Source organism: Anomaloglossus baeobatrachus, chromosome 12 (genome assembly GCF_048569485.1).
Source record: "Anomaloglossus baeobatrachus isolate aAnoBae1 chromosome 12, aAnoBae1.hap1, whole genome shotgun sequence".
NCBI classification, from domain to species: domain Eukaryota; kingdom Metazoa; phylum Chordata; class Amphibia; order Anura; family Aromobatidae; genus Anomaloglossus; species Anomaloglossus baeobatrachus.
In genome coordinates this window covers 101545081-101612622 of record NC_134364.1, presented here as the reverse complement: position 1 = coordinate 101612622, position 67542 = coordinate 101545081, and the positions used below count along the sequence as shown (strand labels likewise).

Sequence of the window (67542 nt, the reverse complement as noted above, 5' to 3'; positions counted from 1 at the left end):
GGGAGTTTGGTGCAAGGACCTGCACACAGCCCAAACCTCTCCCCAATATTAGTGTCCGGCCTGAAAAATGTTCTTCTGGATGAGGCAGCAATAACTGCTTCTAGAGCCCGGAGACTTATGGAGGGGTGGCGTGACCAACAGCTCTCTATAAATGGAGAATTGCCTTAAAAAGGGGAAATTAAAGCTAAGAGCAGCTGTCACTTCAGAGCCCAAATTTAAAGGGAAGTTCCTCTCACCTTGTTATTGCCTCTCCTTCTGCCAAAAGCCAAAACCTATTTGTTTTTCATCCCCACTGTACCATGCCATTGTGAGGCTTCAGGCCTCAATGGCCACTGAGCTTAGAGTGTCACTAGCAGGTTGTGCAGAGACACAGAGAGACTGGAAGAGTCACATCAAGGCAGAGAAGTGGCCACTGAGCTTAGAGTGTCACTAGCAGGTTGTGCAGAGACACAGACTGGAAGAGTCACAGAAAGGCATAGAAGTGGCCACTGAGCTTAGAGTGTCACTAGCAGGTTGTACAGAGACACAGAGAGAGACTGGAAGAGTCACAGAAAGGCATAGAAGTGGCCACTGAGCTTAGAGTGTCACTAGCAGGTTGTACAGAGACAGAGAGACTGGAAGAAGTCACAGAAAGGCAGAGAAGTGGGCTTCCTCTGGCCACATCCCACACTGATAACCGCTCCATTGTGAACAGTGCCCTTTGGAAGTGGATGATCAATGTCCCACACCTCCAGGCACATTTAAGGGAGGTGAGATGCCCCAAAGTGTCACGTCAGACCATTTGTTTATATCAGTGTGGTCTGTGTGCTAGATGACTTGCAAGGTTATACATACACACATTGCCTGGGAATGTGACTTTTTCTGCATGTTCACCCCCCCCCCCCCATGCTCGAGCCTCACCTGGTCTGTCAGGAAGGAGGGCTTGTAGGAGCCGTCAGTGGAGGTATTCCCCGTCCCCCGCAGAGACTTCATATGAGACACGGCCATGCGCAAAATAGTCAGCTTGTCGGGTTTGCGTGCCAGGGCGCTGCAGGTGGGCACCATGTCGGAGAGCTCGGTGATGTAGGCCGTCATTTTGTTCCTTCTCCTCCGCTCGATCTCGCTGTGATTCTCCCTGCAGCAGAACATTAGAGAGAATGGTCACTGCAGAAAAGGGAAGAAGGTGGAGGGGCAAAAATGGAGGCAGACCACTTGTTCTGGGTTATGAAACGCTGTGCCAACATGCTAGCCATGCATGTCCGCGTGATGAGAGAAAGCCACAAAACGTTAGTGTAATACTACACATATGAGTTACATAGCTGGCGCCTGCCTCTAACGGGCCGCTGATGGGTGGCCATGCCCGTCAGCAGCCTCCTGAATGCTCCTCTGTTGCCTCCATCTTTGCACTCCCATATGTAGCACAGGGATTGCAGGTTCAAAAAAACTTAAAAAAAAATGAATCAAGACCCTTTTCCCTAATTAATAAAAAAAAAATGCATATGTAAGAGTCCAAATTATCAAAATGATTCAATAAACAACAAAAAGAAAAAAAAAAGGTAAATGACAATGAACTGAAGTGTGAGTGCAGCTCCGGAGAGAGAAAAGCTGCAAAGTAAGTCAAGTAATATATGGGCAGAGCTCACTAATGAGGTCTCTATGTATTCATTGGAAAACGTTGGTCACTTGGGGTCTTACAACAGCCTCTGTGCTCAACTACACAGGTCCATGCAATAGATATTGACCCCTTTAAAGGAAGTGTGTGGGGGGTTAGCCTAAAATACATGTGTTTTAGGCTAACATTTTTTCTATTAGTTTTCATTAAAAATTTTGCATCGCTTGGCTTTTACAGGGCCTTTTAAGAAGGAGTTAACTGAGGATCTGTTAGTGAGCTCACTCTGACAGGAACATTTTTTTGTCTAAGCAGAATTTTCACCGCAGTACAGATGAGCTAAGAAAAAGGCAGATTACAGACGTACAAACTACCCCGTCAGAGCTCACTGTCAGATTCTCAGTTAACTCATTCTGTAGCCAGTGATATAGTGAGCCCATTGTAGGCAAATGGTGCAAAAAATATGTATATTACTATACTGCTACAGCAATAAACTAAATCGCACCTATAAACACACAGAATAGTTTACAACATAAAATCGGTGCTCAGATTAGTGGGGCACCCGTGACTCAATGATGAGAAAACCTCCGGCATATTGGGTACACCGTTACACTGCCACTCATGTACAGCCTTCCCATGGGCAGAAGGGACATGTGCATTGTGTAAGGACCGTAAGAAAGTGCCGGACAGGAAGGAAGCGGAGGCAGCTGGAAGCCTCAACAGCTCCTACCTTGCAAGTCTTTCCTTATCTGCTGAACTCTGCTCATCGTCTGACCTGGAAATAGAACCAGCTCCACTGAGAGGAGACCTAGAAGTTGGTAAGCCTAGGGTGGTCACATGCACACCTGTAGGACGGCCCTCACCGGACGCCGGGAGGCCACTCGGCCCTCACCGGACGCCGGGAGGCCACTCGGCCCTCACCGGACGCCGGGAGGCCACTCGGCCCTCACCGGACGCCGGGAGGCCACTCGGCCCTCACCGGACGCCGGGAGGCCACTCGGCCCTCACCGGACGCCGGGAGGCCACTCGGCCCTCACCGGACGCCGGGAGGCCACTCGGCCCTCACCGGACGCCGGGAGGCCACTCGGCCCTCACCGGACGCCGGGAGGCCACTCGGCCCTCACCGGACGCCGGGAGGCCACTCGGCCCTCACCGGACGCCGGGAGGCCACTCGGCCCTCACCGGACGCCGGGAGGCCACTCGGCCCTCACCGGACGCCGGGAGGCCACTCGGCCCTCACCGGAGGCCGGGAGGCCACTCGGCCCTCACCGGACGCCGGGAGGCCACTCGGCCCTCACCGGAGGCCGGGAGGCCACTCGGCCCTCACCGGAGGCCGGGAGGCCACTCGGCCCTCACCGGAGGCCGGGAGGCCACTCGGCCCTCACCGAAAGCTAGGAGGCCCCTCGGCCTTCACGGGAAGCGAGGAGGCTCCTCGGCCTTCACGAGATGTGAGGCAGCCCCTCGGCCTTCACGAGATGCGAGACAGCCCCTCGGCCTTCACGAGATGCGAGGCAGCCCCTCGGCCTTCACAGGAAGCAAGGCAGCCCTTCGGCCTCAACCTTCTACTGAAAGCAAGGGAGGCTTTGTTTCTCTGCTCTTAGGCTTTGTGCGCACTAGAACTGTCAAGTTTCTCAAGAAAATTTCTTGAGAAACTTCTGGGAGAGGAAGATTTCCGGACCTCCGGAAAAAATCCGCACCAAATCCGCATGTGGATTTGCCGCGGATTAGCAGCGATTTTCCCGCAGGTTGTTCCCTGCGGATTTTGCAGGCTGTACTGCCGAAATCCGCAGGGTACCTGCGGAAAAGAATTGACATGCTCATTTTCTCAAGAAATTTTCTCAAGAAAATCTTCTCAAGGAAATTTCTTGAGAAAAATCCGCAGCGTGCGCACAGCTATTTTTTTTTCACATAGGATTTCCTGGGAAATGTCTGCACAAAGATTGCAGAAATTTCTCAAGAAATTTCCGCGGCAAATCCGCGGGTAAAACGCACTAGTGCGCACATAGCTCCTGTCAATGAAACTGCATACAGAAATAACAGAGGCTGTCAGGTCAATCAAAACACATGACAATAGCAAGAGCTTGAATGTGAGGGAGAAAGCAAGTTCCTGCACCATAGTGCTGACAGAATGCTGGCAAAGAAAAAACCCCCACTTAAATGAAATGAATGCAGAATTACTGAGCCTGAGAAAAAAAAAATAGCTCCTAGATATAATAGTCTGATATATATGCACCATATAGAGGAACATTGGTCTTTGATTCTAAAAACAAAGAAAACACTACAACTCCCAGAATGCAGCACAGCGGAGAGGAGGAAGCGATCTACACGAGTCCTGCAGCCCGAGAGCAACAGGAAACCAATGACATTTATATTCACTGGGAGAAATGGCAGCGAACGGCGAGGAAGTGCGTCAGCGACTGCGGCTCTGCTGCCTCCGAGACGTCTGAGAAGGTGGTTAACCACTTAAGAGCCAAAGGATTAAGGAAGCAATCAATGACCAGCAAACAGAGCAGATGGAGGTGGTGGGAGCACCAAAGTATTGCATTCAGGCCATGTCTACGGTCAAGCATTGCAATAATCAACTTTCACTGGGGGCGCTCTTTCATTGGTGCTTATGGGAAACCACCTGTGGTGAAAAATGGTATTGCAGCTGGTAATAAATGACTTGACGTTCTGCCCTCGTTGTGATTACCTCAGGACTCAGACACTTTCCATCAAAAGAAGCCCATGCCCTTTAATCATTAGGCTAGTTTCTCAGGCTAAAATAGTAAACGGGTCGACATTATGTGTTTGTCCAAGGGTCAGGTCATCAACGAGGGACAAACACAGGAAAGCTAGGCAAAAAAAAGGATATTCATATCTGCCACCCCTCAGTATCATCTAATTTTAAAAGCTTGTAGAGGCAACATGGGGATTGCCACGAGTCACATGGGCTCATGTGGAGGCAGATATCGGCCGTATCACACATCCAGCATCTGTCCCCAAAAGCAGAGATCAGAGTTGGCTCTGATCGCTGCTGTCAAACCCTTAAATGCCAACCTCACAGTTTACCGATGGGTCGTCACGACAGCCAGGGGCACGCTGAGGGTCCCCAATGTTCCCATAGGCCTGGCTTCATATAACAGACCAAGGTTAGGACTATTAGTGCTAAAGTATCACAGTATGTCAGATGAACAAAATATTCTGGGTTCAAAAGCACGAAGGAACACACAAAAAGGGAAGAAAAAAATACAGTGGCACCTCTGTTTAAGAGCAACTTGGTGAGCGAGTATTTCGCCTAATGAGCAAAGCTTGCTGTAAATTTGTACCTCTGTTTACGAGCAAGCTTTGTTGTACGAGCAAATACTCACCGCACACACTTCCGGTTCCATACTTTTACTGCGCTCTGAACCGCACAAACCACACAAACACGCACGCACACATATTATGATCACCTTACCTTCCATCACTGGCCTCCTGGATCTTGTTGTCCACAGGTACATTATGTGTATTGGTAACCATCACGACCGATGACGGAGCTTCCGCTGTCAGCCGCTTCTCAAAGGCAGCGTGCTGACCAATCAGAGGTAAGCGGCTCCTGCTTTTGACGTCAGCGCTCTGGCAGCAAAAGTTCTTCCATCTTGACGATGGTTACCCAATACATATCCTGAGGCTGGCGATGGAACGGAAGGTAAGGTGAGCATAATATGTGTGTGTGTGTGTGTGTGTGTGTGTTTGTGGAATGGCACAATAAGGGACCAGGATGGGACATTGAACAAGTTGTGGAAGGAATTGTCTGCATTGCAATGATTTCCTATGGGAAATTTTGCTCTGCTGAACGAGTAACTTTGTTAACAAGCACAGTCCCAGAATGGATTGTTCTCGTAAACCAAGGTTCCTCTGTATACAAATATTTTTTTAACTAAAGTTAATTATTAAAAATAAAAGTTTAAAAAAAAACTATAAAAAAGTTTGTAAAAAAAAAAGTAATATTACAAAAGTTTACGAATATTAAAAAAAAAAGTTTAGAAATAAACACAGCTTAAGAATAAAAAAGAAAGTTTAATTATAAATAAAATTATATATATATATATATATATATATATATATACATACATACATACACACACACACACACATACATACGGTATATACACATACATACAGTACAGACCAAAAGTTTGGACACACCTTCTCATTCAAAGACTTTTCTTTATTTTCATGACTCTAAAAATTGTAGATTCACATTGAAGACATCAAAACTATGAATTACCACATGTTGAATGAAATACGTAAAGTGTGAAACAACTGAAAATATGTCTTATATTCTAGGTTCTTCAAAGTAGCCACCTTTTGCTTTGATTACTGCTTTGCACACTCTTGGCATTCTCTTGATGAGCTTCAAGAGGTAGTCACCGGAAATGGTTTTCCAACAGTCTTGAAGGAGTTCCCAGAGATGCTCAGCACTTGTTGGCCCTTTTGCCTTCACTCTGCGGTCCAGCTCACCCCAAACCATCTCGATTGGGTTCAGTTCTGGTGATTGTGGAGGCCAGGTCATCTGGCGTAGCACCCCATCACTCTCCTTCTTAGTCAAATAGCCCTTACACAGCCTGGAGGTGTGTTTGGGGTCATTGTCCTGTTGAAAAATAAATGTTTGCCCAACTCAACACAAACCGGATGGAATAGCACGCCGCTGCAAGATGCTGTGGTAGCCATGCTGGTTCTGTATGCCTTCAATTTTGAATAAATCTCCAATAGTGTCACCAGCAAAGCCCTCCCACACCGTCACACCTCCTCCTCCATGCTTCACGGTGGGAACCGGCCATGTAGAGTCCATCCGATCACCTTTTCTTCAAAGACACGGTGGTTGGATCCAAAGGCCTCAAATTTGGACTCATCAGACCAAAGCACAGATTTCCACCGGTCTAATGTCCATTCCTTGTGTTCTTTAGCCCAAACAAGTCTCTTCTGCTTGTTGCCTGTCCTTAGCAGTGGTTTCCTAGCAGATATTTTACCATGAAGGCCTGCTGCACAAAGTCTCCTCTTAACAGTTGTTCTAGAGATGAGAAGGTGTGTCCAAACTTTTGGTCTGTAGTGTGTGTGTGTGTGTATGTATGTATGTATGTATGTATGTATGTATGCATGCATGCATGCATGTATGTATGTATGTATGTATGTATGTATGCATGCATGCATGCATGCATGCATATATATATATGCATGCATTATATATATATATATATATATATCTCTATATATATCTATATATATATATATCTCTATATATCTCTATATATCTATCTATCTATCTATATATATATATATATATATATATATATATATCTATATCTATATCTATCTATATATATATATATATATATATATATATATATATATATATATATATATATATATATATATATATATATATAAGAATTAAAAAAAAAGTATATTAAAAATTAAAAAAGAGATTGACCAAAGTTTTTTTTTTACTTTCCAAAATTTTATATTCGGACATGCCCCAAAATAGTATTAGGAAAAAATACAGCTTGCCACAAATAAAATAAAAGAACAAAAAAACAAAAACAAGCCCATGCACAGCTACATTGATAAAGAAAATAAATTATTATTATTATTATTTAATAAAAAATTAGGGGTCTCTATAAACAATGACAATTGTATCAAAGAAGAAAAGGAGGAAAAAAGGGAGTACAAAAACTATAAATTGGAGGGGTTGAAATATTCATTGTGAGCGTTTTTAGACCCTGGGTGATAAAGCTGTACCTTTGGGGAATATGTACTCACCTGGCGAACCTCTCCTTGTCATTAGGGAGCTGATCATCATCACATCTGCAAAACACAAGGTGAAGAGACTAATTAGAGATCAGATAACCTGGGGCCTCCAGAGCGGAGTCAGTGCCGCCCGCACGGCAGGAGGCACCCGGATGGCTCCGCTGCGGAGATCCTATGGTGTCCGAGCAGAAAATCCACATACCTCCATTATCACATGGATCTAAAGAATCAAAGGGTACCTTCACACTTTAGCGATGCAGCAGCGATCCGACCAGCGATCTGACCTGGTCAGGATCGCTGCTCCATCGCTACATGGTCGCTGGTGAGCTGTCAGTCAGGCAGATCTCATCAGCGACCAGTGACCAGCCCCCAGCCAGCAACGACGTGCAAGCGACGCTGCGCTTGCACGGAGCTGGCGTCTGGAAGCTGCGGACACTGGTAACTAAGGTAAACATCGGGTATGGTTACCCGATGTTTACATTAGTTACCAGCGCACACCGCTTAGCTGTGTGTGCAGGGAGCAGGGAGCCGCGCACACTGAGCGCTGGCTCCTTGCTCTCCTAGCTACAGTACACATCGGGTTAATTAACCCGATGTGTACAGCAGCTACATGTGCAGAGAGCCGGAGCCGGCAGCACAGGCAGCGTGAGAGCGGCGGAGGCTGGTAACTAAGGTAAATATCGGGTAACCACCTTGGTTACCCGATGTTTATCTTGGTTACAGCTTACCGCAGCTGTCAGACGCCGACTCCTGCTCCCTGCTTGCTTCATTTGTCGCTCTCTCGCTGTCACACACAGCGATCTGTGCGTCACAGCGGGAGAGCGCTTTTGAAGAAAACGAACCAGGGCTGTGTGTAACGAGCAGAGATCTCGCAGCAGGGGCCAGATCGCTGCTCAGTGTCACACACAGCGAGATCGCTAATGAGGTCACTGCTGCGTCACAAAAAGCGTGACTCCGCAGCGATCTTGGCAGCGAGCTCGCTGTGTGTGAAGCAACCCAAACTCTACCCCGCTATCATCATTTGTTTGGTTTTTTCACCACTTTCCAAGAAAGAAAGAAAAAAAAAATAACACAATTCAACCCTTGTTTAATAGCATTCATTGTGAGCCAAAAATAATCTGGTAACGGGGTTACAGCGCAACCAAAAACTTGTATAGGGTTTTTTGTTTTTGCTTTTATTTTTTAGGTGATAGACATAATTCAGTGCTTAAAAAAAAAAAAAAATACAAAACACTAACAAAAAAGTAAATACGAATAGTATTAAAGTAATAATAGAACAATCATAAAAAAAAAAAAAAATTTTAATAGAATAAAATTAATAGACTAATAATATACAGAACATCAATAACAATAAAATCTAAGAAATACAGTTAAAAAAAAATTAGAGGAAAACACTAAAATTAATAGACTAATAATAAAATACAGAATATAAACATCATAATCTAAAAATAATAAAACTAAAAAACTTAGTAATATACTAAAATAGACTAATAATAATAATAATAATAATATACAGAATATATATATATATATATATATATATATATATATAATATATATATATATATATATATATATATATATATATATAGATATATATATAAAATATATAAACAAAAAATATAAAAATAATTACAGTAATATACAAAATTAATGGATTAATAGAATACAAATAAAAATATTAGTAATATTAATATACAATAAAAACTACAAATAAAATCAGTAATATAAAATATAAATAAATATAATAATCTTAATAAAGTAAAAAATAGTAATATAATTTAATAACATTAATAATATATTAATAATAAATATAATATATAATAATATTATATATTATAATATATTAATAATAAAATAATAATTATAATATATTAATAATAAAATACAAATAAAAAACACGGAAAAATTAATAAAAAAATAAAATGATAAAAAAATAACAAAACAGAAATAAAATAAAAACAAATAATAAAATTAATCATATAAATGATAAAATACAAATATTTAAGAAAAATAATAAAATAGACAATGATCACTTTTTACTCCAGATCTTTGGGGGAGGGGAAATGGACACAAAACAGCAAATCAGGGTTTCCATAAATAAATTATATATATTATTTATTATTTTTGTCTTTATTTTTTCCAATTGGGAAGAGAAACTTAACATTTTGTTTCTTATTTTTTTGCAAAACTGTAGTGTTTTGCAAGTCTCACTAGGCAATTTGAGGCTGCAATCGTCCAATGATGGCGCAATATTCTTGAACATTACAACATCATATAGCAGAAATGACAATTTCCTATGACCAGAAGTACAAAGATGGTGACAACGGCTGGTGGTGACCCTTCAGAACCGCGTGACGGATGGACGCAGCATTTTAGGTGTTGGAGCAGCAGTGATCAGAGCCAGCTCCAGTCGCTGATCAGCATTTCCACGTCTCAGCTTGCTCTCATAAATTGACAACAACAGCTTGATGGTTTTTATTTATTTATTTTTTAATTGTCCCCAGTCTGGGCAATCCTATATGGGTGTATTAGCTGCACAGGGCTGTCCTGGTCGTTACAATGTACTATTGTAGGAACAGCACAGTAGAGCGGATATACTGCAGCAATGGGGATAGGGTCATGGAAATGCCAATTGTGCCGACCGTACCTGAGGAATTTACTGCTGGAGTCGTCATCGTCATCATCATCGAAGTCCAATCTGAGGAAGAAAGAAAACAATTGCCTTAAATGGTGCGCAGGTTACTGACCCGCGTAAATCAGGTTTTTATGCTTCTCTATGGTCATCCGATAATCGGATCGTACCCGGAGCGACGCTTGTTGGCTCTCTGCACCATGGACCCCCCGGCCTGAGAGCTGGATCCCGGGTTTCCTGAGGACACGGCGACTCCCAGAGAAGAGATGTCCGACGCCATCTCTGCAGAAACAAGAAAGAAAGAACAGAAATCAACGGAGACGGTCACTGTACAGAGAACATGGACGTGTAAGGACGGGCGACACACGCAATGACGGCAGGACAGGGCCCGGGACACTGACACCCCGAAATCTCCCCGTATACCCCCCTACACCAACTGTGGGATCTGTCATCATCAATCATCTCCATCATCAGCTCTAAAAATCATCCACCACCATCATCAGCCAAATCTATCATATAAAACACCCATAAACCAATCAGCCGTACCATCAATTACATCCAGCATCATCCATAAAATCAATTATTTCTATCAGTCATACAGATCATCATTCACTATATCAATCATCAGATGCATCAATCGCATCCTATAAACCATCCACACCCCTAGTTATATTCATCATCCACAGCATCAATAACATATCTATCATCAAAATCATCACTATATTGACTGTCAATCTCAGACCCAAATCATCCATTACATGTATCATCATCCATACCCCCAGTTAATCACACAAAAACATCACTCATACCATATAAATCATCATCTGCGGTACAGCATCAAACTCACACATAAAACTTAAATTAATTGCATCTATCATCATACATACCACCCATTCACCAACACCATCAATCATATCTATTGTCACAATCATCCATACCACCAATTATATCATCCATAGCCCCATTTTTTATCATCAAATATAATCATTCACATTATCATTATTCAAACACCAGTACCTAACCCTAATTTATTCATTATATCGACGATCGTCATCATCCATATCACCATGTACACTACTGAGACCATCAATCATAAAATCACCATCCAGAACATCCATTATATTGCCCATCCTCATACATATGCATCATCATAATCCATATGCTTCATCATCATTATTATCATCATCATAATCCATAGGCTTCATCATATAATCATTATTCATATGCATCATCATAGTCCATATGTATCATCAACACCATAATCCACATGAATCATTATAATAATCCATGTGCATCATAATAATCCATATACATCATAATTCATATGCATAATCAATCATTATCATCATCGTCCATATGCATCATCATAATCCATATACAAAATCATCATAATCCAAATATATCATCATCATCATCATCATCGAGGTTTCAAATGTGCTTGGGTGCAGGACCCGGGCCCAGGATTCTGAATACTGACCCAGCACTGGGGAAATTAAGAAAAAATATCATCCACATCCTGGGCCGCTCATCATTGCTCTTCCATATGCACTGCTTTCCCCGCCCACCCTGGCGTCTGTGATTGGTTGCAGTCAGACGCGCCCCCAGCCTGTGTGACAGCGTCTGACTGCAACCAATCACAGGCGCCAGGACGGCCGGTGGGCGGGGAAAGCAGTTCAACTGTCTGTCGGTCAGTATCGTGGTATAAAAATAAATAGAAAAATTGTTGTACGGTCCCCCCATATTATTATACCCAGCACAGATAAAGCCTCAGCTACAGCCTGCAGCCCCCAGCCGTGCGCTTATCTTGGCTGTGTATCACAATAAGAGGAATCGGAAGAGGCTTTTTTTTCCTCTAATTATTTAAACAATTTTAAAAAAACAGAGTGCGGTCGTCCTTCCAATTTTGATACGCAGTTAAGGTAAAGTCTGACAGCTGGGGGCTAGAATTCTTCGGCTGGGAAGACCCATGCTTATTGGACCGCCCCCCCAGTCTAAAACTAGCAGCCTGCAGTTGCCCAGAATTGTAGCATCCATTAGATGCGACAAGCCCGGCACTTTACCTGGCTCTTCCAGATTGCCCTTGTGCGGTGGCAATCGGGGTAATATAAGAGGTTAATGGCAGACCACAGCTGTCACTAAGCCCTAGATTAGTAATGGGGAACATCTATGAGGACCCCCCCCCATCACTAATCTGCAAGTGAAAAGAAATTAACACAAACACCACAAAAATGCTTTATTTGGAATAAAAGACAAAAAGAATCACCCACTTTTACCACTATTAACCCCAAAACACCCAGGTCCGATGTAATTTACACGAGGTCCTACAACGATTCAGCTCTGCTACGTATCTGAACTCATAGCACGCGGCCATAGAGCAATGACCTCCCACTGTGAGCTTCCGGCAGAGAGTGAGTGACGCGATCGATGGTGACATCACTCAGTTGATTTGCGGTCACATAACATTCTCCACCTATGAGCGCAAATAGCCTAAGTGACGTCATCGCTAATCGCGGCTCAGTCTCTGGCTTTGCAGTTACAGTAGGCGGTCATTGTTCTTTGGCTGCGCGCTGTAATTTCAGATGTAGCAGAGCTGGAATAGTCGTGGCACGTCGTGTGGATTACGTCGGACCTGTAGGGGTGTCTTGGGGGTTAATAAAGTAGTGAAAGAGTGGGGTTTTTTTGTCTTTTATTCCAAATAAAGGATTTTTGTGGTGTTTGTGTTTATTTCTTTTAACTTACAGATTAGTGATGAGAAGTCTAATAGACCTTCCCCATTACTAATCTAGGGCTTAGTGACAGCTGTGGGCTGCCATTAATCTCTTATATTACCCCGACTGCCACTGCACCAGGGCAATTGGGAAGAGCAGGGTAAAGCACCGGGCTTGTCACATCTAATGAATACAACAATCCCAGGTGGCTATTTTTAGGCTGGGGACGACCTAATAACCATGGGTCTCCCCAGCCTGAAAATACCAGCCCCCAGCTGTCGGGCTTTATCTTGGTTGGCCATCAAAATTAGGGGGGACCGCACACCGTTTTTTAAAAATTATTTATTTATAGAATTTTTAAAAAGCCGCATGTGATTCCTCTTACTTTGATACACAGCCAAGATAGGCACACGGCTGGGGGCTGCACAACGCTATTAATTCCACAGCGCTTTACATACATTGGCAACAATGTCCCAATCATAAATCTGTAGGTTTATGGAGTGTGGAAGGAAACCGGAGGAAACCCACGCAAACACAGGAAGAACATACAAACTTCTTGCAGATGTTGTCCTTGGTGGGATTTGAACCCAGGACCCCAGCGCTCCAAGACTGCAGTGCTAACCACTGAGCCAGCGCGCCCCGCCCTGTAGCTGTATGCTTTATCTCTGGTGGGTATAATAATATGGGGGGCCTCTATGCCTTTTTATTTTATTTATTTTTATACCACAATAGATGCACGTAGCGCCTGTGATTGGTTGCAGGCAGACGCTGTCACTCAGGGTGGGGGCGCATCTGACTGCAACCAATCACAGATGCCGGTGGGTGGGGAAAGCAGTGCATATTCAATAAGCCTAATGCACAGCCTGGAAGTGAATGGGCGGCCTGGAAGCTGTGTACAGCCGTGTCGGAGGCTCGGTAACTACAGCACGCATGCTCCAATCCCTTATATAAACGTTTTTAATAGCCGGATTCTGGTCCCCATACACTTATATGGAGATCGGAATCCGCCCAGGAACCGGATTTCAGAAATCGGATCTTAGAAACAGCTGGACCCCAGTTATCTGCGAGTCCGCTCATCACTAGTTAAGAGAACAACCCATCCCACAAAAAAAAAAAATCTCATAACCACCGTGTACAGGAAAAATAAAACCTGTGGTTCTTAGAATGAAGGCAAAACAAAAATAATAAAAAAGAGAAGCAGAAAAGAATATCAATTAAAGAGAAATACATAAAAATACACAAAAATGAGATGGGAAAAAAAAAAAAAAGAATAAAAAGTAGTAAACAAAAGAAATAAAAATTAAAAAAATTAAAAACAAAAAAGAAAAATAGTCATACGGTCCGTAGTGTGAAGAGTGTGGAAATATTTTTGGGGTACACCAGGATCTGCGCGCGGCGCTTACTTGGGTAGGGGCGCCGGGATCTGCGCGCGGCGCATACTTGGGCAGGGGCGCCGGCATCCGCACGCACGGCGCATACTTGGGCAGGGGCGCCGCATACTTGGGCAGGGGCGCCGCATACTTGGGCAGGGGCGCCAGGATCCGCACGCGGCCCTTACAGGGGGAGGTATCCGCACAAAGCGTGCGTGGGGGTCGGGGGGAGGGGGGGAATCTGCCTTGTCCAATCGGCGCCTGCAATCTACTCTACTAAACTACAGTAGCAATCTGGAAAAATAACAAAAAACGTAAAAAAAGGAAAACCAGAAATACATTTTTGGACATATTAAAAAAAAAAAAAACGCGTTGTGAGGGAGATGTGTAAGAGCTCGGTCACATTACAGAACGTTTCCGAGCCCCGACTACAAGACACCGCCGTAGTCGCGCCCCCGGGATGCGGCATTTCCCACACACAGGCGCAGACATTCCTTTTCATAAGTATAACTGCACCGGACACCATAACCGGTGATAGAACACTATACAACACGGTGTCGCCCGGCTCACAAAGTTACCGACACTCCGGCAGCCGCCTGACACCCTCCGCCACTCACCTGCATGTGCCGCCGCTGCCATCCCCCGTCTTTATAGCCCGGTCCGCGGTCTGCCCGGTAACAATATGGCGACAGCGGACCGACGTTCTCTCTATTTTGTCACGCAACTAAACGGGACTACGGGTCGTGCAGCTCAACCAAACTTCATGCCAGATGAGATTTTTGCCCTCAGAGTATGATTGATAGCACGAATAACCAATGGGAGTCATTTAGAAGGTTACCACGCCCCTTACGGAAGCGAATGGCGCGGGCTAGCATGCTAGGTTGCTCCTTGACGCAAGAGGGAGAGTTGCGTAATGACGCTCCGATTGGGCAATGAAGGAACAACTTTTTGTGATTGGTTAGTAGCAATGACGTAAACTAATTCACCGAAGAGTATGATGGGATTTGTAGTTTACACTACTGGTTATATTAGTGAATATCTGTCAATTAGGGATACAAATTGGGATAGGAACAATATCACTATGGCAACGGAGTACAGAACAGCAATATTGATTTTTAGGAGGAGATTTAAGAAACATTTTAACTTTAACAGAAAAAAACAACTTTTTTTATATTTGTGAAACCCTTTTTTTGTCCCTTTTTGTATTTTCCTCTTCTTTTTTTATGGCTGCCATTTTAAGGTACATACTTTCTTATTTCCCTTTTTTTGTTTGAGGGGCGTGCAGAAAATAATGAATTTTGGAATTTGGGGGGGGTTCCCCTTATATTTTAGAATTTCATAGATAAGACTTGTATTAATATATATAATTCATTCTTTCATTTTGGAATCATTGATTCAAGTTCTTATGTTTATTTTTCTATTTTTTATTTTTCAATCTAAATATGTGTATGTTTGTTTTTTTTTATTTCTATATCATTGGAATTATTGATTCAAGTTTTTATATTTTCTTTACATATCTAATATATAAAGCTGAATGTGTGTATGTGTTCGTGCGTGCGTGCATGTGTGTGTGTGTGTATGTGTATGTGCGTGCGTGTGTGTGTGTGTGTGTATGTGCGTGCGTGTGTATGTGTTTGTGCGTGCGTGCGTGTGTGTGTGCGTGTGTGTGTGTATGTGTTTGTGCGTGCGTGTGTGTGTGTATGTGTTTGTGCGTGCGTGCGTGCGTGTGTGTGTGTGTGCGTGTGTGTGTGTATGTGTTTGTGCGTGCGTGCGTGCGTGCGTGTGTGTGTGCGTGTGTGTGTGTATGTGTTTGTGCGTGCGTGTGTGTGTGTATGTGTTTGTGCGTGCGTGCGTGCGTGTGTGTATGTGTTTGTGCGTGCGTGTGTATGTGTTTGTGCGTGCGTGTGTGTGTGTGTGTATGTGTTTGTGCGTGCGTGCGTGCGTGTGTGTATGTGTTTGTGCGTGCGTGTGTATGTGTTTGTGCGTGCGTGTGTGTGTGTGTGTGTATGTGTGTGTGTGTGTGTGTGTATGTCCGGGATTGGTATCTGCACCGTCGCAGCTACAGCCACAAAATTTTGCACACTCACACGTCTGGACCCCGAGAGCGTCATAGGCTATGTTGTGAGGCGAAATTTTAACGCGTTCCAATTTACCAATCAGTTTTGCCCCTATCTATATAATGGGGAAAAAGTGAAAAAAAAAGTGTATCCGCACCGTTGCATTTACAATCACGAAATTTTGCAAAGACACCTCATGTGACCCAGGGAACGTCGTAGACTATGTTTTGACAGGAAAATTTAACCCCGCGTTTTACAGTTACGCTCCAAAAAACATGCCTCCATTAAAGTAAATGGAGCCCGGAACTACAGGTTATTAGTAGGAGCTGTGATTGGTTGCTATAGGAACAAAAGACATTCATAGTATAAGAAGCTTATATGTGAGGTAATAAGATGTCGGTGGGAAGACGGATAGAGAGAGACAGACAGAGAGACAGACAGGGACAGACCTGGAAAGAGACAGACAGACATGCAGACAGGGACAGAGACAGGTAGACAGGGAAGGAGGAGACAGCCAGAGAGACAGACAAAGATAGATGGGGAAAGACACAGACCTTGATAGAGAAAGACGGGGAAAGAGACAGAGAAATAGAGACAGACAAGGAAAGAGACAGACAAACAGGGAAAGAGACAGACAAAGAGACAGGGAGACAGACGGGGAAAGAGACAGAGCTGGAAAGAGACAGATGGGGAAAGAAACAGAGAGATAGAGACAGACAAAAAAAGAGACAGACAGAGACAGGCAGACGGGGAAAGAGACAGACGGGGAAAGAGACAGACAGAGACAGGCAGACAGGGAAAGAGACAGATGGGGAAAGAGACAGACAGAGACAGACGGGGAAAGAGACAGACAGACGGGGAAAGAGACAGATGGAGAAAGAGACAGACTAGGAAAGAGGCAGACCTGGAAAGAAGCAGACCTGGAAAGAGAAAGACCTGGAAAGAGACACCTGAAAAGAGACAGATGGGGAAAGAGACAGACCTGGAAAGAGACAGACCTGGAAGAGACACATGAAAAGAGACAGACCTGGAAAGAGACAGACGGAGCACATTACTTGGCAAATTTAGTTAAATCTGTGTGGAATATCTGTGGTGTTGAAATATATGTTGTGAAATGCTTCTATTAGCTTAGTTTTTGCCTTTTAATAATTACATTCCTATCTATTTGTTTTGTGGTTTTTGTGTGCAGAATACATTTTTGTTAATACATTCTATTTTGTTAACAGCAGTTATTAACTCGGGCGAAGCCGGGTAGTACAGCTAGTATATTTATAAAATGTATTTTTATTCATTTTTTTAAATATTTTTAGTCTCCCCCACCCCATATGATTGATTGATGGTATGTATGTTGTTTACTACATAATGTAAGGGTTTTTTTTTCTACTTTTTTCTTTGTAACATAGGACTTTTCAGGGTTTTTTTTATTATTATTATTATTATTATTATTATTATTTATTTAATTTTATTTACTAGCTGTAGTACCCGGGTGTTGCTCGGGATACTAAGAGTCTCTCTGTCTCTCTCCCAGTCTCTGATGTCTGTCTCTGTGTGTCTGTCTGTCCGTATCAGTCTCTCTGTCTGTCTCTATCTCTGTGTCTGTCTCTATCTGTCTGTTTCAGTGTCAGTCTCTTTCCCCGTCTGTCTCTTTCCCCGTCTGTCTCTTTCCCCGTCTGTCTCTTTCCCCGTCTGTCTCTTTCCCCGTCTGTCTCTTTCCCCGTCTGTCTCTTTCCCCGTCTGTCTCTTTCCCCGTCTGTCTCTTTCCCCGTCTGTCTCTTTCCAGGTCTGTCAATTTCCAGGTGAGTGTCTTTCCCCGTCTGTGTCTTTCCCCATCTGTCTCTTTCCTTGTCTCTGTCTCTTTCCCTGTTTTTGTCTCTTTCCCTGTCTGTCTCTCTGTCTGTGTCTTTCCTTGTCTGCCTCTTTCTCTTTGACTGTCTTTCTTTCTCTATCGGTTTCCCTGTCTCTTTCCCCGGCTGTCTCTTTCCCCATCTGTCTCTTTCCAGGTCTGTGTCTTTTCCCATCTGTCTCTGTCTCTTTCCTTGTCTCTGTCTCTTTCCCTGTTTTTGTCTCTTTCCATGTCTGTCTCTCTGTCTGTCTCTTTCCCTGTCTGCCTCTCTTTGACTCTCTTTCTTTCTCTGTCGGTTTCCCTGTCTCTTTCCCCATCTGTCTCTTTCCCTGTCTGTCTGTCTCTGTCTGTCTCTTTCCCTGTCTGTGTGTGTTTGCCTGTCTCTCTCTATCTACTGACATCTTATTACCTCACACATAAGCTTCTTATACTAACAAGGTCTTTCGTTCCTATAGCAACCAATTACAGCTCCTATTAATAACCTTTAGCTCGCAGCTCCATTAATTTTAATTGAGGCAGTTTTTTTGGAGAGTAACTGTAAAGCGCGGGGTTAAATTTTCCTGTCAAAACATAGTGTATGACGTTCCCTGAGTCACATGGGGTGTCTGCAAAATTTCGTGATTGTAAATGCGATGGTGCGGATTCTTTAGCGGACATACACACATCCATACACACACACACACACACACACACACTCAGCTTTATATATTAGGTATATATAATATATTTATTTCACTATTATTATTTATATATATTTATAACTTATTTATCTCAGTATTATTTTTATATACAGTATATATACATACAGTATATATATATAATGTATTTATTTATTTTACTATTATTATTTTGATATATTTATATAATTTATTTATCTTACTAATATATATATATATATATATATATATATACAGTATATACACACATACATATACAGTTAGGTCCAGAAATATTTGGACAGTGACACAAGTTTTGTTATTTTAGCTGTTTACAAAAACATGTTCAGAAATACAATTATATATATATAATATGGGCTGAAAGTGCACACTCCCAGCTGCAATATGAGAGTTTTCATATCCAAATCGGAGAAAGGGTTTAGGAATCATAGCTCTGTAATGCATAGCCTCCTCTTTTTCAAGGGACCAAAAGTAATTAGACAAGGGACTCTAAGGGCTGCAATTAACTCTGAAGGCGTCTCCCTCGTTAACCTGTAATCAATGAAGTAGTTAAAAGGTCTGGGGTTGATTACAGGTGTGTGGTTTTGCATTTGGAAGCTGTTGCTGTGACCAGACAACATGCGGTCTAAGGAACTCTCAATTGAGGTGAAGCAGAACATCCTGAGGCTGAAAAAAAAGAAAAAATCCATCAGAGAGATAGCAGACATGCTTGGAGTAGCAAAATCAACAGTCGGGTACATTCTGAGAAAAAAGGAATTGACTGGTGAGCTTGGGAACTCAAAAAGGCCTGGGCGTCCACGGATGACAACAGTGGTGGATGATCCCCGCATACTTTCTTTGGTGAAAAAGAACCCGTTCACAACATCAGCTGAAGTCCAGAACACTCTCAGTGAAGTAGGTGTATCTGTCACTAAGTCAACAGTAAAGAGAAGACTCCATGAAAGTAAATACAAAGGGTTCACATCTAGATGCAAACCATTCATCAATTCCAAAAATAGACAGGCCAGAGTTAAATTTGCTGAAAAGCACCTCATGAAGCCAGCTCAGTTCTGGAAAAGTATTCTATGGACAGATGAGACAAAGATCAACCTGTACCAGAATGATGGGAAGAAAAAAGTTTGGAGAAGAAAGGGAACGGCACATGATCCAAGGCACACCACATCCTCTGTAAAACATGGTGGAGGCAACGTGATGGCATGGGCATGCATGGCTTTCAATGGCACTGGGTCACTTGTGTTTATTGAAGACATAACAGCAGACAAGAGTAGTCGGATGAATTCTGAAGTGTACAGGGATATACTTTCAGCCCAGATTCAGCCAAATGCCGCAAAGTTGATCGGACGGCGCTTCATAGTACAGATGGACAATGACCCCAAGCATACAGCCAAAGCTACCCAGGAGTTCATGAGTGCAAAAAAGTGGAACATTCTGCAATGGCCAAGTCAATCACCAGATCTTAACCCAATTGAGCATGCATTTCACTTGCTCAAATCCAGACTTAAGACGGAAAGACCCACAAACAAGCAAGACCTGAAGGCTGCGGCTGTAAAGGCCTGGCAGAGCATTAAGAAGGAGGAAACCCAGCGTTTGGTGATGTCCATGGGTTCCAGACTTAGGCGGGCTTTGCACGCTGCGAAATCGGTAACAATGTGTTACTGATGCTGCAGCGATAGTCCCGCCCCCGTCGCACGTGCAATATCTAGTGAAAGCTGCCGTAGCGATTATTATCGCTACGGCAGTTTCACATGCACATACCTGCCGTGCGACGTCCCTCTGGCCGGCGACCCGCCTCCTTCCTAAGGGGGCGGGTCGTGCGGCGTCACAGCGATGTCACACGGCAGGCGGCCAATTGAAGTGGAGGGGTGGAGATGAGCAGGATGTAAACATCCCGCCCACCTCCGTCCTTCTCATTGCAGCCGTGAGACAGGTAAGGTGATGTTCCTCGCTCCTGCGGCTTTACAGACAGCGATGTTTGCTGCCGCAGGAACGAGGAACAACATCGTACCTGTCGCTGCACCGGCATTATGGAAATGTCGGAGGCTACAGCAATGATACGATAACGACGCTTTTGCGCTCGTTCATCGTATCAAAAAGGATTTACACGTTGCGATATTGACTGCGACGCCGGATGTGCGTCACTTTCGATTTGACCCCATCGACATCTCACGTGCAATGTCGCAACGTACAAAGCCGCCCTTAAGGCAGTGATTGCCTCCAAAGGATTCGCAACAAAATATTGAAAATAAAAATATTTTGTTTGGGTTTGGTTTATTTGTCCAATTACTTTTGACCTCCTAAAATGTGGAGTGTTTGTAAAGAAATGTGACAATTCCTACAATTTCTGTCAGATATTTTTGTTCAAACCTTCAAATTAAACGTTACAATCTGCACTTGAATTCTGTTGTAGAGGTTTCATTTCAAATCCAATGTGGTGGCATGCAGAGCCCAACTCGCCAAAATTGTGTCACTGTCCAAATATTTCTGGACCTAACTGTACATACAGCCGCTGGCTGCCATGGTAACCTATTGGAGCTCTGAGCTCTCAGTCAGAACTGTTCAAACTATAAAGGGGGCTTTACACGCTACGATATCGTTAATGTTTTGTCGTCGGGGTCACGTTGTTAGTGACGCACATCCGGCGTCATTAACGATATCGCAGCGTGTGACACTAACCAGCGACCTTAAGCGACCTCAAAAATGGTGAAAATCGTTCACCATGGAGAGGTCGTCCCAAACTCAAAAATTGGTAAGGGTTGTTTATCCAGGTGGTTCATCGCTCATGCGGCAGCACACATCGCTATGTGTGACACCGCAGGAGCGAGGACCGTCTCCTTACCTGCCGCCGGCCACAATGCGGAAGGAAGGAGGTGGGCGGGATGTTACGTCCTGCTCATCTCCGCCCCTCCGCTTTGATTGGCCGGCCGCTTAGTGACGTTGCGGTGACGTCGCTGTGATGCCGAACGCACCTCCCCCTTGAAGGAGGGATTGTTTGGCAGTCACAGCGACGACGCCGACCAGGTAAGTATGTGTGATGCTGCCGTAGCGATAATGTTCGCTACGGCAGCGATCACAAACAATCGCATGCGCGACGGGGGCGGATACTTACACGCTCGATATCGCTACAAATTGCTAGCGATATCGCTACCGTGTAAAGCCCCCTTAACTGTTGTTTCAGGAGAACTTGCAGCAGAATGTCTGTCTCCGCCTCTAGCTCCTCCTCCTCCATAGATCTTTATTAGCACCAGCAGCTCAGATAATGCGGCAAGGGCTGTGACCTGAGTAGGCTCCAATCTTGGCCTGCTATTGATGGCGCAGGCTCAGCTCTTGTGCTCACACCACCACCATGATGTCATAGTGTATCAATCTTGAAGCTGATAAATGGATGGGGTCCCCCCCAACACTGGCATTCTGAGGGCCATGGCTGGCATATTTATATTGGTTGTGTCATGGTTCAAAAGTCTGAGGTATTCAGCCTTAGGCTTCTATTTTGTGCAAACCGGCCCTTTAAGAGGCCAAGAGCTGGTTCCTCAGTAGTTGTCGCAGCTCTGCTACATTGTACCACTATAGCAAACTCAACTCTGCTACATTAGTTCTAGATCATTTTCTCAACTCGCTCTGCTACATCACAGTGCCCACTCTGCTACACTTTACCATCTTTGCATATTCAGCTCTGCTGCATCGTTCCACATCAGTGTGTCAACTCTGCTACATTGTAGATACCAAGTCAGCTATTCCAGATGCTGTTCTTCCTGCCCTGCTGCACCAGCACCACGTGTCCGTGCTGCATTCACACTGCTCATCCGGATGAAGGGCTTCGAGGATCCACCTCAGCAGGTGAGACGTAACACTTTGTAGGCTATTTTAGCCTAAGATCTGTCAACAGCAGCCAGCCTACTTGTTGTTGGTCTCCCTGTACTAACAGCTTTTATCTATTTTGATAGTTTAGGGATGCGTCCTGTAAAACATGGCGCCAAATTTTTATCAACATCGGCATGCCGTCTTTTATAAGACCACACCCCATTCCTGCCTCCTGAATTCCAATGCTGACTGTAATGATGTAGCATCCCGGGGCCTCAGCACAGGAAACGTTGAAGGGGAAGATGCCAGCGCCTGGGGCAAGGCAAGTATTACGCTCCCCTTTTTATTTGTATTACGCTCCTCCCCACACACAGCAATGATGCCCTCACAGTCCCCCACATGCAGTATGATGCTCCCACAGCCACCCTCATACAGCATGATTCCCGCAAAGCCACCCTCACAGATTATGATGCCTTTACAGGCACTCCCGCACAGTATGATGTAACCATGACCCCACACACACAAACAGTATGATGCCCTGACAACCCCCCACCCCACAAACACTATAATGCCTCACACGCACAGTGTGATACCTCCATCACCTCCCACACATAAGATGACTCCACAGCCACCAGCACGCAGTATGATGCCACATGCCCCCCACACACAACATGATGCCCTCACAGACCCCCACACATATATGATGTAACCACGACGACACACACAGAATGCTGACCTGGCAATCCCCACACACACACATTATGATGCCACAGCCACAGACATACAGTGTTATATTCCTATGGTCCCCTCACACACAAGATGACTCCACAGTCCCCTCACACAGTATGATGCCCTCACAATCACCCCACACACAGTATGATGCTCCTGCCCATCTACACACAATATAATGAGCACACAGTCCCCACACATATTATGATGCCAATCACACATGATTACCACACACAATATGACGCCCTCACAGTCCCCCCACACATAGTATGATGTAACCACAACCCCTCACACACAGTATGATGCTCTGACAACCCCTCACACACACACACACACACACACACACACACTCTCTATGATGTTCTGACAACCCTTACACACACAGTATGATGCCACAGCCACACACATACAGTGGTACCGTATTTTTCCAAAAATAAGACAGTGTCTTATATTTTTTTGCCCCCAAAAAAAACACTAGGGCTTATTTTTGGAGGAGGTCTTATTCTTGGAGAAACAAGTTGGGTGGTAAGTTTACCTCCCAAAAAAGCAGACCCTCCCCCCCTCCCCAGGAGACCTGGATGTCTGTGTTGCTCAAAACATAGTTTATGATGTTCCCTGAGTCACATGGGGTATCTGTGCAAAATTTCGTGATTGTAAATGCGACGGTGCGGATTCCTTTGGCGGTGATGTCTGCCCCAGTCACCAGAGGCCGCTCTACTGTCATGTCTCCACCAGGGCCTGCTCCGGTGATGTCTGCCCCAGTCACCAGGGGCCGCTCTACTGTCATGTCTCCACCAGGGCCTGCTCCGGTGATGTCTGCCCCAGTCACCAGAGGCCGCTCTACTGTCATGTCTCCACCAGGGCCTGCTCCGGTGATGTCTGCCCCAGTCACCAGGGGCCGCTCTACTGTCATGTCTCCGCCAGGGCCTGCTCCGGTGATGTCTGCCCCAGTCACCAGGGGCCGCTCTACTGTCATGTCTCCACCAGGGCCTGCTCCGGTGATGTCTGCCCCAGTCACCAGAGGCCGCTCTACTGTCATGTCTCCACCAGGGCCTGCTCCGGTGATGTCTGCCCCAGTCACCAGGGGACGCTCTACTGTCATGTCTCCACCAGGGCCTGCTCCGGTGATGTCTGCCCCAGTCACCAGGGGACGCTCTACTGTCATGTCTCCACCAGGGCCTGCTCCGGTGATGTCTGCCCCAGTCACCAGGGGCCGCTCTACTGTCATGTCTCCACCAGGGCCTGATCCGGTGACGTCTGCCCCAGTCACCAGGGGCCGCTCTACTGTCACGTCTCCACCAAGGCCTGCACCAGTAACGTCTGTCCCGGTCACCAGGCGCTGCTCTGCTCACACTACAGGTGGTGTTGGTGATGGGGGAGAAGTCAGTTCCAGTGGCTCTGGTGGGCGGAGTGGCCACTCATTCACCAAGCTTGGTCTGGCTGGAACTTGCAGTACTGCTGACTGACTGTAGGGGTGTGTGCCTTCCAGCTAGTATCAGTTCCTACTTCAGCCTATGGGAAGGCACCACACCCTTTTTATATCCTTCAGTGTCCCTGGTTCCTTGCCAGATATAGTCTTGTGTTGCTTTGAGCCACATCCTTCCTGGTACTGTGCACCTTGTTTTATGTCTCATATGACCTTGGCTTTGTTTGTTGATGTCCCTCCTGCCTGCTGTTTTGTACCTCGCCTGACATCTCGGTTTGACCTCGGTCTGTCCACTATTTTGGGTTACCTCAGTGTCCTGCTTAGTGGGTGGCTTGTCGTTACAATAATGCACTCACAATCCCCCACATGCATTATGATGCCGCATGTCCCCCTACACACACAATATGATGCCTCACAGTCCCATACACAGAGTATAATGCCTCCACTACACAGTATACACAGTATGATGCCCTCACAATCCCCCATACGCAGTATGATGCCATCACAATCCCCTACAGGTAGTATGATGCCGCATGCCCACCTAAATACACAATATGATGCCTCACAGTCCCATACACAGAGTATAATGTCTCCACAGCCACCACTACACAGTATACACAATATGATGCCCTCACAATCCCCCACACGCAGGTAGTATGATGCCGCATGCCCACCTGCATACACAATATGATGCCCTCACAGTCCCCCATACATAGTATGATGCCTATCACACATGATCCCCACAGCCCATCCCACTTTCCTGTGTGCCCTGACATATGAACTCAGGATGACATGTGACCTGACAGTGGTGGAGCAGGGATCTGTTGGATCCCTGCTCCACCATCGTATTCACCTGTCCCTTGAGGACACAGATTCGGTTTAATCGGGGACACAGGCCTGACCTCCCAGTACAGCGAGCCATTTAATCATATGCATTGGGATCCTGGCCAGATGGTAGGGGAACCTTCTCTCTACAGATGGAGAATTGATAAAAGAAAGGTCACAAAGATGGAGCTACATGCTTTTTTTCTCCCACATCTAAATAGATGCGTGAGCCCAGAATGGTCCAATTAGGTTAATTGCTGCTTATTTAATGAAAGCGACCCTGTGTCATCTGCCCTTGTGGCAGATTTACGACTCCTCCATATAGTGTGTCCCTCCTCGTCCTGTGCAGCCTGCGGGGAGAGATCTCGCTGTCTTTTTCCTTTTTTTCTTTCCTCCCTGTAACCTTACTCTGGTGCATTCCCACAGCTTAAAGATTCATGAAATGGTCCGGAGAAGACAGTCTGCAACACAGACGGCTCCGGGGAAGCACTGCAGAACCAGCACCGTCAGGATTTCCCTCCGTTCATGGAAATTAGTCATCCGGACTGCAGGCACAAATGACAGGAATAGCAGGTAACGTCCTCCTATGTTCTAGCAGTCTTACCCCGATGCTGTAGCATGGCACCGCCACACACATCCCAATTAATGCCGCCCCCCTTCCATCGGACACATTGCATTTAACACCTCGTAAACCACGCCGAAAAAAACAATTAACTTTCTACGTGCGGTTTCTTTCCATAGTGTTTTTTTTTTATCTCGTGTGTAATTTCATAAAAACCAAAAAGATTAACGAGAAAACAGATAATTAGTCCACTATAGATTTCGCAAGACGACGCAATAAAAACTACAATTACACAATGTCTAGAATTGCGGGTTTTTTTTGGAAAGCGAGGAGATTCCAATATTTTTGTAAATCTGGATTTTTGGACATAAGAGAAGCGTAAACAGCTGCATAAACCTCAAGCATTGCAAAACCGTGCAGAACGGTAGTCGGTCCACTTGGTGTAGGGGTTTGCAGCCATCGACTTAAGATTGGGCCCCGCTCTACCATGACATGACACCGGCCACAGCAGTGACTTCAGGACATGGAAATTATACATTTTATTATCATTTGGTCCTTGTGAAGCATATAAATAATATATTAAGTGATGGTATAGCGTAAGAATAATGCACACAGTGACGTCACAGTACAGATATAATGCACACAGTGATGTCACAGCACAGGGGTAATACACACAGTGATGTCACAGCACAGGGGTAATACACACAGTGATGTCACAGTACAGGGATAATACACACAGTGATGTCACAGTACAGGGATAATACACACAGTGATGTCACAGTACAGGGGTAATACACACAGTGATGTCACAGTACAGGGATAATACACACAGTGATGTCACAGTACAGGGATAATACACACAGTGATGTCACAGTACAGGGATAATACACACAGTGATGTCACAGTACAGGGATAATGCACACAGTGATGTTACAGTACAGGGGTAATACACACAGTGATGTCACAGTACAGAGATAATGCACACAGTGATGTCACAGTACAGAGATAATGCACACAGTGATGTCACAGTACAGGGATAATACACACAGTGATGTCACAGTACAGGGGTAATACACACAGTGATGGCACAGTACAGGGATAATACACACAGTGATGTCACAGCACAGGGATAATACACACAGTGATGTCACAGTATACACACAGTGATGTCACAGTACAGGGATAATACACACAGTGATGTCACAGTACAGGGATAATACACACAGTGATGTCACAGTACAGGGATAATACACACAGTGATGTCACAGTATAGGGATAATACACACAGTGATGCCACAGTACAGGTATAATACACACAGTGATGTCACAGTACAGGGATAATACACACAGTGATGTCACAGTACAGGGATAATACACACAGTGATGTCACAGTACAGGTATAATGCACACAGTGATGTCACAGTACAGGGATAATACACACAGTGATGTCACAGCACAGGGATAATGCACACAGTGATGTCACAGTACAGAGATAATACACACAGCGATGTCACAGTACAGGGGTAATACACACAGTGATGTCATAGTACAGGGATAATACACACAGTGATGTCACAGTATAGGGATAATACACACAGTGATGTCACAGTACAGGGATAATACACACAGTGATGTCACAGTACAGGGATAATACACACAGTGATGTCACAGTACAGGGATAAACACAGTGATGTCACAGTACAGGGATAATACACACAGTGATGTCACAGCACAGGGATAATGCACACAGTGATGTCACAGTACAGGGATAATGCACACAGTGATGTCACAGCACAGGGGTAATACACACAGTGATGTCACAGTACAGGGATAATGCACACAGTAATGTCACAGTACAGGGGATAATACACACAGTAATGTCACAGTACAGGGATAATACACACAGTAATGTCACAGTACAGGGGATAATACACACAGTGATGTCACAGTACAGGATAATACACACAGTGATGTCACAGTACAGGCATAATACACACAGTGATGTCACAGTACAGGCATAATACACACAGTGATGTCACAGTATAGGGATAATATGCACAGTGATGTCACAGTATAGGGATAATACACAAAGTGATGTCACAATACAGGGATAATACACACAGTGATGTCACAGTACAGGGATAATACACACAGCGATGTCACAGTACAGGGGTAATACACACAGTGATGTCACAGTACAGGGGTAATACACACAGTGATGTCACAGTACAGGGGTAATACACACAGTGATGTCACAGTACAGGGGTAATACACACAGTGATGTCACAGTACAGGGGTAATACACACAGTGATGTCACAATACAGGGGTAATACACACAGTGATGTCACAGTACAGGGATAATACACACAGCGATGTCACAGTACAGGGGTAATACACACAGTGATGTCATAGTACAGGGATAATACACACAGTGATGTCACAGTATAGGGATAATACGCACAGTGATGTCACAGTATAGGGGTAATACACACAGTGATGTCACAGTACAGAGATAATGCACACAGTGATGTCACAGTACAGAGATAATGCACACAGTGATGTCACAGTACAGGGATAATACACACAGTGATGTCACAGTACAGGGGTAATACACACAGTGATGGCACAGTACAGGGATAATACACACAGTGATGTCACAGCACAGGGATAATACACACAGTGATGTCACAGTACAGGTATAATGCACACAGTGATGTCACAGTACAGGGATAATACACACAGTGATGTCACAGTACAGGGATAATACACACAGTGATGTCACAGTACAGGTATAATGCACATAGTGATGTCACAGTACAGGGATAATACACACAGTGATGTCACAGCACAGGGATAACGCACACAGTGATGTCACAGCACAGGGATAATGCACACAGTGATGTCACAGCACAGAGATAATGCACACAGTGATGTCACAGCACAGGGATAATGCACACAGTGATGTCACAGTACAGAGATAATACACACAGCGATGTCACAGTACAGGGGTAATACACACAGTGATGTCATAGTACAGGGATAATACACACAGTGATGTCACAGTATAGGGATAATACACACAGTGAGGTCACAGTACAGGGATAATACACACAGTGATGTCACAGTACAGGGGTAATACACACAGTGATGTCACAGTACAGGGATAATACACACAGCGATGTCACAGTACAGGGGTAATACACACAGTGATGTCATAGTACAGGGATAATACACACAGTGATGTCACAGTATAGGGATAATACACACAGTGAGGTCACAGTACAGGGATAATACACACAGTGATGTCACAGTACAGGGATAATACACACAGTGATGTCACAGTACAGGTATAATGCACACAGTGATGTCACAGTACAGGGATAATACACGCAGTGATGTCACAGTACAGGGATAATACACACAGTGATGTCACAGTACAGGGATAATACACACAGTGATGTCACAGTACAGGGATAATACACACAGTGATGTCACAGTACAGGGATAATACACACAGTGATGTCACAGTACAGGGATAATACACACAGTGATGCCACAGTACAGGGATAATACACACAGTGATGTCACAGTACAGGGATAATACACACAGTGATGTCACAGTACAGGGATAATACACACAGTGATGTCACAGTACAGGTATAATGCACACAGTGATGTCACAGTACAGGGATAATACACACAGTGATGTCACAGCACAGGGATAATGCACACAGTGATGTCACAGTACAGAGATAATACACACAGCGATGTCACAGTACAGGGGTAATACACACAGTGATGTCATAGTACAGGGATAATACACACAGTGATGTCACAGTATAGGGATAATACACATAGTGAGGTCACAGTACAGGGATAATACACACAGTGATGTCACAGTACAGGGATAATACACACAGTGATGTCACAGCACAGGGATAATGCACACAGTGATGTCACAGTACAGGGATAATGCACACAGTGATGTCACAGCACAGGGGTAATACACACAGTGATGTCACAGTACAGGGATAATACACACAGTAATGTCACAGTACAGGGGATAATACACACAGTGATGTCACAGTACAGGATAATACACACAGTGATGTCACAGTACAGGCATAATACACACAGTGATGTCACAGTATAGGGATAATATGCACAGTGATGTCACAGTATAGGGATAATACACAAAGTGATGTCACAATACAGGGATAATACACACAGTGATGTCACAGTACAGGGATAATACACACAGCGATGTCACAGTACAGGGGTAATACACACAGTGATGTCACAATACAGGGGTAATACACACAGTGATGTCACAGTACAGGGATAATACACACAGCGATGTCACAGTACAGGGGTAATACACACAGTGATGTCATAGTACAGGGATAATACACACAGTGATGTCACAGTATAGGGATAATACGCACAGTGATGTCACAGTATAGGGATAATACACACAGTGATGTCACAGCACAGGGATAATACACACAGTGATGTCACAGTACAGGGGTAATACACACAGTGATGTCACAGTACAGAGATAATGCACACAGTGATGTCACAGTACAGAGATAATGCACACAGTGATGTCACAGTACAGGGATAATACACACAGTGATGTCACAGTACAGGGGTAATACACACAGTGATGTCACAGTACAGGTATAATGCACACAGTGATGTCACAGTACAGGGATAATACACACAGTGATGTCACAGTACAGGTATAATGCACACAGTGATGTCACAGTACAGGGATAATACACACAGTGATGTCACAGTACAGGGATAATACACACAGTGATGTCACAGTACAGGTATAATGTACACAGTGATGTCACAGTACAGGGATAATACACACAGTGATGTCACAGTACAGGGATAACGCACACAGTGATGTCACAGCACAGGGATAATGCACACAGTGATGTCACAGCACAGAGATAATGCACACAGTGATGTCACAGCACAGGGATAATGCACACAGTGATGTCACAGTACAGAGATAATACACACAGCGATGTCACAGTACAGGGGTAATACACACAGTGATGTCATAGTACAGGGATAATACACACAGTGATGTCACAGTATAGGGATAATACACACAGTGAGGTCACAGTACAGGGATAATACACACAGTGATGTCACAGTACAGGGATAATACACACAGTGATGTCACAGTACAGGGATAAACACAGTGATGTCACAGTACAGGGATAATACACACAGTGATGTCACAGCACAGGGATAATGCACACAGTGATGTCACAGTACAGGGATAATGCACACAGTGATGTCACAGCACAGGGGTAATACACACAGTCATGTCACAGTACAGGGATAATACACACAGTAATGTCACAGTACAGGGGATAATACACACAGTGATGTCACAGTACAGGATAATACACACAGTGATGTCACAGTATAGGGATAATACACATAGTGAGGTCACAGTACAGGGATAATACACACAGTGATGTCACAGTACAGGGATAATACACACAGTGATGTCACAGTACAGGGATAAACACAGTGATGTCACAGTACAGGGATAATACACACAGTGATGTCACAGCACAGGGATAATGCACACAGTGATGTCACAGTACAGGGATAATGCACACAGTGATGTCACAGCACAGGGGTAATACACACAGTGATGTCACAGTACAGGGATAATGCACACAGTGATGTCACAGCACAGGGATAATACACACAGTGATGTCACAGTACAGGGATAATACACACAGTGATGTCACAGTACAGGGATAATACACACAGTGATGTCACAGTACAGGGATAATACACACAGTAATATCACAGTACAGGGGATAATACACACAGTGATGTCACAGTACAGGATAATACACACAGTGATGTCACAGTACAGGCATAATACACACAGTGATGTCACAGTATAGGGATAATATGCACAGTGATGTCACAGTATAGGGATAATACACAAAGTGATGTCACAATACAGGGATAATACACACAGTGATGTCACAGTACAGGGATAATACACACAGCGATGTCACAGTACAGGGGTAATACACACAGTGATGTCACAATACAGGGGTAATACACACAGTGATGTCACAGTACAGGGATAATACACACAGCGATGTCACAGTACAGGGGTAATACACACAGTGATGTCATAGTACAGGGATAATACACACAGTGATGTCACAGTATAGGGATAATACGCACAGTGATGTCACAGTATAGGGATAATACCCACAGTGATGTCACAGCACAGGGATAATACACACAGTGATGTCACAGTACAGGGGTAATACACACAGTGATGTCACAGTACAGAGATAATGCACACAGTGATGTCACAGTACAGAGATAATGCACACAGTGATGTCACAGTACAGAGATAATGCACACAGTGATGTCACAGTACAGGGATAATACACACAGTGATGTCACAGTACAGGGATAATACACACAGTGATGTCACAGTACAGGGGTAATACACACAGTGATGTCACAGTACAGGGGTAATACACACAGTGATGGCACAGTACAGGGATAATACACACAGTGATGTCACAGCACAGGTATAATGCACACAGTGATGTCACAGTACAGGGATAATACACACAGTGATGTCACAGTACAGGGATAATACACACAGTGATGTAACAGTACAGGTATAATGCACACAGTGATGTCACAGTACAGGGATAATACACACAGTGATGTCACAGTACAGGGATAACGCACACAGTGATGTCACAGCACAGGGATAATGCACACAGTCATGTCACAGCACAGAGATAATGCACACAGTGATGTCACAGCACAGGGATAATGCACACAGTGATGTCACAGTACAGGGGTAATACACACAGTGATGTCATAGTACAGGGATAATACACACAGTGATGTCACAGTATAGGGATAATACACACAGTGATGTCACAGTACAGGGATAATACACACAGTGATGTCACAGCACAGGGATAATGCACACAGTCATGTCACAGTACAGGGATAATACACACAGTAATGTCACAGTACAGGGGATAATACACACAGTGATGTCACAGTACAGGGATAATACACACAGTCATGTCACAGTACAGGGATAATACACACAGTAATGTCACAGCACAGGGATAATGCACACAGTCATGTCACAGTACAGGGATAATACACACAGTAATGTCACAGTACAGGGGATAATACACACAGTGATGTCACAGTATAGGGATAATATGCACAGTGATGTCACAGTATAGGGATAATACACAAAGTGATGTCACAATACAGGGATAATACACACAGTGATGTCACAGTACAGGGGTAATACACACAGTGATGTCACAGTACAGGGATAATACACACAGCGATGTCACAGTACAGGGGTAATACACACAGTGATGTCATAGTACAGGGATAATACACACAGTGATGTCACAGTATAGGGATAATACACACAGTGAGGTCACAGTACAGGGATAATACACACAGTGATGTCACAGTACAGGGATAATACACACAGTGATGTCACAGTACAGGTATAATGCACACAGTGATGTCACAGTACAGGGATAATACACACAGTGATGTCACAGTATAGGGGTAATACACATAGTGATGTCACAGTACAGGGATAATGCACACAGTGATGTCACAGTATAGGGGTAATACACACAGTGATGTCACAGCACAGGGATAATGCACACAGTGATGTCACAGTACAGGGATAATGCACACAGTGATGTCACAGCACAGGGGTAATACACACAGTCATGTCACAGTACAGGGATAATACACACAGTAATGTCACAGTACAGGGATAATAAACACAGTGATGTCACAGTACAGGGGTAATACACACAGTGATGTCACAGTAGAGGTATAATACACACAGCGATGTCACAGTACAGGGATAATACACACAGTGATGTCACAGTACAGGGATAATACACACAGCGATGTCACAGTACAGGGATAATACACACAGTGATGTCACAGTACAGGGGTAATACACACAGTGATGTCACAGTACAGGGGTAATACAGTGATGTCACAGTACAGGGATAATACACACAGTGATGTCACAGTACAGGGATAATACACACAGTGATGTCACAGTACAGGGGTAATACACACAGAGATGGCACAGTACAGGGATAATACACACAGTGATGTCACAGTACAGGGATAATACACACAGTGATGTCACAGTACAGGGATAATACACACAGTGATGTCACAGTACAGGGATAATACACACAGTGATGTCACAGTACAGGGATAATACACACAGTGATGTCACAGTACAGGGATAATACACACAGTGATGTCACAGTACAGGGATAATACACACAGTGATATCACAGTACAGGGATAATGCACACAGTGATGTCACAGTACAGGGATAATGCACACAGTGATGTCACAGTACAGGGATAATACACACAGTGATGTCACAGTACAGGGATAATACACACAGTGATGTCACAGTACAGGGATAATACACACAGTGATATCACAGTACAGGGATAATACACACAGTGATGTCACAGTACAGGGATAATACACACAGTAATGTCACAGTACAGGGATAATACACACAGTGATGTCACAGTACAGGGATAATACACACAGTGATGTCACAGTACAGGGATAATACACACAGTGATGTCACAGTACAGGGATAATACACACAGTGATGTCACAGTACAGGGATAATACACACAGTGATGTCACAGTACAGGGATAATACACACAGTGATATCACAGTACAGGGATAATACACACAGTGATGTCACAGTACAGGGATAATACACACAGTGATGTCACAGTACAGGGATAATACACACAGTGATGTCACAGTACAGGGATAATACACACAGTGATGTCACAGTACAGGGATAATACACACAGTGATGTCACAGTGCAGGGATAATACACACAGTGATGTCACAGTACAGGGGTAATACACACAGTGATGTCACAGTACAGGGGTAATACAGTGATGTCACAGTACAGGGATAATACACACAGTGATGTCACAGTACAGGGATAATACACACAGTGATGTCACAGTACAGGGATAAAGCACACAGTGATGTCACAGTACAGGGATAATACACACAGTGATGTCACAGTACAGGGATAACGCACACAGTGATGTCACAGTACAGGGATAATACACACAGTGATGTCACAGTACAGGGATAATACACACAGTGATGTCACAGTACAGGGATAATACACACAGTGATGTCACAGTACAGGTATAATGCACACAGTGATGTCACAGTACAGGGATAATACACACAGTGATGTCACAGTACAGGGGTAATACACACAGTGATGTCACAGTACAGGGATAATACATGCAGTGATGTCACAGTACAGGGATAATACACACAGTGATGTCACAGTACAGGGATAATACACACAGTGATGTCACAGTACAGGGATAATACATGCAGTGATGTCACAGTACAGGGGTAATACACACAGTGATGTCACAGTACAGGGATAATACACACAGTGATGGGATGTAAAGCTCTTGATTCCCGATGCAATCTCTGTAAAAGGACCCTCAACTTTTGTGTTCAGTTTGGTCTACACTACACTCTATCACTACACCTTTTTAGCTACACCCCTGAACAAGCCATAGATGTCACATCAGGGCAATATGGCAGCACGCTGCAGAGAATAGAGCATGCATACTGCAGGGTGGAATAGAATAAATCCTTGGGAGTACCAACACTCTCCCTAAGTAGAGGTCACACAGGTCATTTGGTGATACAGTCATATGAAAAAGTTTGGGCACCCCTATTAATGTTAACCTTTTTTCTTTATAACAATTTGGGTTTTTGCTATTTCAGTTTCATATATCTAATAACTGATGGACTGAGTAATATTTCTGGATTGAAATGAGGTTTATTGAACTAACAGAAAATGTACAATCCGCATTTAAACAAAATTTGACCGGTGCAAAAGTATGGGCACCCTTATCAATTTCTTGATTTGAACACTCCTAACTACTTTTTACTGACTTAAGGCTACTTTACACGCTGCGATATCGGTCCCGATATCGCTAGCGTGGGTACCCGCCCCCATCTGTTGTGCGACACGGGCAAATCGCTGCCCGTGCCGCACAACATCGCGCAGACCCGTCACACATACTTACCTGCCCGGCGACGTCGCTGTGACCGGCGAACCGCCTCCTTTCTAAGGGGGCGGTCCGTGCGGCGTCACATCGACGTCACTGAAGCGTCACTGAACCGCCGCCCAATAGCAGCGGAGAGGCGGAGATGAGTGGCCGGAACATCCCGCCCACCTCCTTCCTTCCTCATAGCGGCTGGGAGGCAGGTAAGGAGAGGTTCCTCGTTCCTGCGGCGTCACACATAGCGATGTGTGCTGCCGCAGGAGCGACGAACTACATCGTTACTGCTGCAGTAACGATAATCGAGAATGGACCCCCATGTCACCGATGAGCGATTTTGCACGTTTTTGCAACGATGCAAAATCGCTCATCGGTGTCACACGCAGCAACATTGCTAATGCGGCCGGATGTGCGTCACAAATTCCGTGACCCCAACGACTCCGCATTAGCGATGTCGCAGCGTGTAAAGCCCCCTTTACTAAAGCACTAAATTGGTTTTGTAACCTCATTGAGCTTTGAACTTCATAGGCAGGTGTATCCAATCATGAGAAAAGGTATTTAAGGTGGCCACTTACAAGTTGTTCTCCTATTTGAATCTCCTATGAAGAGTGGCATCATGGGCTCCTCAAAACAACTCTCAAATGATCTGAAAACAAAGATTATTCAACATAGTTGTTCAGGGGAAGGTACAAAAAGTTGTCTCAGAGATTTAAACTGTCAGTTTCCACTGTGAGGAACATAGTAAGGAAATGGAAGAACACAGGTACAGTTCTTGTTAAGCCCAGAAGTGGCAGGCCAAGAAAAATATCAGAAAGACAGAGAAGAAGAATGGGGAGAACAGTCAAGGACAATCCACAGACCACCTCCAAAGACCTGCAGGTTCATCTTGCTGCAGATGGTGTCACTGTGCATCGGTCAACAATACAGCGCACGTTGCACAAGGAAAAGCTGTATGGGAGAATGATGCGAAAGAAGCCGTTTCTGCAAGCACGCCACAAACAGAGTCGCCTGAGGTAGGCAAAAGCACATTTGGACAAGCCAGTTACATTTTGGAAGAAGGTCCTGTGGACTGATGAAACAAAGATTGAGTTGTTTGGTCATACAAAAAGGCGTTATGCATGGAGGCAAAAAAACATGGCATTCCAAGAAAAGCACTTGCTACCCACAGTAAAATTTGGTAGAGGTTCCATCATGCTTTGGGGCTGTGTGGCCAATGCCGGCACCGGGAATCTTGTTAAAGTTGAGGGTTGCATAGATTCAACTCAGTATCAGCAGATTCTTGACAATAATGTGCAAGAATCAGTGACGAAGTTGAAGTTACGCAGGGGATGGATATTTCAGCAAGACAATGATCCAAAACACCGCTCCAAATCTACTCAGGCATTCATGCAGAGGAACAGTTACAATGTTCTGGAATGGCCATCCCAGTCCCCAGACCTGAATATCATTGAACATCTGTGGGATGATGTGAAGCGGCTGTCCATGCTCGGCGACCGTCAAACTTACCTGAACTGGAATTGTTTTGTAAACATGAATGGTCAAATCTACCTTCATCCAGGATCCATGAACTCATTAAAAGCTACAGGAAGCGACTAGAGGCTGTGATTTTTGCAAAAGGAGGATCTACAAAATATTAATGTCACTTTTATGTTGAGGTGCCCATACTTATGCACCTGTCAAATTTTGTTTAAATGCGGATTGCACATTGTCTGTTAGTACAATAAACCTCATTTCAATCCAGAAATATTACTCAGTCCATCAGTTATTAGATATATGAAACTGAAATAGCAAAAACCCAAATTGTTATAAAGAAAAAAGGTTAAAATTAATAGGAGTGCCCAAACTTTTTCATATGACTGTATATATTTTATACGATTCCTATTTTCTGACAGGAGAACATGCTGTCAATCCGATGTGTGTGGGCGAAACACTAAACATCTTCAGGGGGTGCTAGCTCTTAAAGGGACAGACACTGCATGATACAAAGTGATGATGTGGAAACATGGAAGCGATATGTTCAATTTACCTAATTTTCCGTTTTGACGTTTTAATCATTTTTTATTGCAATTTCTAGGGGGGTGGTTGTAACCGGAAAACAGTAATTCTGGGGTTTAGATTCTTTTCTTGGCATTTAACTAATGTTATTCTTTGATAGACTGGATTTGTATGGACACTAAAATACCAAAACTGCACAAGATTGAGGAACTAGGGTAGCAGAGCTGAGATGGTCAAAGTATTAGAGCTGGAACAGCAAAATACTATACACAGCTCACTCAACGATGAGGAGTCGGACTAGCAGAGCTGAGCTGCATGGAAAGGTCATTGTAGCAGCGCTGGCACAATGATGTAGCAGCGGTAACCCATAAAATTTGGATTAGGTGTAGAAGAGCTGTGTTTGCAACAGAGTTCAATAAGAGAGGTGACACAGCGATATAGAAGAGATAACTCAATTACTAGGAACAGATATAGCAGTGCTGTGTTTGCAATGGAGTTTAATAAGAGGGATGGCATAATATATAGAAGTGTTAACAAAGGGCTAGGTTTGCAATGGAGTTCAATAGGAAATCTGGCACAGAGACATAGCAGAGTTAAACCAGTGATGAAAAACAGGTGTAGCAGAGCTAGGTTTGCAATGGCATTCAATAAAAGAGCTGGCATAGCAATATAGGAGACTTAACCCAATAACTAGGAACAGATATAGTAACGCTGTGTTTGCAATGGAGTTTAATAGAGAGCTGGCAAAAATATATAGCAGCGTTAACCCAGTGATGAGAAACGGGTGTAGCAGGGCTAGGTTTGCAGTGGAGTGCAATAGCCAAACTGGTGAAGCGACATAACAGTGATGGAAATCAGTTGTAGCAGAGCTAGGTTTGCAATAGCATTCAATAAGAGAGGTAGCACAGCGATATAGCAAAGTTAATCCAACGAGTATAGCGCAGCTGTGTTTGCTATTGAGTTCAATAAGAGAATTGGCACTGTGATATAGGAATGGGACAGTTAAACTAGTGATCAGAAACAGGTGTAACAGAGCTAGGTTTGCAATGGAGTTCAATAGGAGATCTGGCACAGAGACATAGCAAAGTTAAACCACTGATGAAAAACAAGTGTAGCAGTGCTAGGTTTGTAATGGCATTCAATAAGAGAGCTGTCACAGGGATATAGGTAAGTTAATCCAATAAGTATAGCACAGAGCTACGTTTGCAATGGAGTTCAATGGGAGATCTGGCACAGAGACATAGCAGAGTTAATCCAGTGATGAAAAACAGGTGTAGCAGAGCTAGGTTTGTAATGGCATTCAATAAGATAGCTAGCACATCGATTGAGCTAAGTTAACCCAATGAGTATCACTGAAATAGGAAAAAGGTAGCGCATATGAGAAGCACCCGTGAGCTGGGATTAATAATAAAAATTGTATTTGCTCACCTGGGGAGGTTGTGCGCCCCCACACAACCCCGGTGGTGGGTGGATAGATAATCCCTCCGGAGTGGGGGCTGTTGGTATAAAACAGGAGTTTATCCTTTTTATTAATATTAATAATAAAACAAATCATTTATAAGACTGGCAGCCCATTCACTAGCGCTCAACCAGACCGAATTTTCAACTCACTATAACCCAATGAGTATAGCACAGAGCTAGGTTTGTAATGGCATTCAATAACATAGCTAGCACATCGATATAGCTAAGTTAACCCAATGAGTATAGCACAGTTGTGTTTGCCATTTAATTCAATAAGAGAATTGGCACTACTATATAGGAGAATTAACCTAGTGATGGGAACAGGTGTAGCAGAGCTAAGTTTGCAATATGGTCCAATAGATAGATGCTGGCTAAACAATGTTGCAAGAAGCTCACACTAGTGGCGAAAGCTCCAGCTACCTGAATACTCAGGCACCATCTTGCCACCTGAGACGCCACCTGTGACATCACAGAAGTGCATTAGTTTGCCACAGCAGGGGTACTTGGTGGCAGAAGTTGGAAGATGTTTGGCAGCTGATTATCCTCTTTTTCTTTTGCAATGGACATGCAGACTTGTGGATGAGGGACAGTCATAGGGACAGGGAATGGTCAGACTATTGAATGTGTGTGGTTGGCTTAAGTCCAGCTTTATACTAGGATACAGTGACACTTTCATTTGCTAATTAAAGGTAATTACTACAGATAGAGGAGATACGGTGTCAGGGTCTGTCCCGATGAGAAGGGGAGCTTCTCTTATTCCGCGGTGCAGGGAAGCTAATTTTACATGATTCCACAGGTCAGAATGATTCCAGCAATACCAAACTTGTCAATGTAGATTTTGAATTTTTTGTTTAGAAATTTGCAACATTTTCTGAGACCCGTGATTTTTTTTTCTGTCAATTTACCTATTTGTAGGCTTTTTTTCTGTATAGAAAGTTGAAGTTGGGGTATATAAGATGTTTTGATTGCCTTTTTTTGTCATTTTTTTTAGGCGACTGGGAAAAAACAAACAAACAGCAGTTCTGGTGTTTCATATTTTTGCTCTTTAAGGATTTAAATGTGAGCTGTCATTTGCCATAAATATGGGGTTTTTTTTTACGTAGCGTAAATGCCGCTGTTCTCCTGAATCCGGCGTTGTTTTTCTTTTCTTTCTGTGCCTCTCCGTTCCTGAGATATGGCCTTTTCTTCCATATATATATATATATATATATATATATAAGTGGGCGTGGTTTTCATCTGTTGTCTGTGGGCGTCGTCTTGGGGTCCACGCCCAGTGCACTGATAAGACTAGATTTACATACAGGAAAAAAGAGGCCATATCTCAGGAACGGAGAGGCGTAGGAACAAAAGAAAAGCAATGTTGGATTCAGGAGAATGGCGGCATTTACACTGGGTAAAACAATAACAAATTTATGTCAAATGACAGGTCTCCTTTAAAGGGATTTTCTAACACATAAATAGTGCCAGAGTCACAAGGACAGCAGTATTTACACCAGGAAAAAAAAAATATTTATTCAAAGTGAATGGAACAAGGAACTTTGCACCGCTCGCTGGAGGATGCCAAGAGTCAGACCCCATCAATTTAATTTTTATAGCCTAGCCTATGGATAGACCATTAATTTTAAAAGACTAAATAATCCCTTTAAGAAACTATATACTTGCTAAGTTAATGTTCCTGCACTGGCGATGGCAGACATCCTGCCCTCTATCTGTAATCCTGAAAATCTAATATACATTAAATCAGAAGTAATGTCACTTTCAAAATATCTGGCAAACGTCCTAGAAAGCCGTCAGGTCACTATAATAAGATGTATAGCTCAGGCATATATGCAAGGAGGACGACTTTAGTGTACAGCCAATTACACAGTATTCCCACGCACAGATCCAGGTGATGAAAGTTCTCTTACTGAAACTTTTTATTTCCCTTATTTTGAATATCCTTTTGTTTCCAAGCATGCTGGCATTTGTAGTTTTCTTGTTTCTACAGAAACAATACTACCCAGGAGAGCCATACCATCGGTGTAACTGGTTCAGGTGCACAGGGACCATTGGGGCTATGTTGGATGATGTATCAGCTTGGTGGGGATCCAACTGTCATGAGGTTACTGTTAGGATATTGGGGCCAGGGACTTGTATGCTGTCCCTCACACTATGGGATGATAGTGTAACGCCTGCCTGGATCACCAGACGCAGGGGGGATGTAATGGACAGGCTAGAGGGAAGCCACTCACCAAGCAAGACCCCCAGAACCCTGAAACCCTTTAAGACCTATACAGGGATTTGGAATTACACAGGGCCCGGGTGATCACTACCTGTGGAAGGCTGCAGTCCGATGAGAGTAGTAGTCAGGCAGGGTCAAATCAGGAATAGCAGAACAGGGACAGAATCAGCAGACAAGGAGGTAATCAGCAAACGGAGCAGAGGTCAAATCCGGATCGGGCAGCGAGGTACAAAAACAGCAGGCAGAAGGGTAGTCAGAAAACACGCAGAAGTCAGCACACAGGAATCACCAAACAGAATAGGGCAGATCAGGAGCCAGGAAATCAGAACTCTCTGGCAGAGGTCAGCAGACAGGAGGGGAACTAAGAAGGGTGTGGTGTCTTCCCATTGGCTGTAGCTGAACGCTGGCAACTTCAGCTGGGAGACACACGCCACCCACAGTCAGCCAGCGATACTGCAGATCCCAAGATAACCCAGCCCAGTGGATGATCGGAGCCTGCGCCCACCGGTGCCGCTGACATCGACTCCTCTCCCATCACCAGCACCATCCACGGCAGGAACACACCTGGTGATCGGAGCAGAAGTCGCTGGAGCAGACTCCAGCGGTGACGTAACAGATAGGTTATCCCTAACCACAGGGTTACTCCTGACGGTTGAGATGCCTGAGTCCCATGCTAGGCTATGCTCCTGACCAGTACTACTCTGATATCCCCCTCCCTCCAGGTAAAGACGGGGGCAGGATTGTAATGGAAAACAAATAAATACAGACAAGGGAATACAAAACTTTGACACAATGCATACACACAAGAATAGACAATGAAAGACTCAGGAGTAAAATAAGAGCAGAAAGGTAACAACAAAAAAGCAACAAGGGTTAACTCTACAACTGCGCTCAGTAACAAGTATAACAACCACCAGATAGGCTGGATCACAGCACCTCACCAGACCAGCTAAGATAAACTATAGCTGGCATAGGTGAAAGGATCTAGCCAGCATACAGTACAGACCAAAAGTTTGGACACACCTTCTCATTCAAAGAGTTTTGTTTCTTTGCATGACTCTGAAAATTGTAGATTCACATTGAAGGAATCAAAACTATGAATTAAAACACTTGGAATGAAATACTTAACAAAAAAGTTTGAAACAACTGAAAATATGTCTTATATTCTAAGTTCTTCAAAGTAGCCACCTTTTGCTGTGATTACTACTTTGCACACTCTTGGCATTATCTTGATGAGCTTCAAGAGGTAGTCACCGGAAATGGTTTTCCAACAGTCTTGAAGGAGTTCCCAGATATGCTTAGCACTTGTTGGCCCTTTTGCCTTCACTCTGCGGTCCAGCTCACCCCAAACCATCTCGATTAGGTTCAGGTCTGGTGACTGTGGAGACAAGGTCATCTGGCATAGCACCCCATCACTCTCCTTCTTAGTCATATAGCCCTTACACAGCCTGGAGGTGTGTTTGGGGTCATTGTCCTGTTGAAAAATAAATGATGGTCGAACTAAACGCAAACCGGATGGAATAGCACGCCGCTGCAAGATGCTGTGGTAGCCATGCTGGTTCAATATGCCTTCAATTTTGAATAAATCCCCAACAGTGTCACTAGAAAAACACCCCCACACCATCACACCTCCTCCTCCATGCTTCACGGTGGGAACAACAAAGACACGGTGGTTGGATCCAAAGATCTCAAATTTGGACTCATCAGACCAAAGCACAGATTTCCACTGGTCTAATGTCCATTCCTTGTGTTCTTTAGCCCAAACTAGTCTCTTCTGCTTGTTGCCTGTCCTTAGCAGTGGTTTCCTAGCAGCTATTTTACCATGAAGGCTGCTGCACAAAGTCTCCTCTTAACAGTTGTTCTAGAGATGTGTCTGCTGCTAGAACTCTGTGTGGCATTGACCTGGTCTCTCATCTGAGCTGGTGTTAACCTGCGATTTCTGAGGCTGGTGACTCGGATAAACTTATCCTCTGCAGCAGAGGTGACTCTTGGTCTTCCTTTCCTGGGGCGGTCCTCATGTGAGCCAGTTTCTTTGTAACATTTGATGGTTTTTGCCACTGCACTTGGGGACACTTTCAAAGTTTTCCCAATTTTTCGGACTAGCTGACCTTCATTTCTTAAAGTAATGATGGCCACTCGTTTTTCTTTACTGAGCTGCTTTTTGCTTGCCATAAGGCTTCTTTCACACGTTCGTGAAAAACTACGCACGTTTTTCACGGACGTGTCAGAGGTGCGTTTTGCCCTCCGTGAGTCGTGTTTATGGCCTACGTGTGTTCTCCGTGTGTTATCCGTGATAACACACGTAAAACGGGAGGTTTCTACTCACCTGTCCCTGGCGTCACTGTCCGTGGTGCTGATCTATGGTCTCCGGTCCTGCAGACTCCCTGCTGCTGCTTCCGGCCGCAGTGAAGTGAATATGCAATGAGCATAATGAGCGGCAGTCGGAAGCAAGTGACAGCAACGGCAGAGACAGCAGGGCTTGAGAAGGTGAGTAATGTTTTGTTTTTTTTCTCGCAGACACATGTGATTTCTCCGGTGCGTGTCACATGGAACACATCTGTGTGGTCCGTTTGCGTTACGTGTGACCCATTTGCGTTACGTGTGACACCCATGATGCCAGAGAGAAAACAGACATGTCGGCGTACTGAGCACACGAATACACGTATGTACGGAATGGACACACGGTCCGTGCGTAAATACATACGTGCATCCAACTACATTGGAAAACATAGGTCTACGTGTTTACATGTCTCCGGTACGTTTGAAAATGACCAAACGTACCGGAGGCACGGACGTGTGAAAGAGGCCTAATACAAATTCTAACAGTCTATTCAGTAGGACTATCAGCTGTGTATCCACCAGACTTCTGCACAACACAACTGATGGTCCCAACCCCATTTATAAGGCAGGAAATCCCACTTATTACACCTGACAGGGCACACCTGTGAAGTGAAAAACATTTCTCTTCTCTGATTACCGCACAGAATAAGGAAGTGATTGTCATGATGTGACCATAGGATAGCGAGGAACAGGGGGCTACTCTACTATTCTTCATGCTACGGGATCCTAGACCATCCCTAACCACCAGATTACCTCTGATGGTGGAGATGCCAGAGTCCTGTGCATTACTATTCTCCTGACCAGAACTAAAATGTCCCCCCATCCCATGGAAGGAAGGGGTAGAGTGAAATGGCTACACAGACAGAGCAGAAAAAAATCAGTCACATTGCAAACTAATAGGAACAAACAGTAAGAAACTAATGATAAAAGCAAGAGAAGTAAGGCAGCAACAAAAGGACAACAAGGGTTAACCCCACAACCACTCACAGCAATGAAGTACTACAACCACCAGTAAGTCTGGATCACAACACCAGACCAGTATAGAGAAGCTATAGCTAGTATTAACGGAAGTGTCCAGTCAGTAAGACAGTGCCTTGTGAAAGTATTCGGCTCCTTTGAATTTTTCAACCTTTTCCCACATTTCAGGCTTCAAACTTAAAGATAAAAATGTTAATGTTCTGGTGAAGAATCAGCAACAAGTGACACAATTGTGAAGTGGAATGAAATTATTGCTTATTTTAAACTTAAAAAAAAAAAAAATAACTGAAAATTGGGGCGTGCAATATTATTCATCCCCTTTACTTTCAGTGCAGCAAACTCACTACAGAAGTTCATTGAGGATCTCTGAATGATCCAATGTTGTCCTAAATGACTGATGATGATAAATATAAGCCCCTGTGTGTAATCAAGTCTCCGTATAAATGCACCTGCTCTGTGATAATCTCAGTGTTCTGTGTAAAGCGCAGAGAGCATCATGAAGACCAAGGAACACAACAGGCAGGTCCGTGATACTGTTGTGGAGACGTTTAAAGCCGGATTTGGTTACAAAAATATTTCCACAACTTTAAACATCCCAAGGAGTACTGTGCAAGCGATCATATTGAAATGGAAGGAGGATCATACCACTGCAAATCTACCAAGACCCGGCCGTCCATCCAAACTGTCATCTCACACAAGGAGAAGACTGATCAGAGATGCAGCCAAGAGGCTCATGATCACTCTGGATGATCTGCAGAGATCTACAGCTGAGGTGGGAGAGTCTGTCCATAGGACAACAATCAGTCGTACACTGCACAAATCTGGCCTTTATGGAAGAGTGGCAAGAAGAAAGCCATTTCTCAAAGATATCCATAAAAAGTGTTGTTTAAAGTTTGCAAGAAGCCACGTGGAGACACCAAAAATGTGGAAGAAGGTGCTCTGGTCAGATGAAATCAAAATCAAACTTTTTGGGCACAATGCCAAACGATATGTTTGGCGTGAAAGCAACACAGCTAATCACCCCGAACACACCATCCCCACTGTCAAACATGGTGGTGGCAGCATCATGGTTTGGGCCTGCTTTTCTTCAGCAGGGACAGGGAAGATGGTTAAAATTGATAGGAAGATGGATGGGGCCAAATACAGGACCATTGTTGAAGAAAACCTGTTGGAGTCTGCAAAAGACCTGAGACTGGGACGGAGATTTGTCTTCCAAAAAGACAATGATCCCAAACATAAAGCAAAATCTACAATGGAATGGTTCACAAATAACCGTATCCAGGTGTTAGAATGGCCAAGTCACAGTCCAGACCTGAACCCAATCGAGAATCTGTGGAAAGAGCTGAAAACTGCTGTTCACAAATGCCTCCATCCAACCTCACTCAGCTCCAGCTGTTTACAAAGGAAGAATGGGCGAGAATGTCAGTCTCTCGATGTGCAAAACTGATAGACACATACCCCAAGCAACTGCAGCTGTAATCGCAGCAAAACGTGGCACTACAAAGTATTCACTTAACATTAGAAGTCCCAGAAATTTCAAGCTCCATAGGGTTCCAATGGTAGAAATGTTAAATGACCCTTCTCTGGGACTTCTAGTGTTAATGGGGATGAATAATATTGCACGCCCCAATTTTCAGTTATTTATTTTTTAGAAAAGTTTAAAATAAGCAATAAATTTCGTTCACCTTCACAATTGTGTCCCACTTGTTGTTGATTCTTCACCAGAACATTAACATATTATCTTTATGTTTGAAGCCTGAAATGGGGGAAAAGGTTGAAAAATTCAAAGGGGCTGAATACTTTCGCAAGACACTGTATAGAGGAGAGGAGTGAATGTGATTGGCTCCCCCACAACATGTGATCAAAGGAGACTAATAAGCAGGCCACCAGAGATTAACTGTTGCTAGCCTGCCTATGAACTACTTGTCTGTGGGTTGACAACAGAGTCTGCTTGTGACTCATCACAGACATCAGAATAATCTGCAGGCGGAGTGCAAGAATCTGTAGTCTGCACAGACCCCTGACGCTGCCATGACAGTCAGCGATGTTTGTGAAAGCCTCCGTGTTACAGCAACTCTCAATATCATTTCAATCATAGCACTATAAAATACATTTAATAAAAAGGCAACTCATTACGTACAACACTCTCATAATGCTATACAAGGCACCTGCTTCTAGATGATAGACGACCTTCCTCAGGTCAAAAATGCTTCGTTTTTGCTTTTAATTAATTCCTACTTCTCCCCTGAGTATTTATCTTTTTATCTTTTCAGATATACACCATACGGTTCCAGAGATATGGGCCTTTATATTTAGTTCTGCTGTTTATGATATTTACAAGGAGTTTGGTACATTGGATCCTCGGGGGTGTGTCTTTAGGCTGAGCAACTCCTCATTGACCGTAAAAATTATTTCTGCATAAAAAAAACATATCTCTGAGAAACCACATTACGAATTATATAAAAAAAAAACAGTATACTCAGGGGGATAGCAGCCAGAATACACATTTCTACGGTCTTTACAAGGGGGTGTGGCTCACAGCCTAAAGACACACCCCTGAGGATCTTGTAAATCTCTGGAACCATAGGGTGGATTTAAAAAAAAAAAAAAAGTAAGTAAAACTGAATCTTGGGGGGGATCAGTGGCACAAAATATGATGTCAATCAACTGTAATGTCTGATCAAAGGGGGTCCGATACCAGGCACAGCCAGCAATCAGCTCTTCTTGGTGCCAGTACCGGCAGCAACAAGCAGACGGAAATGCTCAGTCCCGAAGCTGCTCCACTATTGGGAGGCGGATGTACAGTATTCCCCTGTGACTGCTGTCAGTTGCTCGGGCAGCTCCGGAACTGAGCATTAATGGCTGCCGACACCGAGAATAGTTGTTCGGCAGGGGAGCCGGGTTTCATACCCCGGCCAAACAGACATTTATGACATCCTAAGGATAGGCCATCAGTGTAAAAGTAGTGGACAACCCTTTTTAACATTAGTCACTTTGGCCTGAGTTCACACAGTATAAATTCTTTTCAGGTGCTTCTTCTATTGTTCTCCGCACCATCTGATGCTCACATCTTCTCTGCTCCCTAATATAAATGTCCCTGTAGGTATATTCCCTTCACTACTAATGCATGCTCTCCATATGTTCCAGGGAGGAGTATATATATATACATATATATATATATACAACTCAAAAATATCTCCCGGATCCGTGCTTTTCTTAACCAAGAATCTTCAAAAACATTAGTGCATGCCCTCATCATCTCCCGCCTCGACTACTGCAACCTCCTGCTCTCTGGCCTCCCTTCCAACACTCTTGCACCCCTCCAATCTATCCTAAACTCTGCAGCCCGCTTAATCCACCTCTCCCCTCGCTACTCCCCAGCCTCGCCACTCTGCCAATCCCTTCACTGGCTTCCCATCGCCCAACGACTCCAGTTCAAAACATTAACCATGACATACAAAGCCATGCACAACCTGTCTCCTCCCTACATCTGTGACCTAGTCTCCCAGTACCTACCTGCACGCAACCTTAGATCCTCACAAGATCTCCTTCTCTGCTCCTCTCTTATTTCCTCTTCCCACAATCGTGTACAAGATTTCTCCCGTGCATCCCCCATACTCTGGAACGCTCTACCTCAGCACATCAGACTCTCCCCTACCGTGGAAAGCTTCAAGAGGAACCTCAAGACCCACCTCTTCCAACAAGCCTACAACCTACAATAGCCCTCAGCCCAGTAGACCACTGCGCAACCAGCTCTGTCCTCACCTATTGTACCATCACCCATTCCCTGTAGACTGTGAGCCCTCGCGGGCAGGGTCCTCTCTCCTCCTATACCAGTCTGTCTTGTACTGTTAATGATTGTTGTACGTATACCCTCTTTCACTTGTAAAGCGCCATGGAATAAATGGCGCTATAATAATAAATAATAATAATAATAATAATATATATATATATATACAGTTAGGTCCAGAAATATTTGGACAGTGACACAATTTTGGCGAGTTGGGCTCTGCATGCCACCACATTGGATTTGAAATGAAACCTCTACAACAGAATTCAAGTGCAGATTGTAACGTTTAATTTGAAGGTTTGAACAAAAATATCTGATAGAAATTGTAGGAATTGTACACATTTCTTTACAAACACTCCACATTTTAGGAGGTCAAAAGTAATTGGACAAATAAACCAAACCCAAACAAAATATTTGTATTTTCAATATTTTGTTGCGAATCCTTTGGAGGCAATCACTGCCTTAAGTCTGGAACCCATGGACATCACCAAACGCGGGGTTTCCTCCTTCTTAATGCTTTGCCAGGCCTTTACAGCCGCAGCCTTCAGGTCTTGCTTGTTTGTGGGTCTTTCCGTCTTAAGTCTGGATTTGAGCAAGTGAAATGCATGCTCAATTGGGTTAAGATCTGGTGATTGACTTGGCCATTGCAGAATGTTCCACTTTTTTGCACTCATGAACTCTTGGGTAGCTTTGGCTGTATGCTTGGGGTCATTGTCCATCTGTACTATGAAGCGCCATCCGATCAACTTTGCGGCATTTGGCTGAATCTGGGCTGAAAGTATATCCCGGTACACTTCAGAATTCATCCGGCTACTCTTGTCTGCTGTTATGTCATCAATAACACAAGTGACCCAGTGCCATTGAAAGCCATGCATGCCCATGCCATCACGTTGCCTCCACCATGTTTTACAGAGGATGTGGTGTGCCTTGGATCATGTGCCGTTCCCTTTCTTCTCCAAACTTTTTTCTTCCCATCATTCTGGTACAGGTTGATCTTTGTCTCATCTGTCCATAGAATACTTTTCCAGAACTGAGCTGGCTTCATGAGGTGTTTTTCAGCAAATTTAACTCTGGCCTGTCTATTTTTGGAATTGATGAATGGTTTGCATCTAGATGTGAACCCTTTGTATTTACTTTCATGGAGTCTTCTCTTTACTGTTGACTTAGAGACAGATACACCGACTTCACTGAGAGTGTTCTGGACTTCAGTTGATGTTGTGAACGGGTTCTTCTTCACCAAAGAAAGTATACGGCGATCATCCACCACTGTTGTCATCCGTGGACGCCCAGGCCTTTTTGAGTTCCCAAGCTCACCAGTCAATTCCTTTTTTTCTCAGAATGTACCCGACTGTTGATTTTGCTACTCCAAGCATGTCTGCTATCTCTCTGATGGATTTTTTTCTTTTTTTTCAGCCTCAGGATGTTCTGCTTCACCTCAATTGAGAGTTCCTTAGACCGCATGTTGTCTGGTCACAGCAACAGCTTCCAAATGCAAAACCACACACCTGTAATCAACCCCAGACCTTTTAACTACTTCATTGATTACAGGTTAACGAGGGAGACGCCTTCAGAGTTAATTGCAGCCCTTAGAGTCCCTTGTCTAATTACTTTTGGTCCCTTGAAAAAGAGGAGGCTATGCATTACAGAGCTATGATTCCTAAACCCTTTCTCCGATTTGGATGTGAAAACTCTCATATTGCAGCTGGGAGTGTGCACTTTCAGCCCATATTATATATATAAGTGTATTTCTGAACATGTTTTTGTAAACAGCTAAAATAACAAAACTTGTGTAACTGTCCAAATATTTCTGGACCTAACTGTATATATATATATACACATGTGTGTGCACTGATCTATTACATCACTCCTACCTATACCGTCCTAAACAGTAGGATTGGACAGTATAGAATAGAACCATCATAGACAATATAAAAATATACATGTCCTCGCTTCTGTCATCCCAGACCAGTCTAATATGTTCTGGAGCTATCTGCGTTTCCATGCTTTTTAACTTGCCAACCAGTCATGCCGTTTCATCAGCTTTCTGCCAGCACTATAGGTTTTAGAACTTCTTTTCCTTCACCTTTCAGTCTTCATTGCTCCTGCAGCTGTATTGTTTTCAGTGGGCAGGACATCCTCATCAGCATTCTGCCAGCACTATAAGTGTTAGAGCTTCTTTCCCCTCACCTTTCAGTCTTAATTACTCCTGCAGCTGTTTTGTTTTCAGTAGGCAGGACATCCTCATCAGCATTCTGCCAGCACTATAGGTGTTAGAACTTCTTTTCCCTCACCTTTCAGTCTTCATTACTCCTGCAGCTGTATTGTTTTCAGTGGGCAGGACATCCTAATCAGCATTCTGCCAGTACTATAGGTGTTAGAGCTTCTTTTCCCTCACCTTTCAGTCTTCATTGCTCCTGCAGCTGTATTGTTTTCAGTGGGCAGGACATCCTAATCAGCATTCTGCCAGTACTATAGGTGTTAGAACTTCTTTTCCCTCACCTTTCAGTCTTCATTGCTCCTGCAGCTGTATTGTTTTCAGTGGGCAGGACATCCTAATCAGCATTCTGCCAGTACTATAGGTGTTAGAGCTTCTTTTCCCTCACCTTTCAGTCTTCATTACTCCTGCAGCTGTATTTTTTTCAGTGGGCAGGACATCCTCATCAGCATTCTGCCAGCACTATAGGTGTTAGAACTTCTTTTCCCTTCACCTTTCAGTCTTCATTACTCCTGCAGCTGTATTGTTTTCAGTGGGCAGGACATCCTCATCAGCATTCTGCCAGCACTATAGGTGTTAGAACTTCTTTTACCTTCACCTCTCAGTCTTCATTACTCCTGCAGCTGTATTGTTTTCAGTGGGCAGAACATCCTTATCAGCATTCTGCCAGCACTATAGGTGTTAGAACTTCTTTTACCTTCACCTCTCAGTCTTCATTACTCCTGCAGCTGTATTGTTTTCAGTGGGCAGAACATCCTCATCAGCATTCTGCCAGTACTATAGGTGTTAGAACTTCTTTTACCTTCACCTCTCAGTCTTCATTACTCCTGCAGCTGTATTGTTTTCAGTGGGCAGGACATCCTCATCAGCATTCTGCCAGCACTATAAGTGTTAGAACTTCTTTTACCTTCACCTCTCAGTCTTCATTACTCCTGCAGCTGTATTGTTTTCAGTGGGCAGGACATCCTCATCAGCATTCTGCCAGCACTATAGGTGTTAGAACTTCTTTTACCTTCACCTCTCAGTCTTCATTACTCCTGCAGCTGTATTGTTTTCAGTGGGCAGAACATCCTCATCAGCATTCTGCCAGCACTATAGGTGCTGGACCTTTCTTTACTTCAATTCACAGCTTTCAGGTGGATTCACAAATGTAATCCACCATACAAAATGATTAGTGACTTGTGTGTACAATATCATTCTGTACAACTGGTTATTTAAGCCATACAGTAATACAAAAGAAGCCATGTTAAAAAAAAATGCCCTTTTTAGTAAATGTCACAGCTAGGGCTGCAGATTTTCAGCAGAATCCTGCACATGGATTTCTGTACTGTATGTTTGCAGCAAGGCCACCTTTTAATAAGATTGGGTAGTCGTGAAGCGTGAAGGTTATTAGAAGGTCACTTGTCACAGTCTGTGCCAGTGAAGGTTATTCATTTGATTGCTGCCTCATTTATCTAAGCAGACATGAGACCTTAGGAGCTCAGCTGAGAACTGCCTTAATAAGCGGAGCGTGCTGTACGGTAAAATATCATGCCATACAGGGTAATTTATATATAAGAAACCATGTGTCTGCAATTAATTGCATTTGCAACTGTTTTTTACCTGTTTTAGAGGGTTTTTCTCATTTTCATAAGTGGCTATTTTCGGATAGTGCTTGTAAAAACAAACACTTTTGCAATTTATAGTGTGTCAACATTTTCAGTCGTTCTTGAGATATTAACACTTTTCTTTTGTTTACATCTCGTTGTCTAGGTGACCGACCACCACTATACTCTCGCAATAGTGGACGAAGATGACCATTGTTTACAAACTCTATTCTATTGAACTTGTATCACTGCTTTCAAGTTGGAGGACGATTCTTACCTCCTAATCTTGGTTGATTTCCGTGCAGTGTTTACAAGCTAGGGAGCAGTGGTGGTCGGTCTCCTAGGCGACATGCAGTAAACAAAAGTGGTCATATCTTAAGAACGGCTGCAAATTTTAATAAACAGTAAACTGCAAAAGTGTCTGTTTTTACAAGCATTATTCAAAAATAGCTATCAATTAAAATATTGAAAATACCCTTTAAGTAAGTTTTTGTAACCATTTGCAGCTATTTTAAAGCCTATATTCCACTAATTCGGCTGTTTTTTTCCCCCTCTGTTCACTATTGTGAGGGTGTGGTTTTTTTACCCATATATTTGTTAGCTATTCACTATTTTAAAAACTTAAAACCCATAAACCCATTCTTGCAACTTTTTGTTCTGAAAAGGCACAAAAAAGGTGGAAACACAAAAATGTAAAGCGTTTTTTATTTTGAGCAAAATTCATGAACCCACATGCAACATTCTGAAGAATTTGTTATAGCCCCATTTTGAAAAATGTACCATATAATGTACTGAAAAACAGGAAATAATTTCCTTTTGAGGTGAAATGGTGGAAAAAAAAGCAATTTTTCAGTTGTTTATAATTTTTGTTTTTATGCCTTCATCTAATATAGAAAGCTGAGTGTATGTATGTGTGCATGTATGTATTTGTATGTGTGTGTGTGTGTGTGTGTATGTATGTGTGTATATATGTATGTATGTATGAATGTGTGTGTGTGTATGTATATGTGTGTATTGTGTATGTATATGTGTGTATGTATATGTGTATGCATGTGTGTGTATGTGTATGTATGTATGTACAGTCCCTGACAGAAGTTCTGTCGCTTATCCACGTTATGGAAATAAAAGCTTATAACCTGACTTTAAATTCATCCATTGGTTTTATAAATTACTCTTTTGAAAGCTGAATCCCTCCCAAATTTGGTTTCGGTTATGAAAATAAAGTTGCTGCAAAGCTGAAATATTGATCATTTAATGAACACAGAAAGGTCAGGTTTTGGCAAGACAAATGTTTTGTCGCCTTGTCATATAATGCACCCAATCCTAGTTTACATCCTCACCTGTGCTCACTAAATGATCGTTAATTAGTGGGTGTGTATAAAAAGAAGCCCAGCACCCCAGACCTTCACTTGAACTGCAACTTGACCTCTGACAACATGCCAAAAATCCACCCTGTGACCAAAGTCTTGATTATCAAGAGGCTGAAGACCAGATCCACTGCAGAGGTGACTGGCACCTTTAATGTGTCTCAGCATCAAGTACAAAGAATTAAAAAAAGATTTGAAGAGACTGGAGATTTTTTTGAAAAGCCCAGGTCCATCAGACCCCGCAAAACAACTGCTCAGGAGGAAGGTTTGTTGGTTAGAAAATCCAAAGCCAACCCCTCTTCCACTGCAGCAGAGCTCCAACAGGCCTGGTCACCTCAAGTCTGTAGGATTCTGTCTCGAAATGGCCTCCATGGTCGAATCAGTGCCCAGAAGCCATCACTAGACAAAAGGTAATTAAAGGTCCCACAGCCTGCTGAACAGATGGACGCTGGAAAAGTGGCAGGAGATAGATTTCTCTGATGAATCTTCAGTTGAATTACACCACAGCCGCTGCAAATACTGCAGAAGACCTACTGGAGCCCGTATGGATCCAGAAAACAGTTAAGTTTGGTGGTGGAAAGATCATGGTCTGGGATTACATTCAGTATGGGGGTGTGCAAAACATTTTTAAGGTGGAAGGCAATATCAATAGCCTAAAATATCAAAAAGTATTAGCTACCTCTTACATTCCCAATCATAAAAGGGGTCACATTCTGCAGCAGGATGGTGCTCCATCTCACACATCCATCTCTACTACAAAGTTCCTCCTGGCAAAGAAGATCAAGGTGCTCAAGGACTGGCCAGCCCAGTCACCAGACATGAACATCATTGAGCAGATGAAAGAGGAAGCTTGGAAGACAAAACCAAAGAATCTAGATGAACTCTGGGAGGCAAGCAAGATGCATTCTTTGCTATTCCTGATGAATTCATCAATAAATTGTATGAATCATTGTTAAACCGCATGGATGACATCTTTCAAGCTCATGGAGGTCACACAAAATATTAAATATGGCTCTAATAGCACCACAACTTCATTCACCAATGTTATGCAACATATCTTTGTATTAGAAGGTAATTATTTGTTTGAATTTCACATTACTTTCTGTGGGCGACAACTTATGTCTTGCCAAAATCTGACTTCTCTGTGTTCATTAAATGATTAATATTTCAGCTTTACAGCAACTTTATTTTCATAACCTAAACCAAATTTAGGAGGGTTTCAACTTTGAAGAGTAATTTATAAAACCAATGGATGACTTTAAAGTCAGGTTATAAGCTTTTATGTCATGATTGACTCCTGGCTCAGCTGGAGCTGAGCCTTTTTTTTAGTTTCACTTCTGATGCAGGTCACGTTAAGGGTTAATCCTTCCTGCCTCGTTCTGGAGGTCAGGCTGCTTTATTAGGGCACTGTGTCTCTTGGACTTCGCCAGTGATACTTCTGGCTCTGCTGTGTTCTGCTCTTGAGTGACCTGTTGTCTGCCCTGCCCCCTCCTGACCTCCGTGTTCACCTGACCTGGTAACCTCCTCTGTTGTCTGTTTCCATCAGTGTCTCTCCCGCTGTCTCCCTGTTCGTTCCTTATCTGTTTACCTTTATTCTGTCTTGTCTTCCCACTCCCCCTCGCTTCTAGGCTCTGATTTCCTGGCTACTGACTATTTGTTTCCCTCTGACTACGTTTAGACTTTGCCCTTGTGTACTTACAAGACCTCATGTTGTGACACGGCTTTCTGACGATTCTACTGCCATCTGGTGGGCTTGACTAGTATTACCTCTGCTAGGGAATTCCCTGCTCATACGTTTCCTTCACGTTTACGCCCCCTAGTGGTTTACCAGCTAACTACCTTCTCAGATAGTTTCAGGAATCCTCTCAGTCCCACATTACTGCGCTGTACTGCTATTGTACATCTTAGAGTACAGCGTGACATTTTATTTACATAACATTGATAAGCGACAGAACGTCTGTCAGGGACTGTATGTATGTGTGTGTATGTCCGCTAAAGGAATCTGCACCGTCACATTTATAATTACAAAATTTTGCACAGACGCCTCATGTGACTCAGTGAACGTCATAGACTGTGTTTTGAGGGAAAAATTTAACCCCGCGCTTTACAATTATGCGTCAATAAACCTGCTTACATTGAAGTCAATGGAGTTGGGAGCTACAGGTCATTAATAGGAGCCGTGATTGGTGCTATAGACAACGAAGGACATTCTTAGAAGCTTCTGTGTGAGGTAATATGATATCGGTATAAACAGACACATACAGAGACAGAGACAGAGGGAGAGTGGCAGAAAGAGACAGACAGGGCGACAGTCAGAGAGGGTGAGAGAAAGAGAGGGAGAAAGGGAGAGTGGGAGAGACAGAGAGACACTTACTATCCCGGGCAATGCCGGGTGCTACAGCTAGTAGTGCTATAAATATGATCTGTGAATATGAATACTTCAGGTAAGTAGAATTACAAATTTCAAATTTGTATAGCTTTTTATATATATATTTTATTTATATATATATATATATATATATATATATATATATATATATATATATATATATATATATATATATATATATATATATATATATATATATATATATATATATATATATATATACAGTGCCTACAAGTAGTATTCAACCCCCTGCAGATTTAGCAGGTTTACACATTCGGAATTAACTTGGCATTGTGACATTTGGACTGTAGATCAGCCTGGAAGTGTGAAATGCAGCAAAAAAGAATGTTATTTCTTTTTATTTATTTTTTTTAAATTGTGAAAAGTTTATTCAGAGGGTCATTTATTATTCAACCCCTCAAACCACAAGATTTCTTTTTGGTTCCCCTAAAGTATTAAGAAGTATTTCAGGCACAAAGAACAATGAGCTTCACATGTTTGGATTAATTATCTCTTTTTCCAGCCTTTTCTGACTAATTAAGACCCTCCCCAAACTTGTGAACAGCACTCATACTTGGTCAACATGGGAAAGACAAAGGAGCATTCCAAGGCCATCAGAGACAAGATCGTGGAGGGTCACAAGGCTGGCAAGGGGTACAAAACCCTTTCCAAAGAGTTGGGCCTACCTGTCTCCACTGTTGGGAGCATCATCCGGAAGTGGAAGGCTTATGGAACTACTGTTAGCCTTCCACGGCCTGGACAGCCTTTGAAAGTTTCCACCCGTGCCGAGGCCAGGCTTGTCCGAAGAGTCAAGGCTAACCCAAGGACAACAAGGAAGGAGCTCCGGGAAGATCTCATGGCAGTGGGGATATTGGCTTCAGTCAATACCATAAGTAACGTACTCCACCGCAATGGTCTCCGTTCCAGACGAGCCCGTAAGGTACCTTTACTTTCAAAGCGTCATGTCAAGGCTCGTCTACAGTTTGCTCATGATCACTTGGAGGACTCTGAGACAGACTGGTTCAAGGTTCTCTGGTCTGATGAGACCAAGATCGAGATCTTTGGTGCCAACCACACACGTGACGTTTGGAGACTGGATGGCACTGCATACGACCCCAAGAATACCATCCCTACAGTCAAGCATGGTGGTGGCAGCATCATGCTGTGGGGCTGTTTCTCAGCCAAGGGGCCTGGCCATCTGGTCCGCATCCATGGGAAGATGGATAGCATGGCCTACCTGGAGATTTTGGCCAAGAACCTCCGCTCCTCCATCAAGGATCTTAAGATGGGTCATCATTTCATCTTCCAACAAGACAACGACCCAAAGCACACAGCCAAGAAAACCAAGGCCTGGTTCAAGAGGGAAAAAATCAAGGTGTTGCAGTGGCCTAGTCAGTCTCCTGACCTTAACCCAATTGAAAACTTGTGGAAGGAGCTCAAGATTAAAGTCCACATGAGACACCCAAAGAACCTAGATAACTTGGAGAAGATCTGCATGGAGGAGTGGGCCAAGATAACTCCAGAGACCTGTGCCGGCCTGATCAGGTCTTATAAAAGACGATTATTAGCTGTAATTGCAAACAAGGGTTATTCCACAAAATATTAAACCTAGGGGTTGAATAATAATTGACCCACACTTTTATGTTGAAAATTTATTAAAATTTAACTGAGCAACATAACTTGTTGGTTTGTAAGATTTATGCATCTGTTAATAAATCCTGCTCTTGTTTGAAGGCTCTAACTTATTTGCATCTTATCAAACCTGCTAAATCTGCAGGGGGTTGAATACTACTTGTAGGCACTGTATATATATATATATATATATATATATATATATATATATATATATATATTAGTAGTTTTCCAAAAAAAAAGATCCACGAGTTTTTTAGTTTCACTTCAATGGAGCTATTTGAAGGTTTGTTTACATGTAGAACTGAGGTTTTTGTTGGTAGCATTTAGGGGTACATAAGACATTTTCATACCTTTTTTTTTCCCGCTTTATAGGGGGAATAGCAGTGGCTGAAAAACAGAAATTCTGGCATTTTTATTTTGCATTTCTTTATGGACTGTAATTTCAATGTCGTAACTAGATTCCAATGAGCTACGATACAAGATTTGGACCTGGGCCTCCCCCTCCTCTCATATTGGTCAGATGTATGAACCCTTGTAGCATTTTAAATTCTATAAAGACATAAGTGCTGCCCCCTCTCTCCCCTCATTATGTAGTAATGTCCCCCATCCTGTACTAATGACCCCCATCCTGGGCCCCTTCCAGGTATATATGTCCCCCATCCTTGGAACATTCTGGTATATTGTCACAATGACTATGGGATAGCGGGGAACCGGGGCTTCTAAGCTGTCCCTCAACCTAGGGTGCCCTATGCTATCCCTAATCTCTGGGATACTCCTGATGGTGGAGATGCCTGAGTCTCCTTCCTGTCCTTGCTCCTGACCACTCCTGATCTGTTTTCACGTCTCTCTCCCCCCCCAGGGAGGGGCGGGACAAGAGTGTGATGAAACTCACAGATACAGACAGACCAGGAGAATTCTGTGACACGGCATGGACACATAAAGGTTAAGACAATAAATGATTCAGAAGGAAAAACAAGAGCAGGAAGGAAACTACAAAACAACAGGGGTGAACTTTGCTACTTCAACAAGCAATAAGTACAAGTATCTCCAGAAACTCTGGGACACTTCACAGACTAACAAAGAAAAACTGTAGCTTGCATGGGTGGAAGGATTCAAGAAGCACAAATAGGAGGGGAGCAGATGTGATAGGCCTCCCAACAACATGTGATCAAAGTGTCAGGCAGACCAGCAGAAATTAACTCTTGCTAACCTACCTGTGAATCAGCACACAGCAGGTCAACACTCGTGTCTGCATGTGTTGATCCCAGATACCAGAAAAACCCTTGGGTGGAGTGTCAGAATCTGCAATCTGAACAGAGCTCAACACTGCCATGACAGTCAGTGACGTTTGTGCAAACCTTCATGTGACATATATATATATATATATATATATGTCCCCATACTAGCATACATGTCTCCCATCCTGGTGTGTCACCTATCCTGGGCCCCTTCCGGGTATACATGTCCCCAATCCTGGTATATATATCTGTCCCCCATCCTGATATATATCCCCCATCCTGGTATATATGTCCTCCATTCTGCCACTATTCTCGAACACATTAAAAAAATACAAAAAAAACCCACATTCTACTCACCTCCCTCCACTCCCACGTTACGTGGTATCCTCTTATGTAGTCGACACAGAGAACGGCAGCTGACATCGGTGTGCCTGCTATGGCGACGCATTATGTCAATGCCATGTGATGCTAATGCCTAGTACGCTGCCGTCAGCTGCCATCCTCTGATTGGCTGGTGGCGTGTATCGTGGTGCAGAGATCCGGCGGGTCTCTGTGCCACAGTAAACATCCAACTGATTGGAGCAATAGGGTTGGCAGGCCCCCTCCAGCACGGTCATGCTGTCCGTTACGCCCCTGTCTACCGTGTGGCTTTACATATTTTATATTTAGACACATCAGACTTTTTACGGACTCGAAGATAACAAATATGTTTTTTTTTTAATTTAGTTAAATTTCAATTGAGAAAATGGGGAATGAATTAAACTTTTATATGTTATTTTATTTATTTTTTTTACTTTTTCTTATTAACTTTCATCATACTTTTTACTTCCCTTGGGAACTTGAATCTGCGATCCTATCCATGGGATAGGGATGAATTGCTGATCTCTAGTAGTTGTCCAAGCTGTTGGACCACCAGAAATCTTGAGAATAGGTCTCCAGAACCCCTAGAACTCCAGAGCCCCTAGATGGTTGTGCATGTCCACCTCTACTCCATAGAAGATGGGTTTCTACAGAGCCCATTCCTCGGGGGGCCCAGGACCAAGTTCTCAGGATTAAAAAAATTAGCAAATCAGTTTTCCCCCTGTTGGGACACCTACTAATTACCTGTGTCCTACAGTAAAATTGGACAGAAAGTATTTAATTCCCAAACAGTGCCTCCATAGGAGAAATAAAGTATTACATGGTACTCATTGAAATGAATGGACAGATTCGTTGGGTTATCCATAGACAATAAGATGCTCTTCAGTTAAATTATGGGGTCCTGAGTGAGGGGATACCCTCTAGCAACAGAATGTCCTATAAGGGTTTTTGAATATGGGGTCAAGACACATCATCAATGCCGAATGGCTCTCTCAATCATTTTTTTTTCTCTTTGTAGGTCTTCTCCCCTTTAAGCAGATGATAAGAAGACAAAGGCCCATAAGATGGATGATCCCACCTTACTACCCCTCGTGGATGTGGATAAAGGATTTGCCATTGCCTTGTTCTTGCTCCTCTGTGTCTTCCTGGCCATGATGATCGTCCGTTGTGCCAGGCTTATAATGGATCCCTACAAGGACATCCCAAACTCAATGTGGGAGGATCAGTAGGACGTTATGGTGAAGCACAATAGTAGTCTTGGTGGGGACATTCTTCTTGATGAACCTTGTCCTGCTGCTTCTCGGACCTGGAAAGCTGAAGGCAACTGAATTAATAGCTGTCAGGAGGAACAATGTATTACAAGTCATCACCTAAATCACTGCCCTTAGAACGAGAAACTGAACTTCCAGTTCAGCATTGACTCGACATCTCGTTACTCCTTTTAATTTCATTAGCCAAACGGGATGGTTTCCAGCACTAATTTGTTTTAATCCATCTTCGATGGATTTGTAGCTTCCGTAAGGCACTTAATGAAATACACAAGGCCGGCGTTACAGCCAACTTCATACATCCCAAGAGCCAAAATAATTCACTACTCAGTGATAGACGCTCTTAAGTATCATCAAGTCTAAAGGTCTTTGGAGATCCATAATTCTTGGCGGAGCTAATTATTTCACCCAAGTATTAAAGGGTACTATACTAGTAATAAGTTAGGACCAGTCTCCACTCCTCCAATAAGTTAGGACCAGTCTCCACTCCTCCAACATCCTACGTATGTGGGTATTGGAATGCTTAGGTTTTGGATTATTGGCCTCCTGCCATCATCCTGACTTTTGAGGGACACTTTGATGTTCCTCAAGACTTCCCTTTATACACACTTAAAGGAATAAGCCACTGCCAAATTATCTTTTGTGTCTTCAACAACTGCCTTTTTTGGGTGAGACAAAAACCCCATGCACATTAGGAACTTACATCTAATATACGTAGGCACTTTAAACCATCTTGAAATATGTTCTATCAAGGAAATTAGAGTGTTAGATGTTACATGTCTGGAAGGTGCTCATCACTATTCTCCTTCAAAAAAATAACACAGCTGATTGATGGAGCTAAATGAACATCTTAAGGGAGTAGATGGAGAAGATTAGCTTAAAGAGAAGTCTCAGCTACTAGCTAAAATGTATTACATGGTCACCTTGGTTTATAACATTTTTTGGAGTGACTCATGAGAAGTGAGACGTTGCCTCTTGTGTACCTCATTGGGTTGTGTACAAGGTGGTCATCCTGCTGGCTTACATATGACTTTACATTATATAATTGCATGGGGAATTTTAGAAAAACATTTTGGAGAAACAAAATAATATTTTTTTTATTATTTATTAACTCTATATTCATCTATTTTTTATAATAATTAATTGACGAGAGACCTAGAGGGTCTTAGTTGGCCAAGGAGTTTACAGATGTAGTAGATTTACATTTCGTTATTCACTTACACTAAATTTTCCTAATCTACCGTAACTCCCTGGACTTAAACCCCACCTCCAAACCCTGTCAGTCCTGACCCTGAGGAGCAAGACAAAAATAAATTTATTTTCCAAGTTAGATTACAACCACGAGTAACGAGCCAAAAAAAAACCAGAGCAAAGTTAGATTTCCTGTCTTAAATTATAATTAATTCCAGTTTTTCCTCAAATGTTGTGATAGAGATCATCTGGTTTGAATATAAGGTCTAGAGACTTCCCAGAAAATATGGAATTTTTACTTTCTTACTTCACTTTCATGTGTTTATTTTTTCTCTAAAATTCTCATTTGCCGGTTTCTGAGCAAAAGGTGTTTATATTTGAATTAATTTAAGAAATTCTATGGACTAAATCCCACCTCCTAACCCTCCTTGTCACGCCCACGAGGAACAAGAGAGAAAATAATTACCCAAGTTGGATATCTATTCTTATATTATTATTTAAAGCCAATTTCTTTATACAGGTGGAAAGGGAAATATTGCCTTGATTTAATCCAATGTCTCCAGGCTCCCAAAAAATTCCATATATTTATTATACTTCTTTGCTTCTTGTTTTTTAATTAGAAGTCATGACTAGTAGGAAGATGTGAGAGATTTTGGTTACTTCATCTAATTCTCTGGACTTAAACCCCAATTCCGAACCCTCCCTTTACCCACCCTGAGGAAGAATGCAGAAACAAATCCATTACCCAAGTTAATTTTCCCTTCTTAAATTATATTTAATGACAATTTCTCTATAGAGATGTAGAAATAAATTATCTGGATTGAATCCAATATTTCCAGAACTCCAAGACACTAGATTCAGATTTCTTCACCTAACTCTCTGTACTTAAACCCCATCTCTTAACTTTCCCAGTCCCGCCCACGAGGAACAAGGCAGATTAATTATCTAAGTTAGATCTCCCCACTTAAAATTATTAACTAACTGCAATTGTTTTCTATATGGGGATCAAAGAAATTGTCTGAATTTAATCCATTGTCCCTAGACTTCCCAGAAACTATTTTGATTACTCCACCTAACTATCTGGACTCAAACCCCACCACCTAACTCTCCAAGTTCTTCCCATGAGGAAAAAGGCATTAAGAAAATCATTACCCCAAATATATTTTCTTATTTAAAGGCCCATTTCTCTCTAGAGAAGGAGAAATACAATATCTGGATGGAATCCAGTGACTCCATATTTTCCAGAAACTAGTTTAAGAATACTTCACCTAACTCTCTCGACTTAAATTCTCAAAATCCCACCCACAAGGAACAAAGCAAAAATAATTAAATTACCTACTTAAAGGATTAACCAAAACCAATTTATTTCTAGTGAGGGAGAAATAAATTGTCTGGATTGATTCCAGTGTCTTCAGACTTCCCATAAACTAGATATCGAGTACTTCACAACTATGTGAACTCAAACCCCACCTCCTAACTCTCCCAGTCCTTCCCACAAGGAACAAGGGATTAAGAAATTAATTACTCAAACTATATTTTCTTACTTAAAACCAATTTCTCTCGTGGAGAAAGAAATTGTCTGGATTGAATTAAATGTCTACAGATTTTCCAGAAACTAGTTTCTAAATACATCATCTAACTCTCTGACTTACACCCTCATAGTCCTCCCCACAAGGTACAAGGCAGAAAGAAATGAATTACTCTAGTTAGATTTCCTTACTTAAATTATAAACTAAATCCAATTTATTTCCACAATCGTAAAACAAAATGGTCTGGCCTGAATTAAATGTCTGCAGACTTCACAGAAAAAAAAAAAAGATATTAATTACTTTACCTAACTCTCTGGGTTCAGTCCTCACCTCCTAACTCTCCAAGTTCATCCCATGAGGAATAAGACAAGAAAATCATTACTCAAATTATATTTTCTTACTTAAAGCCAATTTGTCTTGATAGATGAATAATTTGTATTGATTAAATGCAACATCTCTAGATGTTCCTAAAACTAAATTTTGATTACTTCGCCTTGACTTAAACCCCACCTGCTATCTTTTTCAATCCTTCCTTAGAGGATGTAACTAAACCCAATTTCTCTCGAAACAGAGAGAAATTGCATTGAATCAAATCTCTCTAGACTTCCCAGAAAAATAGATTTTGATTACGTCACCTATCTATGCTCCAACCCCACGTTTTAACTCTCTGTGTCCCTCCCATGAGGAACAATGCATTAAAAAATTCTTATATATATTATATATATTTTCCTATTTAAAGCCAATTTCTCTTGAGAGTTGAAGAAATTGTCTGGATTTAATCCAATGTATCTAGACTTCCCAGAAATTAAATTTTCATTACTTCACCTTGACTTTATCCCAACCTCCTAACTATTCCAGTCCTTCCCACAAGGAGCTAACTAAAACCAGTTTCTCTTCAAGGGTACAGAAAAAAAATTGTCTTAATTGAATCCAATGTCTCTAGATGTCCCAGAAATTAGATTTTGATTACTTCACCTTGACTTTTACCCCACCACCTAACTCTTACAATCCTACCCACGAGGAACTAACAAAACCATTTTCTCTCGAAAGGTAGAGATCGAAATTGGGTTGAATCCAACGTCTCTAGATTTCCCAGAAATATAGATTTTGATTACGTCATCTAACTACCTTGACTTAAAACCCCCCACCTCGTAACTTTCCAGTCCTTTCCATAAGGAACAAAGCATTAAGAAATTAATTCTCCAAATTGTATTTTCTTACTTAAAGATGGTTTCTCTAATGAGGTGAAGAAATTGGATTCAATCCAATGTTTCTAGACTTATCAGAAACTAAATTTTGATTTTTTTTTTCACCTTGACTTAAACCCCACCTCCAACATCTCTAGATGTTCCTAAAACTAGATTTTGATTGCTTTGCCTTGACTTAAACCCCACCTCCTATCTTTTCCAATCCTTCCTAAGAGGATGTAACTGAACCCAATTTATCTCGAAAGATAGAGACAGAAATTGCATTGAATCCAATGTCTCTAGACTTCCCAGAAAATTAAATTTTGATTACGTCACCTATCTATACTCAAACCCCACCTTTTTAACTCTCCCTGTCCTTCCCATGAGGAACAATGTATTAAGAAATTCAATATCTAAATTATATTTTCTTACTTAAAGCCAATTTCTCTTGAGAGTTGAAGACATTGTCTGGATTTAATCCAATATCTCTAGACTTCCCAGAAATTAGAGTTTGATTACTTCACCTTGACTTATACACCACCTCTTAACTCTTCCAATCCTTCCCACAAGGAACTAACAAAGCCATGTTCTCTCAAAAGGTAGAGAAAGAAATTCGGTTGAATCTAACATCTCTAGATATCCCAGAAAAAAAAATTTGATTACGTCACCTAACTACATAGACTTAAACCCCACCTTGTAACTCTCTCCTTCTTTCGAGGAAAAAAGCATTAAGAAATTAATTCTCCAAACTATATTTTCTTAAGTATAGCCAGTTTCCCTAGAGTGGTGAAGAAATTGGATTTAACCAATGTTTCTATACTTATCGGAACTAGAGTTTGATTTTTTTTTTCACCTTGACTCAAACCCCACCTTGTAACTCTTCCAGTCCTTCCCACGAGGAACAAAGCATTAAGACATTAATTCTCCAAATTGTATTTTCTTACTTAAAGCCAGTTTCTCTAGAGAGGTGAAGAAATTGGATTTAACCAATGTTTCTATACTTATCAGAAACTAGAGATTGTTTTTTTTTCCACCTTGACTCAAACCCCACCTCTTAACTCTCTCGGTCCTTCCCATGAGGAACTAACTAAAGCCAATTTATGTCGAGAGGTAAAGAAAAAAATTGTCTGGATTGAAACCAATATCTCCAGACTTCTCAGCAATTCCATAAATTTATTTTACTTATTTGCTCCTCAGTTGTAGGATCAGATGTCTGGGGTCTTACAAAGAGATATTAGATTTTGGTCAGTTAGATTTCTTCCAATACTGGACCTATAATGCCGTGTTGGTGACAACATAGCGGCATCCTAAAAGTATTAAGTTAGAAATGTTTCCAACCTCCTTGTGTTAATTAGTGGTTTTAATTGCCAAACACTGCTTGAAATCTCCATCCACATGTGATGGCTCACTTGATATATGGTCCAAAATAATAGGGTTCAGTATGTCCAACGTCAGATGACCAAGATGAGGTCCTGTTCCAAGATATGGACAGCTTATTTCATAGCGCGATCTAGATATAGCACAAGTTTCAGTACTGATGTCAACAAATCGACGTCCAAGACAATGAAGGCACATAATGGACTTACAGTGATATGTCAATGCTATCCTAATCATTGTGGTCAAACGTTACAAAGTGACAATTTTTACAAATATACAGTAGGCACAACAGTGTCAAGAGCACAAAATGAAAAGCAGCACCGAAAACACCAATGTGCATTCAACTACTATTCTGTAAGAGGTATTTAGAGTGAACCCCAATTTTCATATATATTTATTTTTTTTATTTTACAAAATATCTATTCTTATTGTAACTAGATGAAACTATAACATTAAATAATAAAAAAATAAGAAATATAATTGTTGGTGCCATGGACTCATATAACCACTTGTAAATGTCACGGGTGACAGACAGTCCTGTGGTTTCTGGCAATGGAAGGTCACAGCGTTTTCTGTCAGTATTCATTGTATCATGTAGCTTTCCTGCTGGATTTTCATCTCTTCCCCTTTAGGACCCAGCGGAGATCTCCTTCCATCCAGCTGCTGATGATCAGTGTTCACCTAGTGCTTAAACACTCCCTTCTTCCCTGGACTGGTGCTGGTGATATTATTCAATTCATTAAAGCTCTGGTTGCAAGCAGGTGGCTTGTACTCCTCTGTGGTATCATTGCTGAAACTTTCCTGAACTCCTGCTTGAGTCATCTGTGGATAAGTAGTTCATGCATTTTCCCTCTTTGTGTCCTCCTTGTGTCTTCTTTAGTGTTCAGTGGGTTGATGAAGAGCTTATCCCACCCGTTCCCTATTTAAGGTCCAGCACTAGGAATACCTAGGGTCAGGTATCCGGCTCGGCACATAGGAACCTATCTAGGGTGGTGAGGTACCCCAGGGACCAGCTGTAGGTTTGGTCATGGGTCACCATCTCCCCTTCCCTAGACACAGGGTTTCCCTTTCGCCGTTTGCTTGGTACTTCCCCGTACCTAGCGTGACAGTAAAGCTCTGCTCAAAGCGAGGTATTCTTTGTGTTTGGACCATGGATGCAGGATGTATCTTTAGCAGTGTCCTTACCATCAAGAACACCCATAAAGTAACTGGCGGACCAGTGCAAGACCCCCTCATCTTAAACATGCACTAAG

General features: G+C 42.9%; 2 protein-coding genes across 2 annotated transcripts in view; one reads left to right on the top strand and one right to left on the bottom strand.

The window, feature by feature from the left end:
• ARNT (aryl hydrocarbon receptor nuclear translocator) overlaps positions 1-14846 on the bottom strand; it is a 30984-nt gene extending 16138 nt beyond the window's left edge. The window contains exons 1-5 of the mRNA XM_075331001.1: positions 14691-14846; positions 10166-10277; positions 10011-10061; positions 7373-7417; positions 901-1114 (exon numbers count right to left, since the gene is read on the bottom strand). Of these exons, the coding sequence (XP_075187116.1) occupies positions 901-1114; positions 7373-7417; positions 10011-10061; positions 10166-10277; positions 14691-14712 (444 nt within the window). The 5' untranslated portion in view covers positions 14713-14846. The remainder of the gene's footprint in view (positions 1-900; positions 1115-7372; positions 7418-10010; positions 10062-10165; positions 10278-14690) is intronic.
• An 11013-nt stretch (positions 14847-25859) lies between these two features.
• On the top strand, positions 25860-67234 carry CTXND2 (cortexin domain containing 2). The gene is made up of 2 exons (XM_075331002.1): positions 25860-26001; positions 60756-67234. The coding sequence occupies exon 2, from the start codon at positions 60802-60804 to the stop codon at positions 60964-60966; it is 165 nt and encodes a 54-aa protein (XP_075187117.1). The 5' UTR covers positions 25860-26001; positions 60756-60801; the 3' UTR covers positions 60967-67234.
• The last annotated feature ends 308 nt before the right edge of the window (positions 67235-67542 follow it).

What these genes read in the sequence shown, in the direction of transcription:
- CTXND2 (XM_075331002.1), top strand. Translation starts at nt 60,802, where the DNA reads ATGGATGATCCCACCTTACTACCCCTCGTGGATGTGGATAAAGGATTT.